The sequence below is a fragment of the Haliotis cracherodii genome, unplaced genomic scaffold (genome assembly GCF_022045235.1).
Source record: "Haliotis cracherodii isolate W230 unplaced genomic scaffold, xgHalCrac1.p SCAF_19, whole genome shotgun sequence".
NCBI classification, from domain to species: Eukaryota; Metazoa; Mollusca; class Gastropoda; order Lepetellida; family Haliotidae; genus Haliotis; species Haliotis cracherodii.
The window spans coordinates 5178821-5250909 of NW_027266274.1; the positions used below are offsets into that span (position 1 = coordinate 5178821).

The window sequence follows — 72089 nt, forward strand, 5'->3', positions numbered from 1 at the left end:
CTATATCCTGGTACTATTGATAAGTTGTAAGAAATAACCGACTGTGACATAAAAAAACCATTCAATTCACTAAGACGCATCCATGTCACATAACTAGCGTTATATACAGTGTCACTTCACCTGTCATGTTGAGTGCCTTATCCAGTAAAATGTTGGGAGTCATGTGTGAAATGTTTTCATTCATGTCACGTCCCCTGTTTAGTGCCATGTTGAGTGTCATGTAGAGTGTCATTTTGAGCGTTTTGTTGAGCGTCATGTCAAGTGCCGTGTTCCGTGTCATGTTGAGTGTCATGTAGAGTGTCATGTCAAGTACTGTTCCGTGTCATGTTCAGTGTCATGTAGAGAGTTATGTAGAGTGTTAATCAAGTTATATGTTCCGTGTCATGTTGAGTGTCATGTAGAGTGTCATATAGAGTGTCATATTGAATGTCATGAAGTGTCATGTAGAGAGAGCGTCATTTTAAGTACCATGTTGAGTGTCATGTTGAATGTTTTGTTGAACGTCTTGTAGAGCGTCATGTCAAGTGCCGTGTTCCGTGTCATGTTGAGTGTCATGTAGAGTGTCATGTCAAGTACTGTTCCGTGTCATGTTGAGTGTCATGTAGAGTGTTAATCAAGTACTGTGTTCCGTGTCATGTTGAGCGTCATGTCAAGTGCCGTGTTCCATGTCATGTTGAGTGTCATGTAGAGTGTCATGTCAAGTACTGTTCCGTGTCATGTTGAGTGTCATGTAGAGTGTTAATCAAGTACTGTGTTCCGTGTCATGTAGCCTGTCATATTGAATGTCATGAAGTGTCATGTAGAGAGAGCGTCATTTTAAGTACCATGTTGAGTGTCATGTTGAGTGTCATGTCAAGTCTCTTGCCAAGAGTCATGACTGTTCATGAATAGCCATGTCCCCTCCCCTCCATCCGGCTATAAACACTCTGAGGGCAACTCGTCCCCTTGAGCATCATAAAAATGATACGTAAATACTGCTACTGTGGGCAAACATTTTAAATTGGGCTTTATGTCATTTCCCTAACGTCATTTCATTAACAAATCAGCCTAAAGTACAAGGATGCTACAGACTAATTCAAGAATACTCCCACGCAATCAGTGATAGGGTCGATCGGCGATTTGCTTTCCGCTGAATCACAAGAGAAGCCACAAATAACATTACAGCGACCACTCGGATACCGGTTCAACGTCGTACAGGTTCATTAAGCGGACATAAAAACAGCGAAACTCCTTGTCAACGCGTATACCGGTACAATATGTACAGGCCGATGCAATAGTTCGCTGTCTGGAGCTCAGTGAGGTTCAGTTTTATTTGATCTGGTGGCCGCAGACTTGATTAGTGAGTGTATAGGGCCCGGCACATGTGATCACGTCCCGGTCACTGCTCTGAGACGGTCGTTGCAGGCAATCCGTGAATGGGGCGGGGGGTTATAAAGCTCATGTTTAGCTTGACGATGCCAATAATAATGATGATGATGATGATGATGATAATGATGATGATGATCAAGACCCAGAGCCCGTTAGATAACCCAGAGGGTTAAGCTAAGGGACATCATGGCTGTACTATACTGCTCAAAGTTTGCTAAGGATGATGTTTTGATGAAATAAACAAATCATCTCACAAATAAAGATTGAAATATCCCAGCATACAATGCTTGGTAACCCCTACAGAACCTCAATGTCACGATGAACGAACAGAGGCAAGCAGTCATGGGCACGATGTGCACGAGGTGTTTGAAAACCTGTGTTTGGATGTATCGTGACAGAATCGTTTCACATCATTATCAGAGAGCACAACATTTGTCACTAAGGAATGCCCTTATGTCCTCTAAACGCCAAAGACGTCGTTTGACGACCGAAGAATAAGACAGATGCATGGACGTGCTTGAAACTGGATCAACACAATTTGGTCACGCTGCAAACGTCTTTGCAGTTTGCCAAAGTGTGTGTATGGAGTCTATGCCAGACGTTTGGATCAGCTACCGAGCGATATTTAGGTGGCCGATATCATTCCACCACATTGTGCGAAAACAGGTTTCTTACTAGATAGACACATTTTTTATGGATAACAGCTTCTTTAGTACTGTATTAAAGTATTAAAGAAGTTGTTATCCATAAAAATTGTGTGTATCTTGTCTTCCGTCAACTTCTAAGTAATGCCTATCAAACAATTTAGGTTTCTTACTGATTGCACCAAGACGTCGCCATTTCGTGACCGACACCACACTCAGAAATGACCTGCGGAACGTCTCTGTGAGGCTAGTCACTGGTCACGGAGGGCATGCATTCGCATCCCACTGACCTACAGGCAGGGACTTTTGGATTGATCTGAAGATCACGTCACCAGACCTCAACCCTATAAGAACACATGTGGAATGATCTGCAGATCCCGCTGTCACGAGGCCCTGTCCTTCCGGAAACTCTACAGGAACTCCGCAATGCTCTTACCGAAGAGTGATACAATCATCCCTTGGCAACACGGTGCCAGGCTGTGATCCCATCACGTAAGTCACATTCGCTACTGAGAGTTCTTCTACAATGAATTTGTTTTAGTGATCTTTTCCCGTTTCAGTATTGTTCAGATACTCTTAGTTTGACAGGTGATCTGATTATGGTCACATGTTGTTTGTTGCATGGTGTGGCATATGACAACGGGCGTTTGTTTATTAAACATGTCTTCAAGCAATATCATCTTTGGCTATTTCAACAGATGCGCACAATTTGACGTATTACCTATTAAAGTGGTTATCCTTTTGAGAAGTATATATTGCTAGACGTGTGAGTGAGTGAGCTGGCTACATGCGGTCACCCATCCACCCAACATTTGCCACCAGTGCTGCTTAACGTCATCTCACTCTCTGACTCACTGACTTCTGTATCCACTGACTTCATATTCAACAGATTCGCGATCCAAATTTTCAGTTCACGGCAGGTACTCCATACACGATTAAGTGATAAAAATTGCCTGTACATTGCCTCTGTCTGCGATATGTAAACAGAAGGAGTCATAAATAGACAAATGTTGCTTCATCGCATCCTTCTTGCCCAAACCTTTAAATGCAATTTATGTGTTAAGCCGTTAAGTCTCGTCAACGGCATGAAACGTTTTCAGTGACTCACTATAAATGTTAAATAAATATTCAACCCTATTTCGTCTGATTTACGTACCGTCAACACTTTCAAATGATACTCCTTGATATGAGCAAGACAGTTACAAGACTATCGGGAATTTATTCTCACAGGCCGGAGATAAATCACTCTGTGTCGCATTCACGAGCAGTCACCTTAGAAGGATTGACGGACTGACCTTGACTTCTCCCTCTGTTTTATATCACTATGTAAATGAGTACATCTGCTCCGACCCCTCATCCGAGATGGAGATTCATGAGGGCGTCTTTGATTAGCCCTGCAGTCTGTTAAGAAGGAAGATCTGCCGTTACCCTTTACCCCACTCAAGCAGATACAAAGGCAGATCGATCGCGGTTCAATAGAAGGAGTCTTTTCCAATCAAGCTCATCCTCTGCAAATCCCCCGAGATTGGTGTGCCCGTGGACTGTCTCTACTACTTACCCTGGTTTTAGGGGAATAGATTGAGTGTTTCGCCAACATGTTATGCGAAACGTCAACTTTGTCTTGGTAACGACTCTCACAGCGGTCATATTCCTGCCATTACCATGGGCCTAGTTTCCGGGCCACACATGCGTTAAACTTGACAAGGGGATGTTCGTTCCATTTTCGGCTACCGACTGTCGTAAAAACGGCCTGTGACAGGTTTCCAATAAATCTGTATTATTCTGGTAATAGTCTTGGCAGATGAAGGTCGCAATTTTAAAAAAAATACAGATGCGTCTTTCACGAAGAGCGGATATCTTTAGTACCAAATTCATCACAGAAACGACTCGGCAGACATAGACATGTTTTCAGGATTTGGTGCTGTTATATTATTGGAATATTGGTCCAGTGGTCCGGAGACCTTCATGTCCAGACAACAGTCATCATCCAGATCGGTTGATCGTTGTTACCCCGCCAGTGTCCTGGGACAAGATTCACGTTCAATGTCAAAATATCTGAAATGTTCAGTTTCAGGCCCAATGCCTAGTTTCAGATCCAATGCCCTGTTTCAGGTCCAAATAGTTTCGGATCCACCGCCACATTTCATATCAAAGGCTAGTTTCAGGTCCAATGAATATGTCATCGCAAATGTCCAGTTCTATTAATCAGGTCTCAAGCTCAATGCAGGGGCGGATACAGCTTTTCTTGGAGACAGGGGGTGCAGATGTTCATAAAATTACAACCAAAACGTTTTTCGAGCCTTCGGAGTCATTGCCCTTCCGTCAAGACCCCTTCGAATTAATACATCCCGCTTCGCTTCAGGGACTGATAAAGCTTTTCCAGAAGATCCACTGATGACGGGGTGCACATTTTCCAATTTAAATATTAGTGTACGTAATCCTTTCACCGACACTCGTGAAATCACAAGGAGGCAACGTGTGCTGAGTGTACAGAAACTCGTTGTTAGTCAGTTGTAGTAATATACAGTCCCGGTACAGTATGAGAGACTCTTTACTTACTCTGCCCAGGATCGTATATTACACACTCTGACCAGTAACGAGTTCCTGTGCTGAATAATGGTAATAAAAGGACACCATGAAACCACATAGAACCAATCCACTATGACATCATTTTGAGATATCAGCCATATTTAATTTTCAACTTTGATACCTCAATGAAGTAATTTTCAAACCTTTGGCAACAAACTGATAACCTTTTTCGACAAAAGGCATTATTTACACTGATAATCTATATCATAAATGTTTGTTCAATATGGCTCCTGGTACGCAATAATGATTTAAACAAAAATGCCAAAGAGATCTATCCCTGAACCACATATTTGGCCAAAGGCCTTTGAACATGGCAATACAATCCTTACTCAATTTTCATATTTTCGTGGCCCTGTTCATTGTGGCTTCATGGTATCCAAATGTAGGAGAAATGAAAGCAGCCACACTTGACGGCACTCACGAATGCCTTGTACAGGTTGTCATAATTTCTTGAACGTTCATCTACTGCCCCAATACCGCATCTCAAACAAAATCAGAAATAAAGAACAAAGGCAGGTTCCACTATTTAGGTAACAAAATCACGCAAATGATGATATGTTTGAAAATGTAGGTAGAGGGATGGGCTTTTGTCCTGAGGTATAATTATCCACTCCGATTGTTTAAGTTTCCAACAAAAGCAAGGAGAAGTGTTTTACCTGTCATACAGGACAGTGCGGAGACCCAGATCCACCCATATTCGAGTTTGTTCTGGTCTGACTGCCATTGTTTGTGTGTAGATCAGTATTCTGATGTTCCCTCTTTCATTTCCTCATTTATGTAGAAACACAATTAAAATATTTGTTTAACTAAAATTAAAATTTTAGCTCCATCTAGTCATTTAAAAAATAATAATTTCTTAATCCGCCCCTGCTCATGGCAAATTTGTGTTTCAAAGTACCAAACACATGTTGAAATATTGCCAATGCAATGTATATTTTATGAATGTTTTATAAGCAAGTTTCAGACTGTGTTCATGGCAACTTTCGGGATTGATGTCCAATCAGATGTTCCAGGTCCATTCTCCTATGTCCAGATACAGATAGCCAAGTGAATTAGCAAATCAGCGAATGACGTCATTTCTCAACACACCAGTAATAAGTCACAAGCAACAAAAAAGTTTCTATGTGCAGTTTGACCTTTACATTGATAAATCATATGATAGGATTTGGTCATTTGATTCGTACCTTTTAATGTCAACAGCCTCGCGAGACTGGAGTTTTACGAAACCCCTTGTTCTGATAAGGTCACAGACGCTTATCAGGGATGCTTAAAGACATGGGACTGCATTTAGAAAATGTTGCTATCACTAGAAATTGTCACATGTAAGATAATAGCGTGTATAACTTCAAACAAAACTTTTAACACGATTCTACATTTGAATGCCATTCACTGGGACAGGACGCGTGGCTGTAAACATGACAATAGACAAGACGGCTGACATTTATCCTGCAATTTCCGAACTGATCTAATGAAATCAAGTTCACAGCATCAAAGAGCATCAGCTGTCCCTTGAGTTGATATCCTCTCTGTCGATTCATGAAGATTCCAAGGGTGTTGGGTTCGAATCCAGGATATTTCCGAATATGACCCTTGGTCAGTCAGCAGCATACTCGCAGGCTCATGTTTTCAACAACCTGCGACCTACCTTTGGTCCTCCTCCAGATGATACGCCGCGAACACCTGGTGTCATCACTGATTTTCAGTGGTCCATTCCTGTATTTGTCACAGCTATTTTGCCCTTACGCCAAATGGAATATGCTTCGGCGGATAATCTAGACTGGTTATTATCTTGCATTTATATACTCTGACATACTGATTAATGCGACGTACAGTTCACCTTCTCCCCAGTAATAATGTTCCATGATCACATTATTTTATAGACAGAATATTTTTTTCATCAGTGCTTCAAGCACGTTTTTGGAAAGAAAATGTTTCTTTTGATCCTCATCAAAATATTTTCAGAGCATGAAGCATGTCTCATTTATGTTTTGGGATGAAACCTGTGGTTAATTATTTTCAAGCATTTAGGGGAACAGATTAGTGTTTTCAAAATGCTTATCGATTCCTCAACCTCCAGTTAAACCAAAATGCTCATTCTTAAAAACAAACTTGCTGAGAGTCCAAAAAGATTGTTCAGTTATTCATTTCAGGGAAAAAATAATGAAAATGTTTTGGAGCACTGACTGAAAACTATATATAAACAAACTTTCCCCCACACCCCACACAAACTCACCTCCCACTTCACCCATACCCAATCCCCTGAGAGCAATATTAATATAAAAACACATTCACTGACCAATTCATCTGCACAACACATTTTTAAATTAAAATACAACTCAATTTCCTTTAAACACAAATACCTCAGATCAATTTCATATGTTTAACCACGTTAGAGGTGCCGACACACCCACACTGGTGTGATAAATCCATGGCAACCTTCATGTAAATGAAAAACAAAATACCATGTGTCATGTTGCTAATCGACAATACAGGATATGGGTTTTGTGGATCCTTCTACACACCGTTATCCTTCATCAAGTCAGGCGATCGAAAAGGTATCTCTTTGCGTGGATATTCGTTTCTCTGTTTGTCAGCCCCAACGATTCCCATTTGCTGCCCTGTCTTGATTCGCCTCATACATACGCTTCATCGACCAACTGTGATTCCATTATCTCCCTCTAAGACATCATAGTAACAGCATCTAACAGGATGACTTCAAGCTCAGTGACATAAGATGCTGTCAAGCAACGGAAACCTTGTATTTTATGTCTAGAAAACGGATTTTAAAATGGTTTTGTCATTCGGTTAGGTTTTAGTGACATTGACAATTACACGTGCAAAACTACGTCCGGAGATTTAACCTCAGGATGAAGAATCGATAATAATTTATGCTGTGATCTTTATATGACATAATCTCAACATCTCAAGCTAAACATCCATATAGTGGATATTGTGTGCGTGTGCGTGTGTTTGTGTGTGTGTGTGTGTGTGTGTGTGTGTGTGTGCGTGCGTGCGTGCGTGCGTGCGTGCGTGCGTGTGTGTGTGTGTGTGTGTGTGTGTGTGTGTGTGTGTGTGTGTGTATTTGTTTGTGTGTGTGTAGCTGCTTGTATTAGTCCGGACCAATGTCGATCCGAGATACCATGCGCTGTTTAACATGAATACCATCGGACACAGTATACTGGCTCCGAGCCGACCAGTATTTGTTTCACCCCCTAATGCCGAGCAGCTGTCTGGGTAACAACAAGTTTCATATTTTAACGTCCTTCGGTTACATGCATCAACCAAGTCAGCGATCCTGGCCACACGATCCGATTGGTCGCCTCTTACGACAAGCACAGTCGCCTCTTACAACAAGCATGGGTCGCTGAATGCCTATTCCTACCCGGATATTTACGGGTATGTAATACATGTGAACCTCTGATATGACAAACTGGGTTTTGTAAGTGTTTCCGCAAAGTGGGGAGTTGGGGGTTTGGTTGAGGTAGGGTGGTTTGTTGGCGCATTAACACGGGTAGTGTACGGTCGCACACGTTCGTGTCCTTTATAACAACGCGGAAATGCCTGGTCTCCATAACACATACATGTGTCCATAACGGACACAGGCGACCTCCTTCATATCATACAGGTCACATTTGTTATTCGACACACGTGACATTCATTATTCGACACACGCAACTTCATCACTCGATACACGTGACCTTCATCATTCGACACACGTGACCTTCATTATTCGACAAACGCGACCTTCATATAAAACGTAGGTGACTTTGCTCCACCGACATACGAGACCTTTACAAAAACACAGACTACCGTGACATTTAGAGCTGCACAGACACGTCCATAGGTTACCTTCAAAACACCAAGGGAATATGACCTCTAGAACACTGTCGGGTTTCAGGCTTAAATGGAACACAGCGTCTTATAGATTAAATATTTTGGGATCAAGTTCATCGTTTGCCTCGCCAAAACTCACTCGCCCTTATAGATGCGTGGGTGTCAGAAAAGGAATCAATACGTCCCCAAAAGCAGTGTAAAACATAATATCAACGTTCTCTTTTAAACACATTACAAGTCTAGAGAAAGTGTAGATTGCATTCATTAGGCAGACGCGTTAGTAAGGCAGGTACAAATTGCTCCAGGGTTGCCCTCGCAGTTCAAACCGACTGCGGGTAATCAAATTGACCCCTCATAACATTTCCACAGCGACATGCCGAGGTATTGTGTCGTCGTGGAACTGGCTAGAGATGATCTCTGCAGACAAGGACCACTCAATGGTAAATGCACCTCCAGCAATACGGAAACCACTTGAGAATGGACACATTGATTTCTATAGTGTGGCCTCCGTCTATTCCTTTGTATACACTTCCTGTCATAGCGGCTGCAGCATGGAGTAAAGGGCCATGTAAGCTGGAATTGGCCTGGCTGTACCGATAATATAATGAGTCTGGCTAGCCATTTAGCCGGTTGGCCTTTTGGAAACAATTTTCGCAAATGTTTGCAGTGCTGCCTTACTTTGACCATGGCAATGGCACACGTGTGCAGAAAGATGTACACTTCATACCTGTTTTCATTAGAACGTTTGACTTTTAAGTTATCAATTTGGTGACAATTCTTGTCCTGTTATGATGTCTGTGTAATCATTGACTTGTATACTGTACGCCAACGCGTTGAAGGAAGAATGGAGGAGAATTCCACAGGACAGAATCCGTAGACTTATTCAGTCTGCCAAGGAGGTACTGAGAAGTGATTAACATCAGACGGTGGTCACACAAGTTACTGATTGGAACGCCCCCTCGTGGACCTAGTTGTCTTGTGACAGGACAGTCAGTGTTGCCATTATGCCACCAGAACACGTTACTATTACCATGCTAAGTTTCATCCTTGTGTCGATCAAATTAAATGAAATATGCACATTTAATGATCACAGTAAAAACATTCAAAGTTGAATGTAGACTAGTGGTTAATTGGACTAATACACTTAGAAACTCGATTACTTTGCGAGCAAATATTATCATCATTATATAATTATTATTACATTTCAGTTATTATAACGTTAAGTTATTTATTATTAGTTCGCAATTCCCTTGTCTGTGGCTATCTGTTGGTGGTATGTTTCCAACTCTGTGTTTCGTCCATCTTGACAAAGCTAGAGCATTGCTGACTGCTACTTCAAATAACATTCACTCATTCACTATTACGCCACTCAAAGGCATAAAGGTCAAAAGTTGAAGGACATTTTACTCTTCGTCAACATTCTCTGAAGATCTCTTCTACCCACCTACTTACATACACAAACGATCAATACCACGGTGAATAATTAATTTATTTGCAATTATGTTCTTCGCATATGTTGTGGATCAATGACTCTCTGCTGTTTGTTCTGTAACTAACTGTATTTGCAATCTTATAACTTGACGAAATGCAGCTATTGAGGGTGTATTCTAGCTTCGCGAAACCGTCAATTTTACGATTCCATAGCTTTAAATGATAGACCGCCAGGCACCTAATCACAAGATGACCTGATTAATAGGCTCAATCAGAATTATTCTGTGGGTTGTGAGTTCGTTATGTTGGTTCACCAGGAAAGGGATTGGCGATCAATATCTGAAAACACACCAGCTATGCTGTTATTTAATTTGCATGGCTAGCTCTTAATGTCAACATCAGCCTGCGTCAGTGAGTGAGTTGAGTTTGACACTGTTCTTGACATTTCACCACATCACTTGGGCAGAGGTGAAAGAGTAAACGTGACCTGAATAACAATGTTGACGATCGCGGTGTACCTGGGATCGAACCCTCCAAACACCTGGGAGCTATCTTTGTCTGAGTCTGCAACTGTGTATGTGTCCAAATCTGTGACTGATTTCGTATGTGTCTATATCTGCGTCTATATCTGCGCCTGTGTCTGTATCTGCGTCTGTGTCTGTATGGGCGTCTTTGTTTCTATATCTGTGTTTGTTTTAGTATATGTCTGTGTCTGTATCTGCGTCTGTGTCTGTATCTGCGTCTGTGTATCTACGTCTTTGTCTGTTTCAGTATACATCAGTGTATGTATCTGCGTCTGTGTCTGTATCAGCGTCTTTGTTTCTACATCAGTGTCTGTTTTAGTATATGTCTGTGTCTGTATCTGCGTCTATTTATGTTTCTACGTCTGTGTATATCCATGTCAATATGTCCGGGGGCGGTCGGCTAGTCTAGTGGTTAAAGCGTTCGCTAGTCACGCCGAAGACCCGGGTTCAATTCCTGACATGGGTACAATGCGTGAAGCCCATTTCTGGTGTCCCCCGCCGTGACAATGCTGGAATATTGCTAAAAGCGGCGTTAAACCATACTCACTCACTCAATATGTCCGTGTCATGTCCATGTTGCGTCCGTGGTCATTCAAAAAAAATGTCTGTATCTTCGTCTGTATTTGTATCTATAATGTATCTGTGTCTGTGTCTACACTTGTATCTGCGTCTTTGTCTGTATCTGCTTTGAATCTGTGTCTGCCTGTGGCCGTATCTATTCCTGTGTCCCCGTCTGTCTCTATGTATGTGTCTGTCTTTATAAGCCTGTGCCTATGACTACTATCCAAGGTACTTTTACCGCCTTAATGACCGGCGGTAATTGTCGTTAATTACCAGGGTATAGCCAGTCGCGTACCTCTTCACCTGAACTACGGTAATCCCCTCGTTCTTTGGTCCTGACTGTCTTGGATGAGCGAGAGGTACAATGTCAGTACCCGAGGGCCTTGGACCTATTACCGTAGTTCCTCCAACAAGCACAAAGAGTGATCTTCGTTTAACAGCTTTTATTCCAACTTTGTGTTGCCGGTCAACCCACTCTATTTGTCACTTAATTATGAGACTTCGGCCGCAAAGCTTCAGTCTCAGTCGAAATGCTGGTGCCTAGGTTTGGTTTCTGGTTCGAAAGATCGAGACAACAAGCCGAGAGCGGAGCACCAGTCCAGATGTAGTCTCCCCAGCCGCTCCCTAGCCGCTCCCTAGCCGCTCTCTAGCCGCTCTCTAGCCGTTGTTAGCCGTCCTCTCGCCCCTTTGATTTAGGGCTTTTCCCCTTTTTAAACCGGTACCTACATCACAGCTGTACTCATTTTTCCATCTATCATTGGTCAACCACCTTTCCCCCCTACACTAGATCATTCTAACCCACTCTTATCTAATAACCAGCACCTTATTCAGACTTGTTATGATGCAGCTTCTCACCCTTTTGGAATTCGAACTATTCCCCCCCCCCTCCCCCCATCCCCCCAATACCATATATGTCTCAGGTCCCTAACATCTCCGTCCCTCTCATCCCTCTCATCTCCGTTCCACTTTCTACCAAATTCCCATCTGGTTAATCATTAATGTATAACCCTCGACCTACTACCCTCACCCCTGGTTATTCGTGGCTAAGTATGTTCCCCGTAGTCTTCAACTATCAGAGTTGCCCGTCTCCTATATATATATATTTATATATCATATCTTACTGGTTTCAACTCCTCTTCTTGACCTTTATATACAATCACGTAGGTGTCTTAATGAATTGTTAATTACTTTAATTAGTTGTTAATTACTGTACTTTTATGCCTATAATACGAGTCCCCACACTCTGAGATGGTGCCAATTCTTGTTATAATATCTGGTAAACATTCCCTCTTATTTCTATGACTTATTGATTTAACTTCCCTTTAATTATCTAAATATGTATTACACTTTCATGCCTATAATACTACGCCTGTCTGTCGCCGTGTCGAAGTTTATGTCTGTTTCCATGCCTGTGTTTACGCATTGTTTGGTTTTACGTCTATTTATGTAACTGCATGTCAATGTGTGTCCTCGTCTGTGTACGTAACTGTGTCTGAAGCGACCTGCAATCTGTGAATAGTTTGCCTATATCTGTGTCCAAATCTACCCCTAACCCTGTGGACTATTCCTCCAGGTTGGGAGCAGCCTTTTGTCTGCATCCTCCTTCGCGAGGGCGTCAGTTTCATTATATTCTCTTTGTTAGATGAGAAGCGTCTCTGTTTTCAAGAGAAATAAAACAATTATATTCTGTTAGAAGTTCGAGGTATATCTTATTTCTTGTCATTGGGCAGGTGTGTTCGGAAAGCCATAGAAACCATATTTCTACATTTCTTTAGGAAGCATCGTTCCAATTTTCCTTTGCAATTTGATTGTTTGGATGTTTAAAGAAATGTCAGACATTTATTGCATTTCGTTATAATGACATATAGGCTGTTCCAAGGTCTTCAGATGTCAGGTCCTTTCATAACACACAGGCAATTAACCAACCGCTCATTATTTCTGTTCAATGGAGGCTCGGCATGACAAGAACGCTTCACTCTGGCAGGTCGACAGAATCAATACCGTCGACCATGTCGCCACGGCAGAGTATGGCCCAAGATGTCGCCCATCCAGACACCAGCACACTGCTCATCTACATGTTCCGTAAACCTACTAGAGACAGATGGGAAACTGAACATCCACCAAACCTTGTTTAAATTGTGCTACAAGTCAGTTGCGGGACAGGAGTTAAATGCAACTAGTCTGGTTTACTATACCTGTCTACTGTCATCAGTACTAGATGGTCGAGGGTGTGTTCCCGTAATAAGCTATCAGGGTCTTTGTTAAATCGATGTGGAGAAGCTGACATATATACTTTGATTTCGAAACCGAGCCATGAAAAAAATTTGGAACAAAGAAAGAAAATGCTCATTAAGTAACAACCTATAAAGAAGCAATGCCTGTCTCCTCATCACAAGTGAAACAAAAGATGCCGATGTGTATAATGTACATGGCAATGGATAAACGTTTTACTAAACATAGTAGGAAATAAATAAATAAATAAATAAATAAATAAATAAATAAACAAAACAAAAAGAAAAAAAAGAACACAAACGAACGAACGAACGAACGAACGAACGAACGAACGAATGAATAAATAAATAAATGAGTTGAGTTTCATTTTGCTTTGAACATTATTTCTGGTGTATCAAAGCGTATAAGATTTATGTGTGATTCGGGTAATGCAGACTTTGCCACTTGGGAGACAGACCAAGGAACATAAGGTGCATCCTTATTAGAAATTTTCAAGATGTATTCCTCTTCAACTTCTGTGTTCGTGCACAATTCCAAAAAACAGTTGTATTTTGGAATTGTTCTGAATTAATTCATAACGGTAATTAACAATGTCGAACTGGGAATGACAAATTGAACAGTTACAGAAGGGTGTCAGAAAACTTTATATTTTTATGGAAGTATATATATCTGACGATAAGTAGTTATCGAATAGTTCATAAACCGCTTCCGAAAAACTCTTAAATCAGCTTATGCGGCACAGTTTAGATGTATTTCTTTGCACATGTTGCTGTTATAGGCCTGCAACAAACAGATGTTGTTCAAGAAGAAATAGTTGCATTTATGTGGTGCACACTTCTGATGATTTCAAGATCATTTCTGAAATATTTCCTTATTGCTTTTATTTATTCTTCCCTACTTTGTTCATGATGTTCATGATGTTCATGATGTTCATGATGTCCATGATGTTCATGATGTTCATGATGCGCATGCAACTATGGAAAGGGGGCTTGCGATAACTCCTCATGCGGTAAACTAAACAAACATCACGTGGTGACGGGAATGAGGAGGAATAATTGATCGTGTCTGGTAATACAGACAGGACAAACAAGATCCAGAAGCGGATTTTAGAGACAGCGAATTAAAGAGCAGATTAAGGAAAGACTGGTTCAGAGAGAGAGAGATTGGCTTAACAGGACCCTGAGTCGATTCCCAGTCGTTGTGGAGGTCAAGATATCGGTCGCACTGTTCCAGATAACCCAAGTCCCCAAGTCGCTGACAGTTTGTCATGGTGACCTCTCGTTGACCATTTCAGTCTGGTCGCCACTGGCAACGGGTCACACCTTTCGGTGCCAAGCCTGTGTTATAGCGTAACTGCAAGAGCCTGAGAGCATGGTTGGCGTGATTTCGTGTGAAACACACAGGAGTCTGACACATCCAAGAACAATATTTGGCCGTTGTTTAAAAATATATTGGGTACGTTGGCAGTTTCGTGGCTTCACGCACTGTGATTAAAAGCTAAATTGACATATTTCAGCATTTTGTTTAACTAATCGTCAGTGAACATAATGGCAACCTATGCTGTGATCTAATGTGTAGTTATGTTTTGGATTAATTTATACCCCAGCAACAGTGCAACACTTCCAATCAGACTGTATATTTCAAAGTCTTGCTTCGTATACCTTTCCGTTTTCGTGATTATCAAGTGTGAGTGAGTGAGTTTGGTTTAACGCCTCTTTAACAGTGTTACAGTTACATCACGACGTGTCAGCTTAATGTGGGAGGAAAGCCCGAAGTCATGCTGGTCTTCGGTGAAACCGACGAGCACGGGTATGGTGCTGACAAACCAAGAAACATAATCGGGGCGAACCGGTATTCGAACCCACAATCATAGGTTTCTGGCGTGCCCAAGGGACCCAACTCTGCACAGCGAATCGCGGCGCCTTAGACCACTGGGCCATCCGGGGCCCCGTGATTATCAAGTACAGACAGACACCGTTGAGTCGAAGTTGAAAGGACCCTCGTAAATTCTTCGAGTTATCCGAGGGTCGATCAACCGAAAAATGATGAATAAAGAAAGGACACCCAAGGAGTGCGTGCGTGCGTGCGTGCGTGCGTGCGTGCGTGCGTGCGTGCGTGCGTGCGTGCGTGCGTGCGTGCGTTTCAAACAATAGACATTCGACGAAACTGGCGGTCCGGAATACCATGGGTTGAGACCGTTCTGGAAAACGAGTGGCGTACTCCGTGCTCTCATACAGTACTGACACCTGACCTTAATGCTGCCAGGGCTCCTGCGTGACAGTATTGAGCTATCACTCCATGGTGTATGTCGTCCCCCTGTGCCAGTACGTGTCAGGTCTTTTCTAATGCACCATCCTTTTCCCTGCATAGTTTATGGGTTGTTAAACTATCCTTTCTATTCTATAATTCTATAAACCCCTGCACAGAGTCATGCTATCGCATTCCGTTATGCTGATTTGTCTGATAGAAAGACATGCTTCCTCAAGTGATCTTCCCTTTGGGATTCAGGGTCAGTGTAGATTACCTGTATCCATGGCAGTGTCCCGAGGTAGAGTGAATAGGCCCGAAGCACCACGTTCTTGCATTCCAACATCATACAATAGCATGGCAAAGCATTTCAGGGCATGGCAGGATACCCAAGGGCATGACAAGGCACTCCAGGGCATAGGCAGGTCTTTCCGTGGTAAACTGTATATATCCACAGTACCACAGACCTGATCTCATGGGATTTCCAAGGCAATGCAGAGCATTTCTCGATCAAATATATTGATTCCAGTACTCTAGACTTAGGGCCGACCACAACAATTCTTTATTATTCAATAAGAACACGATACCATTCATTGTAATTGTGTAATGAACGTGCAGATAAGTATCGTAATTCATGTATTAATCTCATCTAGATTCTGTGTTTACATTCATTATCAATCATATGACCTTGGTATTGGAACCTTTTACCTCAATGGCTAAACGCAAGTTAATCTAAGCTGCTTATACAAATAATATTGATTTTATTAATCATTATGAATATAGTTGATCATGTTGGTTTGACTTTTTTTTGCAAATCTAATAAATAGAATTATTTTGTAAACTATATCAAAGGTCAAGGTCAGAAAGTTAGCGTGGTTGCTTGGTTACGCCGAGAGTGATTCAGGAGTTGAAAGATGACTTGTCAGCCTTTAGGTGTTTGTAGTTTAGGAGTTGGGGCTGCATGTATGAGTATCACCGCAATTCAACCAGAATGTCACGTTGTATCAATACTACTCATGCAGTCACAACCGTGTCATAATTATAACCATACAACCAGAAGGTCACGTCGAGTATTCAATGCTACTCATGCAGTCATAACAGTGTCATCATTGTAACCATACAACCAGAATGGCACGTCGTGTATTCAATGCTACTCATGTAGGCATCAAAGTGTCATCATTGTAACCATGCAACCAGAAGGTAACGTCGTGTATCAATACTACTCATGCAGTCATTACAGTGTCATAATTGTAACCATGCAACCAGAAGGTAACGTCGTGTATCAATACTACTCATGCAGTCATTACAGTGTCATCATTGTAACCATGCAACCAGAAGGTCATGTTGCGTATAAATACTACTCATGCAGTCATAACAGTGTCATCATTGTAACCATACAACCAGAAGGTAACGTCGTGTAACAATACTACTCATGCAGTCATAACAGTGTCATCATTGTAACCATGCAACCAGGGGTCATGTTGCGTATAAATACTACTCATGCAGTCATAAAAGTGTCATCATTGTAACCATGCAACCAGAAGGTAACGTCGTGTAACAATACTACTCATGCAGTCATAACAGTGTCATCATTGTAACCATGCAACCAGAAGGTAACGTCGTGTAACAATACTACTCATGAAGTCACAACAGTGTCATAATTGTAACCATGCAACCAGAAGGTAACGTCGTGTAACAATACTACTCATGAAGTCATAACAGTGTCATCATTGTAACCATGCAACCAGAGGGTAACGTCGTGTAACAATACTGGTAACGTCGTGTAACAATACTACTCATGAAGTCATAACAGTGTCATAATTGTAACCATGCAACCAGAAGGTAACGTCGTGTAACAATACTACTCATGAAGTCATAACAGTGTCATAATTGTAACCATGCAACCAGAGGGTAACGTCGTGTAACAATACTACTCATGAAGTCATAACAGTGTCATAATTGTAACCATGCAACCAGAAGGTAACGTCGTGTATCAATACTACTCATGAAGTCATAACAGTGTCATAATTGTAACCATGCAACCAGAAGGTAACGTCGTGTATCAATACTACTCATGAAGTCATAACAGTGTCATAATAGTAACCATGCAACCAGAGGGTCACATTGCGTATCAATGCTACTCATGAAGTCATAACAGTGTCATAATTCTAACCATACAACCAGGAGGTCATGTCGTGTATTCAATGCTACTCATGCAGCCATTTTAGTGTCATAACTGTAACCATACAACCAGAGGGTCACTTTGTGTATCAATACTACTCATGCAGGCATCACAGTGTCATAATTATAACCATACAACCAGAGGGTCACTTTGTGTATCAATACTACTCATGCAGGCATCACAGTGTCATAACTGTAACCATACAACCAGAGGGTCACGTTGTGTATCAATACTACTCATGCAGGCATTACAGTGTCAATATCACAGCCGTGCAATCAGAAGGTCAAGGCCCAGGGAAGACCAGTTTTGTCCCATGGCGAACAATCCGGACTACCCAGTCGATCGCCTTCGTCTGACGGAGGCGGACATTCCATCTTCTGTAAGCTTTCAAGAACTAAAATACGTCCTTGCCACTCTATATATCCCCCCCCCCCCCCCCCCCCCCAGGACTCCCACCGTCTGCCTGTGCGAGGATCCTATCTACACATTAAAAAAATGCGGTATTTTGTAGCTATTATTGATTGATATCAACTCGACCCTTGTCTGTAACTAATGTATATATATCCACGTGACCACCGGTCGGTCGTTGTAGCCGATGTCCAGCGATTGGTGTTTGCTTGGATTGACAGGGGAATGATTATAGTGATATGTGTCACTGGCTGGGAATATTGAGGCTATGTCAGAAAGGTGATATGCTTAACTGACGATGTGCTGCTTGGATCTGATATCTCTTTGGTCTTCGCTGTGTATTTCTCTCTATTCTCGACACAGTAGTCTGGTGAACCCGTTTGTCGCTCATTAGGACAGTGAGTGAGTGAGTGAGTCACTGAGTGAGTGAGTGACACCTCTTACAAGCAATATAGTGCTGGGGAGCTATTATCACTGGACTAATGCATGTACAAATAGAAAATAACTGTAAGTCACACTCACAAGTACCTGAAGTGACGAAGTTCAAGATGTGAATACCGGTACTATATACGGCAAATGTAATTTCCTTCAAATGATCCGATCCATGAAAAAACGGCTCCCGGAATGCTGACGCAGGAGTTGTACATCCACAATTCAGATCGTGGACAAGAATACACAGTTGACATTAACCGAGGCAGACACTCCGCTATCAGCCAGCAGCAGCTAGCGGACGCAGTGAGAGGCGGAAGTATTATAAACGTATAAATCTCCAAACTCTATACCTTAGACTAACATTTAGTCTATGAAATCTTACATTACACTATACCCTTCTCGACTCTAAAATTAAACAAATAAAATATGACAAAGTTTATAGCATTCGGGTTCACAAGTTTTTATTTTATTAACATGAAATATGCAGCTTTTGGCTTTACTGACACAAATCGATTGTTTCCCACGGTCTGGGATTTTGATTTATTACACTCCCTGAGGAATCGCCTTGAACTGGGTAAAGGCCATTATCCATTCATTGGGAGTTGAGTTCCAAGTCATCAATAGTTTTGTTTGTTTGTTTGATTGTTTATTTGTTGTTTAACGCTACACTCAGAAGTATTCCAGCTGTTTGACGGCGGTCTGTAAGTAAACGAATCTGGACCAGATAATCCAGTGATGACATCGTAAACTTCGATCCTCGCAATTGGGATACGATGACATACATCAACCAAGTCAGCTAGCCTGACCACTCGATCCCGTTAGTCGCCTCTTACGTCAAGCATAATCGCCTCTGATGGCAAGCATGGGTTGCTGAAGACCTTTTCTCTACTCGGACTTTCACGGGTCCCAAGTCATGAATGGATTACCCGGTCTACTAGCTGTCACCCCGACCACGCATCTCCAATGGTAGCGACTCCGTCATCATTTCACCAAGCACGACTTACAAAGATCACCTAGTGTATATGTCGAAACAGAGCAGCGTAATTACATTTATTGGGTCTGTTCAGGCGCTTGACATTTTATTTCCACAGAACGTCAGGTCGCATCAGTGTTAAAACGTCAGGTTGCATTAGTGTGAGAAAGTCAAGTTGCATTATTGTGAGAAAGTCTCCAAACACGTGTACAAGCGGAGAGGATGGAGAATATGTTTGTAAACATGAAAAAAATATTTGTATGTAAACAGAAGCGTGAATGAGTGAGTATTATTTTAAGCAATATTCCAGCAGTACCATTATACGGGGGACACCAGACATGGGCTTCACACATTGTACCCATGTATGGAATCGAACCCGGGTTTTCGGCGTGACGGGCGGACGCTTTCACCACTAATCTACCACACCGGCCTTACGACAGAGAAGACGATGCCTGCGTATCATAATACCATTATAATATTAGCTGACCAATACTTCTCTCTATACATATCCATATGAGAACCTTGATAATAGTTTGATTTATTCAAAATACTGAATATTAATATTATCATTGAAAGAGTGAGTGAGTATGGTTTTACGCCGTTTTTAGCAACATACCAGCAATGTCACGGCGGGGGACACCAGAAATGGGCTTCACACATTGTACCCATGTCGGGATTCGAACCCCTGTCTTCGGCGTGACGAGCGAACGCTTTCAACAATGGCCTACCCGACCGCCCCTTTCAGTGAAAGAAGCCTGATTCAATTTCCATAGTAACAGTTCTCGCGACAGTTGCGCTGTCACCTGGGAATTAAAGTAGATAGATATTTCATTTGGTATTTAAGGCCACACGACCCATTGTACAGTTGACATTTTCAGTTTCATTTGTTTAGTCACGTGATATCTATAAAAACTATCTGACAGAGAATATATGTTTCGTGGCTTTTGAACGAATAACAGCAGAGTTTTTGGATTTTATAAGACTGATCATTATCATCTTGTTTTTATGCCTATTGTTAAACATCGGAATATACTTTTCTCTAGGATGTTCATACTTATCACAAACTAATAAAACATGAAATTCATCCTCAATTTCCCCTAATTGGCAGTTTTTACAGATACCCATTTCAACGTTCCATTTTTTCACATCTACGTTTAAAATTTACACTGAAATTGTGTAATGACACTCTGATTTACATAATGCCCTAACAAGCGATTCCTCATCTAACATACTTATATACTTCTCTGGTTCTATAGCAGACTTGATATCCTGGTAATGATTAAGGAAACCTCTAATATCTTGTGTGACAAACACACCATGATGACATTCGTTATATATTTCTGTCAAGAGCTCCTTAATGAAAAACATAAACACAACTGGACTTAATATACATCCTTGGCGGACACCACTAGATGTTAAGAAGCTCTGTGTTCCACCAGACTGTGTTTTAATACAAGTCTTTACCTTTTTGAAATCTGCAAATACACAATAAAGCGACTCCTAGGTTTACATAAATATTTGGAACATAAAGCTTGCAATATAAATACATTGTAAAACGTTGAATAGAAACACCCCAGTATTTAATAATAATTTTAAATATGGTATCAGAATTTTGCCTGATAACCTAAAATATTCAGCTAATATTCCTTCTTCCATCTTCACCAGATTTACCAGCTTTCTAATTTTGTAATGCACACTCAATCTGTTTCTCTGACATTTCACCTGCCTGATAATAGATCATCTGTAAATGGTAACTCGTTGCAGTCTTCACATAAATGGGAGTTTACAAACTTAGTTACATAACAATCAAAGGGAAATTGCTTCCAAGTTATTAAATGCGGGGTTAAGTAGATCTTTAAAATAAGTGAACCAGATATCTGGTGACAAGGAGTAACTAGATGCATTACCTTGTATCGCCCTTTTTAATGAAGTCCAGAAACGTTTATAGTCTCCATGTTTAGCTGCCCACTATATATCTTCACACAGTTTAGCATGGTATATATTCTTCGTTTGTTTACAGCATTTCTTGTACTCAGATATCGCATTGAGATAAAGGAGTAAATATATGACATGTATATGTTCTAAACTTGTTCAGCAATCTATATTTTACAACATTTTAGATTAGTACATTCTATATCAAACCAGGGCGGTTGTTGCTTATCGTGCTTTATAGATAAGTTTCCTACAGCAGTATCAACATTATGTTCTTCTAATATAAAAAAATCATTAAACATTTCCTGAATCGCAGTGATGCATAGATATTTTTGATACGAGGTTATCTTATCTTCGGGGAGTCTGTATCTAACTATATGATTTATTAACAAATGAGTTGTTTCAGGCCTCTTAATGGGTTGACATGCTGAATGTAGGATGTTCTTCAGAGTAAATTCTTTGATAGGCATTTAGAAGTTGGAGTACTAAGTAAGGATACAAATTTATGGATGAACAACTTCTGTATTACAATTAAGAGCGACGTTTCGGTGTAGGTTCTAACACCGTTATGAATCAAGTCAGACCCCTGACTTGCTCGATAACGGTGTTAGAACGTACACCGGTATTAGAACGTACACCAGTATTAGAACGTACACCGGTATTAGAACGTACACCGGTATTAGAACCTACACCGGTATTAGAACCTACACTGGTATTAGAACGTACACCGGTATTAGAACGTACACCGGTATTAGAACGTACACCGGTATTAGAACGTACACCGGTATTAGAACCTACACCGGCATTAGAACCTACACCGGTATTAGAACGTACACCGGTATTAGAACGTACACCGGTGTTAGAACGTACACCGGTATGAGAACCTACACCGGTGTTAGAACCTACACCGGTGTTAGAACCTACACCGGTATTAGAACCTACACCGGTATTAGAACCTACACCGGTATTAGAACCTACACCGGTATTAGACTCTACACCGGTGTTAGAACCTACACCGGTGTTAGAACCTACACCGGTATTAGAACCTACACCGGTGTTAGAACCTACACCGGTATTAGAACGTACACCGGTATTAGAACGTACACCGGTGTTAGAACGTACACCGGTGTTAGAACGTACACCGGTATTAGACTCTACACCGGTGTTAGAACGTACACCGGTGTTAGAACCTACACCGGTATTAGAACCTACACCGGTGTTAGAACCTACACCGGTATTAGACTCTACACCGGTGTTAGAACGTACACCGGTGTTAGAACCTACACCGGTATTAGAACCTACACCGGTGTTAGAACCTACACCGGTATTAGAACGTACACCGGTATTAGAACGTACACCGGTGTTAGAACGTACACCGGTGTTAGAACGTACACCGGTATTAGACTCTACACCGGTGTTAGAACGTACACCGGTGTTAGAACCTACACCGGTATTAGAACCTACACCGGTGTTAGAACCTACACCGGTATTAGACTCTACACCGGTGTTAGAACGTACACCGGTATTAGAACCTACACCGGTGTTAGAACCTACACCGGTATTAGAACCTACACCGGTGTTAGAACCTACACCGGTGTTAGAACGTACACCGGTATTAGACTCTACACCGGTGTTAGAACGTACACCGGTGTTAGAACCTACACCGGTATTAGAACCTACACCGGTGTTAGAACCTACCCCGGTATTAGAACGTACACCAGTGTTAGAACCTACACCGGTGTTAGAACCTACACCGGTGTTAGAACCTACACCGGTATTAGAACCTACACCGGTATTAGAACCTACACCGGTGTTAGAACCTACACCGGTATTAGAACCTACACCGGTGTTAGAACGTACACCGGTATTAGACTCTACACCGGTGTTAGAACGTACACCGGTGTTAGAACCTACACCGGTATTAGAACCTACACCGGTGTTAGAACCTACCCCGGTATTAGAACCTACACCGGTGTTAGAACCTACACCGGTGTTAGAACCTACCCCGGTATTAGAACCTACACCGGTATTAGAACCTACACCGGTGTTAGAACCTACCCCGGTATTAGAACCTACACCGGTGTTAGAACCTACACCGGTATTAGAACCTACACCGGTGTTAGAACCTACACCGGTATTAGAACCTACACCGGTATTAGAACCTACACCGGTGTTAGAACGTACACCGGTGTTAGAACCTACACCGGTATTAGAACCTACACCGGCATTAGAACCTACACCGGTGTTAGAACGTACACCGGTGTTAGAACCTACACCGGTATTAGAATGTACATCGGTATTAGAACGTACACCGGTATTAGAACCTACACCGGTATTAGAACTTACACCGGTGTTAGAACCTACACCGAAAACGGTGACCGAAACGTCAGAGTACATAGGATTGGCAAATGGTCTGACTCAGTTTGCTGAAGTACCGACATATTTTCCTGACGAACCAGAATTAAAGTATAATTTCACGTGACTGCCAGCTGTGTATATTGCACACGTGCCAGAATGCAACGTTAAACCGAGTACACAGGCACCCGTCAGTCATCGTCAAGATCGTCCCCAGCATGCCTTGCATTACCTTGACGAGGGGTTGCCTTGTGGCTCAAGCGTTTGATTTTCCAGGCTCCTTTCTCAGAAGGTGCATTGTTTTCAGAATATTGGCAAAACTTGTAAACTTCACCTAAGTCTCAAGAAAAGAGACGAGTTTAATAATGAAACATTGTTAAAATAACACGCTTAATTGTTGCGTTATTTGCGATGATAGTGAGACACGTGACCTGATGTCATGAGAAGTGTCGTCAACAAAGGTCACTTTTCATCTTCGCTTATTTTAGTTTTCATCGTCATTATTAAAATCAATAGCAACGCGGACATTGGGATAGCCTTGTGATTACAGAGTATCGCCCATGACTGATGTATGTCATCAACACACATTTGCGTGGATCGATGCTCATGATGTCAATCACTGGATTGTCTGGTCCAAACTCGATTATTTACGGACCGCCGTCATATAGGTGGACATCGTTCTGTACGGCGTTAAACAAGAAACAAATACTCATGCAATCCGTTAAAATTCAAATTTCGGGGTCATCGCGAAACGTGACGGTCCTCATTTAATGACATGTATGTATATCTATCTATACATTACGAACGCTTCTTCTCAAAGCGACAGGCACAGGCACCAATGGATTTTATTAGCACACCATTAACACAATCCGGCGAGCAACATCAATACAGCGCCATCTGTCGGCTAACAGGGTAAACAGTGCCCCCACGTGATTGATGAGTAAGTAGCCTGATTAATTCGATTAATATTTCTGGAGACATTTAATGTCACGACTCAATCAGTTGACCAGGGCTGTGATGTGTGTATAGTAGATGCTTGGTGTAGTTGGCGGATTTAGTGAGCTGCTTCAAAGGAGAACGAATAGTTTGTGTTCCCAAACGGATTCATGGCATGCGATCGTATAGACTTGCACATTCTATATTTTCGTGTTATATTGAAGTGCACTCAATGTCAGCCAAAACACGAATTTTGTCAGCTTAATGCCAGGCAAGGTAACAACATGTACCATCTCGTATGACGCATCAGTGGATCGAACACCAGAGCTTCCGCTCTACCACAAGAGTGAGTGAATGTGGTTTTATGCCGCTTTTAGCAATATTCCAGCAATATCACGGCGGGGGACATCAGAAATGGGCTTCACGCATTGTGCCCATGTCGGGAATCGAACCCGGGTCTTCGGCGTGACGAGCGAACGCTTTAACCACTAGGCTACCCAACCGCCCTCTACCACTCGACCACGGAGGCGGTCCCAATTTAAAGGAGGTGAGCATGGGGGTGAATTACACGCAGAGTGAATGTTGGGGTGAATTAGTTTTGGAAAGCGGATCAAACTCCGACACATAGACAAGGGTGATCATACTATGCAATGTGACAGGAAAGTGGATCAAAATCCAACACCTAGTCAAGGGTGATCATAGGATGCAGTGTGACAGGAAAGTGGATCAAAATGCAACAACTAGACCAGTTTGTTTGTTTGTTGTTTACCGTCGCATTCAGCAATATTCCAGCTATATGACGGCGATCTGTGAATAATCGAGTCTGGAACAGGCAATCCAGTGATTCACATCATGAGCATCCATCTACGCAACTGGGATACTATGACATGTATCAACCAAGTCAGCGAGCCTGACCACCCGATCCCGAAAGTCGCATCTTACGGCAAGCATGGGGCACTGAAGACCTATTCTAACCCGGATCTTCATGGGTCTGGGTGAATTAGATACGAAGCGAATGTGAGGGTGAATTACACGCGGACTGAAAATGAGGGTGAATTGCAAACGAAGTGATTTTGAGGTCGAATTACACACAGAGTAAAAGTGGGGCTGAATTACACACATAGTAAATGTGAGGGTGAATTACACACAGAGTGAATGAAGGTTGAATTACACACAGAGTGAATGTGAGGGTGAATTACACACAGAGTGAATGAAGGTTGAATTACACACAGAGTGAATGTGAGTGTGAATTACACACAGAGTGAATGTGGGGGTGACTTATACACGGAGTGAATATGAGGGTGAATTACACACGGAGTGAATGTGAGGATGAATTACACACAGAGTGAAAGTGAGGGAGTATTACACACAAAGTGAATGTGAGGGTGAATTAAACACGGAGTGAATGAAGGTTGAATTACACACAGAGTGAATGTGGGGGTGAATTACACTCAGAGTGAAAGTAAGGGTGAATTACACACGGACTGAAAATGAGGGTGAATTACAAACGAAGTGAAACTAGGGGTGCATTATACACAAAGTAAATGTGGGGCTGAATTACACACATAGTAAATGTGAGGGCAAATTACACACAGAGTGAATGAAGGTTGAATTACACACAGAGTGAATGTGAGGGTGAACTATACACAAAGTGAATGTGGGGGTGAACTATACACAAAGTGAATGTGAGGGAGAATTACACACAAAGTGAATGTGAGGGAGAATTACACACAAAGTGAATGTGAGGGTGAATTATACACAGAGTGAATGTGAGGGTGAATTATACACGGAGTGAATGTGAGGATGAATTACAAACAGAGGGAAAGTGAGGGAGAATTACACACGGAGTGAATGTAGTTGTGAATTACACATAGAGTGAAAGCGAGGGTGAGCTACACGTCTACCACCTGTACAGTCTATAGCTATTCATAAACACTTCTACTAGGTACCACTTGTGCAGTCTATAGCTAGTCATATACACCTCTACTAGGTACCACCTGTACAGTCTATAGCTAGTCATATACACCCCTATTAGGTACCATCTGTACAGTCTATAGCTAGTCATATACACCTCTACTAGGTACCACCTGTACAGTCTATAGCTAGTCATATACACCTCTACTAGGTACCACCTGTACAGTCTATAGCTAGTCATATACACCTCTACTAGGTACCACCTGTACAGTCTATAGCTAGTTATATACACCTCTACTAGGTACCACCTGTACAGTCTATAGCTAGTCATATACACCTCTACTAGGTACCACCTATACAGTCTATAGCTAGTCATATACACCTCTACTAGGTACCACCTGTACAGTCTATAGCTAGTTACATACACCTCTACTAGGTACCACCTGTACAGTCTATAGCTAGTCATGTACACCTCTACTAGGTACCACCTATACAGTCTATAGCTAGTTATATACACCTCTACTAGGTACCACCTGTACAGTCTATAGCTAGTCATATACACCTCTACTAGGTACCACCTATACAGTCTATAGCTAGTTATATACACCTCTACTAGGTACCACCTGTGCAGTCTATAGCTAGTCATATACACCTCTACTAGGTACCACCTGTTCAGTCTATAGCTAGTCATATACACCTCTACTAGGTACCACCTGTACAGTCTATAGCTAGTCATGTACACCTCTACTAGGTACCACCTGTACAGTCTATAGCTAGTCATATACACCTCTACTAGGTACCACCTGTACAGTCTATAGCTAGTCATGTACACCTCTACTAGGTACCACCTGTACAGTCTATAGCTAGTCATATACACCTCTACTAGGTACCACCTGTACAGTCTATAGCTAGTCATGTACACCTCTACTAGGTACCACCTGTACAGTCTATAGCTAGTCATATACACCTCTACTAGGTACCACCTGTACAGTCTATAGCTAGTCATGTACACCTCTACTAGGTACCACCTGTACAGTCTATAGCTAGTCATATACACCTCTACTAGGTACCACCTGTACAGTCTATAGCTAGTTATATACACCTCTACTAGGTACCACCTGTACAGTCTATAGCTAGTCATATATACCTCTACTAGGTACCACCTGTACAGTCAATAGCTAGTCATATACACCTCTACTAGGTACCACCTATACAGTCTATAGCTAGTCATATACACCTCCACTAGGTACCACCTGTACAGTCAATAGCTAGTCATATACACCTCTACTAGGTACCACCTGTACAGTCTATAGCTAGTCATATACACCTCTACTAGGTACCACCTGTACAGTCTATAGCTATTACTACATGTCTGTCCACATTGGAAGTACATTCTCAATGTTTAGGGAAATCACGAGTCTGGAAGATCCCCCAATATCTTCTCACACATATCTTAAATGAAGTCGGTTATTGATTCCGTGGAAAATGCGAAATGGCGGAGTATAGCGCATCAAGCACATTACCCACTGTAGACAGTCAGCCGTGTGGTGCTTGCCTCAATTACCGGGCAATTTATTTCTCATTGACCCACCAATCTTATTTGCTAACCTCTGGAAAATACTGGACATTTTCCTTTGCCATTGAACAGAGCATCCTTGTCCCATGTGGAAGGATAGTCGTTGCGCCATGATGTAGGCTGTCACTCGACAGAGCCGACTCCATCAACGGTTAATCTATATGCACTTCCGCAAACACGGACAATATACCAGGGCTTTTAGAGTAGAGTTTTATTGCCCAGTTAGATATTGTATACCTACTAAGTGCTTTTATGTATTATCGGTCAGAGCTTTTATATCATGTATAAATATATAGTATTTATCAAGACGGCTATTGAATACCGGACAGCTGCTTCCATTAGCTGACCTTCACGCAGGTAATTTGAGTATGTGTCTTCATCCGTGGTCCATCCATCCATCTATAGGTTCATCTGTCAATGTCTGTATCCCTTTTGGCTTTCAGGCACTTGACGCCGTGCTATAACTGACATGTTGTTCAAAGCGGCGTTGAACCAAAATCACTCACTTACTCACAAAGGAATTTTAGAACGTTTATCATACAGAGATATAACCTTTGTGTGTGTGTGTGTGTGTGTGTGTGTGTGTGTGTGTGTGTGTGTAAATCTCTCACAGTAAGGGGCGATGGGGTAGCCTTGTGGTTAAAGCGGTTGCTAGACAGGGTTCCATTTCCCTCACCGGTACAATGTGTCAAGCCCATTTCTCGTGGTCCTGGCCATGATATTGATGGCTAATTGACCAAAGCGGCGTAAAACCATTCCCACTCACTTATAGAGACTTCTTTCTTTTTGTCTGGTTTGGACAGGTTGTACAGATATCGGATTGTTTTTGTTTATCTATCGTGGTTCATCTAACTGTGACGCTGTGGTATTTGATACGAAAGCCTCATGGTGGTATCATAATTATATATATTTGTTTTAAATTGAAATTTCTCCGTAATTCGATTATTTGTTATGTTTTTCGAAAATTTGAAAATTATTTCGATTATTTTCTCGTAATTTCCATTATTTTCTCTTTATTTCCATTTTATTTTCGCGAGAAAAGATATCGAAGTAACGAGAAAACACTCGAAATTTCGAGGAAAAGGATTAAGTATATGTGAATAACGAGAAATATACTCGAAATTTCAATTTTGAAAAATAAAAATATGCTATGCTTTGCTAATGTGGCAATATTACTAGTCTCATCTTAATCGCCTCTTAATCATAGATGTGGCTGTCTCGAAAGGTGCTACTGGGTCCCTCGTTAAGGATGACAGATCGTACTCTCTGCTGCCTCACGCCGCCTTCTACAATTACCCCTGAGCAGCTGTTGCATTTTGATCCACATCCCTGTCTCACTGCTTCCTATGATCACACACGGGAGCGGGTGGTCAGGCTCGCTGACTTGGTTGATGTATCCCAATTACATGGATCATGATGTCAGTCACTGGATTGCCTGGTCCGGATTCGAATGATAACAGACATAGCTGGAATATTGCTGTGAGCGACGTTAAACAAGAAACAAACAAACTGGTCTAGTTGTTGCTTTTTTATCAACATCCCTATCACACTGCATACTATGAGCACCCTTGTCTAGGTGTCGGATTTTGATCCACTTTCCTGTCACACTGCATCCTATGATCACCCTTGTCTCAATGTCGGATTTTGATCCACTTTCCTGTCACACTGCATCCTATAATCACCCTTGTCTCAATGTCGGATTTTGATCCACTTCCCTGTCACACTGCATCCTATAATCACCCTTGTCTAGGTGTTTGATTTTGATCCACTTTCCTGTCACACTGCATCCTATGATCACCCGTGTCTAAATGTCGGATTTTGATCCACTTTTTTGTCACACTGCATCCTATGATCCCCCTTGTCTAAATGTCGGATTTTGATCCACTTTCCCTGTCACACTGCATCCTAGGATCATCCTTGTCTAGGTGTCGGATTTTGATCCACTTTCCTGTCACACTGCATCCTATGATCACCTTGGTCTAGTTGTTTAGTTTGACCGATTTTCCCGTCACACTTTCAACGAACAAGTGTGTACAAGAACCTTAAGCTTAATCAATGAATGCAACGCTGACCTTGTATACGCAGCACACACGTCGCCATATCAACTACAAAGAGCCCTGTGTTGGTTTGTCTTCCGCTGGGATTGATGTCCCTTAACTCATATTTACTATTCAGGAAAATAGGTTAGCCTGAAAAATTTATGCTTTTTTAATCCATACACTTTTTACCCATCAACAGAGAGTGTAAATGTTTGATGACCTCTGCAAGCCGGATTGAGAAGAGCATCAATGGATACAGCGGCCTCCAAGTACCATGTGTTTCCAGGAAACAGTGCATTAAATTCCAGTTAATATTTAGTTCTCGTCAGTGTTGTGTTCCAAATGCATAAATAACCTCGATAATACTATTTTCTTTAAAATTATCATTTTGTTGTTAATTTGTTTTTTGTTTTTTGTTTAAGTTATTTTTAAACTTTCATTAACTTGATATATTAAAGGTGGGGTAGCCAAGTGGTTAAAGCGTTAGCTCGTCACACCGAACAGGTTTTTATCCCCATACGCTACAGTGTGTGAGACCGCATCAGCTTCACTGTGTGAGGCCGCATCAGCTTCACTGTGTGAGACCGCATCAGCTTCACTGTGTGAGATCGCATCAGCTACACTGTGTGAGATCGCATCAGCTACACTGTGTGAGATCGCATCAGCTTCACTGTTTGAGATCGCATCAGCTACACTGTGTGAGATCGCATCAGCTTCACTGTGTGAGACCGCATCAGCTACACTGTGAGAGACCGCATCAGCTACACTGTGTGAGACCGCATCAGCTACACTATGTGAGACCGCATAAGCTACACTGTGTGAGACCGCATCAGCTACACTGTGTGAGACCGCATCAGCTACACTGTGTGAGACCGCATCAGCTTCACTGTTTGAGAAAGCATCAGCTACACTGTGTGAGATCGCATCAGCTACACAGTGTGAGATCGCATCAGCTACACTATGTGAGACCGCATCAGTGAGTTTACTGGACTGTTGTTAAAAGCAGTCACCGTGTCAAACCAAACTCACAATTCTACTTAAAACAAAGACTCATTCGGTTGACCAGTATATGGCAGGTACTCCCGAAAGTTATGTAAACCAACATTTAGCCACGTGTTCTTTGTTACACAGGTGTATTTCGAATACAATGGTCACGCTCCCATTACAATAATGCCCCAACAACTTCACGTGTTTAGTAATGTCTTTAGATGGTGTCGGCCCGAAGTGTAAAAAATCTAACATAGAGATAGTTTTGATATAAAACAATTCGTTTTATGCACTCAAATATTTTCGACACTTTGGTGTCGGTTGAGGGCCATTGTACCAGGTACTTTTCGACAGTTCGGTGTTGTGTAAAGACGACAAGACACATATACATATATATATATATTGCGACCGTTTAATAGAATTCATGTAACATATGTATACATAAATGCCATCACTTATATTGTTTAAGCAAATAAAACAGTTACGTATTGTACTATACAGTTTATCATCTTTATACAGTTTATGAGAATTCATATGCAAATGCACTTTGCGGGGAAAAGTCATCAATCTAATTTGACATGGCTGACAGAGTCGAGGTAGTCTACATTTGTCAGGTTTTGCTGTTGGAACTGAGTTTTCAGGTAGGAGAGCCTGCCATCAAGGTCCCTGCACTTCTTCTTCCTCGGTGGAACACGACCGTGACTTAAACACCCGAGCTATCGGCTTCATCAACTGCTGACTGCTCTGTCTTGATAACCGACACGTGTTCGAAGATAGGGTGGCACTTTCCAGAAATATCGTTTAGTCTGTGATGCCAGCCCTCGAGGTTATTATTGGTACGACGTCCCTCGTTGGTGTAGTGGTTCCATACGTCCTGATTCCACGCGTTTGGATCCTCGATCCAAGACTCTGAGACATTGTCCATACACTTAACAACTGACTATCTGCAATGCAGCACACCCAGACATACTCCACCCCTTGCGGTGGAACTAAACGCAGTGAAGCTGCAGTCGATGACCTAGCTCTCGACATGTCGCCACATCACTGATAAAATGAAAGAAACATTCTTGAACTTGTCAGTTTCTGATGGCTTTGTGGGTACCTTTCTCAAGTCTAGCAGGACGATGTCTGGTGACAAGTTGCAACAATATTTCGGTTGATGGAGGTTCCGTCTCTAGCTTACTGCATTAGCTTCTCTTTAAACTTGTTAATATGAACTGATTAGTGATTATATGGCTGGGGTCCAATTCGGCTGACAATATCGTCATTGTCCTGCAGTGATGTATTACAGGTCTTCTCAATACATCACCAGTAGGATGTCTCGTTCTTGTGTCTGTTTCTGTTAGATGAGGTGAAATGGGGTTTAACGTCGCGTCCACGACTTTTGCACTTACATGCACGTGTGTGTGGCTGTTTGTACTAGTCCGGAGTGATGCCTATTTTATAGTGCTAGCCCATTGAGATACCATGCCTCAGTTTAACGTGAATAGCCTCTTAATGCCGAGAGCCAGGGTAACAACAAGTGCCATCTTTTACGTTTGGTATGACGCGGCCCAGGATCGAATCCCTGACCTTCCGCTCTCCGGGCGGACGCTCTACCACTAGACCACGGAGGCGGTCCTGTTTCTTTTAAACTTGTATCCTCCATGGTTCAAGTTAAGATGTCCATACTTACTCTCTGTGAAGCTGATCTGAAGTAGCGCATTAGCCATTATGACATTGGCGTGACCTCCCTCGCCGTGTTCCAGTCTTTTATAGCTACACTTACAATAAGCAAGTGACAAGATTTACTCATATTTTATCTTATATTTCCGTTCTAACCTCACCTCACTCTGATCTTAAAAATCAGGTTATTTTGACTTTTGTAATTCTTAAAACTATGTTTATAATATAGTTGGTAGAAGAGAAATATTGTCGAAGCCATAACTTAATTCGGTACCGCTTATTGCTTTGTTAATCTTTTCTAATCCCTTCACATTTTCGACAATTGGGTCCTGGGCACTGATGTGCAAAACTTAGCTTTTCGATAGTTCGGTACTGAACATTACAATATTATAATGCCGCCATTCCACAGTTCGGTCCTACCATATAAAACGTTTCGACGCTTCGGCCATGAACCATTTAGATAGCCCCATGGTACTTAGTGCGAGGTTTGCCTGACAAGCAACACTTGGTACACCGGCAGCGGGGACTTGTCCCTTGTTATCTCACTTGTCAGTTGATGTAGTGTCGGGGGCTAATTACACGCATTCGACCGTGACTGATGCGTATATAATGTGCGTTAATTATATCCCCTGGGACTCTATGTGCGAGTACAGCAACCACGTAGAATTACAAATAAACCGTAAGAGGCGACAAAAGGTGGTTAGGCTCGCTGACTTGTTTGATGCAAGTGTATACCAATTTGGTTGATCGATCGCGATACTATGATGCCATTCACTGGATTGTCTGGTCCAGACTCGAGTATTTACGCCGTCATGTGAACTGCCAGGCTGAAAAGAGTATACACCCATGTTTGACGGTGGCTTACAAATTAAAAATGATACAAACAAGAAATATATATTCGATGGTGATGTATTTCATACGGGTAACATAGATTTGTCTGAGACTTTAAGTGTTCCGACTGTTTCAGCCTATAACGTTTCAATAACGTTCGTAATGTTTTGATCAATTATGTTTTTACGTGTGTACTTTTTTATGACCGGTTGTTTTTTGGAATATTGTTGAATGCGGCACTGAACAACAAACAAATAAACTTATAAACACTACTGTCTTTATTCTTCAATGAAGGCCGGTTAGAGGTATGGTGGGGTGAAATGAGATTTATCGTCCCGTTCAAGATTATTGAACTTATATAGCGACGTACATACACATGTGCGCGTGTGTCTGTGTGTGCGTGTGTGTGCGTGTGTGTGCGTGTCTGCTTGTACTAGGGTGAGTGAGTGAGTATGGTTTTACGCCGCTTTTAGCAATATTCCAGCAATATCACGGCGGGGGACACCAGAAATGGGCTTCACACATTGTACCCATGTCGGGAATCGAACCCGGGTCTTCGGCGTGACGAGCGAACGCTTTAACGACTAGGCTACCCGACCGCCCATACCCCACTCAGACATAGTACACTGACTCCGAGCTGACCATTCCTTGTTTAAGCCCCTTTACAACAAGTACCATCTTTTTACGTCTTGGTTTTACGCGGCCGGGGATCGAACCCCCGACCTTCCGCTCTCCGGGCGGACACTCTGACACTAGACCACGGAGGCGGTCATAAAGACCGGTTAGATGATAATCTGTGACGTAATATGAGTGAGTGTCTTGAGTTTAACGCCGCTTTGTAAGCGTTTCAGTTGTACCATTACATGTCAGCTTGGGACCGCCTCCGTGGTCTAGTGGTAGAGCGTCCACCCGGAGGTCCGGGGTTCGATCCCCGGCCGCGTCATACCAAAAGACGTTAACATATGGTACTTGTTGTCATCCTGTCTGGCGCTCGGCATTAAGGGGCTAAAACAAGGACAAGGACAAGTATACTGTGTCTGAGTGGGGTATTCATGTTAAACTGCGGCATGGTATCTCAGTGAGCTAGCACTATAAATCGGCATCAGCATGCACGTCGCTATATAAGTGCAATAATCTTGGACGCGATGTTAAACCCCATTTCACCTCACCTTACATGTCATCTTGGTGGAGGAAGAGGTGCAAAGGTTAACGCTTTGTGAAACGGATGAGCCCGGGTATTGTTCTAACAAAGCAAAGGTCATTATTATAGCTAAACTGGGATTCGAACCCACAATCATAAGATAAGGAGACGCAATTTTGCAAAGCGAATGGCATGGCTGTACACGACTGGGCCACCATATTCTTGAATTTATTTGACGTCGACACATGACTACACGGCTGACGCTAAAATGTCTTTTTCTTGTGTCTAACGTGGTAATATTCCAGGCATATGACGCGGCCAGTAAATAATCAAGTATGGGACAGACAAACCAGTGATTGATATCACGAGCAACGTCCCACCCCAGCGGGGTACGATGACAAGCAAGTCTCCGAGCCTTACCACCCGATCTATTCAGATATCAAGAAAAGGTTACACTCGGAACCTATTTTCCCCCGGAATCCAACACAGTTCGACATTTCCAATTATTCGTGCCATGAGGAAAACGGATATAGCGACATGCCGGTTATAACGAATTCACTTCTAGTCACCATTATGTGATAATCAACTAATTATTATTAATTAACTAAGTCCCTTGTAGTTCTGTATATCTGGATTAAACTGCTTCGCAAAAGGCTGTTTGAATGACAGCGTCTGATAACTAACTGTATATGAGACGCTATTTAATTGACAACGTCTGATTTTTTAACCTTTGTTTGTACGTAGGCGAGGTGAATGACAGCGTCAGATTTAGTGACCTTTGTTATATGTAGGCAAGGTGATTGACAGCGCCCGATATAGTGACCTTTGTAGTATGTAGGCAAGGTGATTGACAGAGCCGGATCTGGTAGCCTGTGCACGTGTTGTATGCAGGCGAGGTGATTGACAGCGTCACACTTAGTGACCTTTGTGGAAGGTAGGCGATGGTGGTTTATATCCAATATCTTGTCTGTTATAACAAGGACTTTGTGTCATTAACATAGTTTATTAGATTCTATAACAATTCATATGGACACACCATGTAAAAGTAAAGACATTCACACATTGTTTGAAAACATGCCCGTTTAATAATAACATCAGCCATAACGTGACGGAAGAGCAGAGACTGGCGGTAGATACTGACCCCAACTGATTGATGTCTTAAGGGGACGCTTCGATCTCTCTTCGATCTTTTAAGATTCAGTGAAACTGAAGTACTATGAAATCATACATGTAGGATTCAGTGTACCCGACATACAGTGACAGCTAACATGTAACATTCAGTGAATCTGCATATGTAAGATTCAATGAAAACGCATGTGTAAGATTCGGTGATACCTTGTAAGATTCAGTGAATGTCCATAGGTAAGATTCAGAGATACCTGAGATTTAGTAAATGTTCATATGTAAGATTCGGTGAAAATTAAGATTCGGTGAATGCCCATATGTAAGATTCAGTGAATGTCCATATGTAAGATTCAGTAAATGCCCATATGTAAGATTCAGTGAATATCCATTTGTTTGATTCAGTGAAAATCCATTTGTAAGATTCAGTGAATATACATATCTAAGATTCAGCGAATGTCGGTATGTAAGATTCAGTGAATATCCATATGTAAGATTCAGTAAATGTCAATATGTAAGATTCAGTGAATATCCATATGTAAGATTCAGTGAATATCCATATGTAAGATTCAGTGAATATCCACATGTAAGATTCAGTGAATGTCCATATGTAAGATTCAGTAAATGTCCACATGTAAGATTCGGTGAATATCCATATGTAAGATTCAGTGAATATCCATATGTAAGATTCAGTGAATATCCATATGTAAGCTTCGGTGAATGTCCATATGTAAGATTCAGTAAATGTCAATATGTAAGATTCAGTGAATATCCATATCTAAGATTCAGTGAATATCCATATCTAAGATTCAGTGAAAATCCATTTGTAAGATTCAGTGAATGTCCATATGTAAGCTTCGGTGAATGTCCATATGTAAGATTCAGCAAATGTCCACATGTAAGATTCGGTGGATGTCCATATGTAAGATTAAGTGAATGTCCATATGTAAGATTCAGTGAATGTCCATATGTAAGATTCGGTGAATGTCCATATGTAAGATTCGGTAAATGTCCATACGTAAGATTCAGCGAATGCCTATATGTAAGATTCAGTGAATACCCATTTGTAAAATTCAGTGAAACATCACGTGTAACATATGATTAAATTTCGTTGACTCGAACTTAGTTGTATTGATGTATCATAGTTTGAGTTCGACACTGTGTCAAAACATCGTTTGTGTCGAAACACGCATAAATCGACATGGTCGTTGATACCTAAGACTAACTATACTTTGTTGTGAGGGTAAGAAACATGTCGCTTATATATATACTGTCCACTTGAAGTCATTTATAAAAGTCGTTACCACACATAACAAAGCGTGTTTACTAATCAAATGAATCTCTATGTTTTTGAAGGTTGATTACCAAACGGGATATAATGTTTAGAGGCTAGCATAATACTGTTACTACTCTGAGAGCAATTGTACGAATGCTTCCGGCAATTGTTGATTTCGCACTCGACTCCAAAATTGTTTTCATAAATAAGCCTCTAACATTCAGTCGACTCTGGTCATCCTGTAATATGCTCGACTTCGAATTAGCCACATAGCCCAGGTTACACTGAACTCTTTCACAATGCACCAACAAACTCGACATTTCAATCCTGTCGCTTTTGAAATAGTAAGTTCACTGTACATGTGATATTTGTGCAATTACAAATATAGATTTTGGATGTGTTTCCATATAGTACAGTAAATACCTTGAAACCGAAGAGACTGTACCCTCGGTAGAACCGATGTGCGAGGATGAACGGTAAGCGTGGAGGTGTGAGTTGTCGTTGGTGATGTGGGTATAATCGATTTCGAGATATCCGTCTGATAAGATGACAGTAGAATCTTTGAACATACAGCATACTGTTTAGTCCGGATATAACGATCGATATAACTATGTCAAGCGACTTAACGAAGCCAGTTATATTTGTAAGTAGTGGCAATTAAATACATTTGCATACGAATATCAAAGTTTGGCTGAAATGAATTAAAGTATGGTCCTAAGCCGCTTTTAGCACTGCTCAAACAATATCACGGCGGGACACACAAACTGGCTTTCACACAGTGTTCCAAAGTTTGGAATAGAACCGGGGTCTACAGCGTGACCTACGAGCACTTAAACCACAATGCCACCCTTGGGTGAAACGAAGTGAAATAGGCTAGATGAGTTCGATTTATCCGGACCTGATTTTCTAAATTGTTCTCAAATGGCTCCACTATATATTAATTGTGACGATTAATACGAAAATAACACTTTCAACATCACAGTTTCAACATATCTCCCCTGTGGAAACATTGTGCGAAAACGCATAAATATATATAAACATATGAACAAGTTATGTTTTAATATAATCACATATATCGTGCTGATTGTTCAAAGTAGGTAACCCGACATCAATTTGAGCAACACATGTAAAACCTTTTCGTGTATAAGTCTTTAGAGTATCACGTTAAGCGCTAACAGAGTATCGCCGTGAAAGACAAACAAACACATTCAGGCAGCAGTAAAGAAAATGCGAACAAAGGTTAAATATCACGACAGTCAGTTGTTATTGGATGTCACAGTTTAATCTATTGGAGAAATCACCTTTGATATTTGCGAGACAATGAAATTAAAAGATTTATGTCATTTCATTCACGGAAATCATGTGAAGAGATATCACGACAATTGAATTAGCACACGCAGTTCCACCCACAAGCTTATCGTGTTCTAAAGCATATCATATCGAATCCGCACTTGGGGCAGCGCGACCCAACACACCAGCCCAGGACGAGCCTTGAAATCAATCGGGAGAATCCGTATTTACCAAATAAGGGCATATTTGTTACGATCAAGAAAAACAGAATTCAATGAGAATGTTAAATGGGGCAATGTATGACACACTGGCGATATCGATAGCCCTGAACTGCTTAAGGATTCATATTTCTGTCAATGCTGTCACAGTACATGGGCCCAAACCGTGACTTTTTACTTTTTATATTTGAAAACAATGACAGGTCGATGCTGGCTTTCTATGAAATTGCACATGAAGACTTTTTAGTGATATATATTCCCGTTAAAAACATAAAAGGATGGGGCTGGGGCGTATTGGGGTGAGATTGGGGGGGGGGGGGGGGGGGTATGACAATACCGAGGTTGGGGAGTTTGGTGGGGAGGAGTGTTTGTGTCTGTGGCTGGATGAGGGGGGGGAGTAGGGGGATATCCTATGACTAAGCATAACACATACCGCGCATGCTGTGTTAGCACATACCGCGCATGCTGTGAAAGGCACACATTCAACAGAATGTCAAAATACACTGTGACACCTTGAAAACATTCCACATACCTCTGTCATAAACACACGTCATTACATCACACAGAGGTGTAATATACATCAAGTACAATATGCCTGAAGTGTTCCTATCTGATACTGACCGGTGGACGAGGACGACAGATTAACAGTGTCCAGATAAAGTAGGTTGCAATGAACAGAGATTGTGCTATAACACACAACACATGTCTACCTAGTACACGCACACGTGCGCGCGCGTGTTTGTGTCGTTTAGCAGTATTTCGTTCAGCCGTATATCAGCTCTGTGACGGCAGTCTGTAAATAATCAAGTCTGGACCACACAATCCAGTGACATTAAGAACATCGATCTATGCAACTGGGATATGATGACATGCATCAATCAAGTCAGCGAGGCTGATAATCCGATCCCGTTAGTCGCCTCTTACGACAAGCGTAGGTTACTGAAGGACAGTTCGGGCCCGGATCTTCACGGGACAGAGTGTGTATGAATAAATGTACGTTCCAGAACCCAGTATAATCAATACCTGAAAATAGCATGTGTATACAGTCGGGATATAACGGAATCTGATAATAATTACACCGAGTCATAACGAGTTGATGGAAAGAATAATTTGTCTTAAGATTTTACCAAAGAAAATAGATTGTTCGCTAGACATGTTGGATGTCAGGGAAAACTCTGTGTTTCAAAATAGTGTCTCAACTGCCTCAAACATCCCCGCTTCTCATAGCTTATAGTGAGTGAATGAGTATGGTTTTACGTCGCTTTTAGCAATATTCCAGCAATATCAGGACAGGGGACACCAGAAATTGGCTTCACACTTTGTACCCACGTGGGGGATAGACCCCGGGCCTTCGGCGTGACGAGCGTACGCTTTAACCACTAGGCTACCCCACCGCCCCTCTCTTTGCCCATTAGGAAATACTGTATTTTAATGGTTTCTGAATCGAGAGCACGTAACGAATAGTTATAGATACGACTAGTACTAACAAAAGTTGAAGAGGGTTTGCCTTTCCGTCGTTAATGACTAAATGAATGAATGTGTCGCTTAGTTATCAAGTCTTCACGGAGAAATAGGGCTTCAGTGAAGAATATCCATATGTGGATTCGCACCCGGACTGAACAGCCGCATTGCTGCATGTCTACCCAAGTCTTTAACACTCCAAAAGGTCATCATAACCTAAACAAAAAAATACACTTACAATGAATGGTAACAGTAAGCTCTATTCAATGTGACACGTACAGTTTGACGTTTGCTGATATACAAAGGGAGGTAAGTACCCTTAGCACTTCCGGTCGTCCATGTTGTATGGTGAAGATAGTATAAACGTTTATAGCAATGGAATTGGCATGTAACAACATTACAAATATAAACAACTTGAATCATGTGTATAGGATGTTTGTAATGTGTAACAAGTAGAATAAAACAATTAAATAATCACAACAAATGCCATTGTTTTGTTTCCTAGCGTTGGCGCATCACAACACAAGTCGTAAGTCATGCCCTTAATGGACTTATTGACTTAAATGAACAATGTAATAAAAATACATATAATAAATGGAATTTCACAAATATCTTTTAGAGATGAGCATACTCGTACAATCAACATAAAAACACTAGGTTTACAAGTTTGCCAGACTTCATTCGTTGACTTTGCATTTTTTGCTTTTTTTTACTATGTCCTATTGCATAGCACTTGTTTAAAATGCTACATCAGCAGTAAATGAATCATGCATTAATATGGCGGTGAAATTTAACAGTTTCATGTGAAACTCGTACAAACAATTGTATTCAACCAATCATTGTCCAAAATCCACCTGTATCGTCGCAATCTAAAAACAATTACTTTCAATTTGGGATAAAACAGTTGGTTAATCCCCCTTGTATATGGCGGGGGCAGGCATGTTAAAGATGTTTTCAGGATATATGTACTATAAGCAAATGCCAGGTGGCAGAAAAACGGTTGATTGAAACCAATATGTTTTGGATATATTCTTGATGTAGCGGCCATAAAATTTCCGAGTCCGGTGATGGGATCCGAACCACGGACCTTCTGATCAGAGGTCGGACGCCTTGTCCACATGACCAAAGAGGTTAACCCGTCATCAAGCTGACAAGGTAAGGATGTCATCTGTGGGATGACTCCACGCCCTGCTACATACTCCCCCGTCAATAGAAGGCACGTCCCGGGCCGCATATTAGGGTACTGACTTATCTTGTTCTAATTTGATATAAACGTGCTCAGCCCCACGTTGGGCGCCAATGTAGCGGCCATTAAATTTCCGAGTCCCGTGATGGGATTCGAACCGCGGACCTTCTGATCAGAGGTCGGATCTGTAGGATGACTCCACACCCTGCTACATTGACATCAGTTGTGGCCGCGTTTGGACAGACTGTTCATAGGTAATTTATCAAGTTCAGCAACGGTAAACATCACGTTTGGAGCAAGGGTTCCCAAAGTTCCCAAAGCAACAATGGACATCACTGAAAGCTGAATTGGGAGACGGGTTTACCTTTCATAAAAAATGGACATCACTTTAAGCTAAGTTTGGAGAAAATTTCCCAAGGTCGCTCAACACGTTTCAGCAACAATGTACATCACTTCAAGCTGAATTGGGAGAAGAGTTCCCTTTTCATCAAAAGTGGACATCACTTCAAGCTGAATTGGGAGAAGAGTTTACCTCTCAGCGAAAATGGACATCACTTTAAGCTGAATTGGGAGAAGGGTTCGCAAGGTCGCTCAACTCGTTTCATCAAAAGTGGACATCACTTCAAGCTGAATTGGGAGAAGAGTTTACCTCTCAGCGAAAATGGACATCACTTTAAGCTGAATTGGGAGAAGGGTTCGCAAGGTCGCTCAACTCGTTTCATCAAAAGTGGACATCACTTCAAGCTGAATTGGGAGAAGAGTTTACCTCTCAGCGAAAATAGACATCACTTTAAGCTAAGTTTTGATAAAGGTTCGCAATGTCGCTTAACTCGTTTCCTCAACAATTGTCATTTCTTAAAACTGAATTGGGAGAAGGGTTCTCTTTTCAACAAAACTGGACATCACTTTAAGCTCAGTTTGGAAAAGGGTTCACTTTTCTGCAAAAATGACATCACTAATAGCTAAGTTTGGATCAAGGGTTTCTTAGGTAATTTGTCACGTTCAGCAAAGGTGGACATTACTCAACTGCTAAGCTCCCCAAAGGGTCCCCAGGTCATCCATCAAAGCCATACAACTTGAAAGATACGGTAAAATTAATAATGGCTTCACCAGGTGTGTCAATAGCTTTTAGATCTCATCCTTTAAGCTAATATGTATACGATATCACCCACCCACAGACCACTGACGTCGGTGATGGCGGAGATTGATTTTGTCCCATTTGTGTTTTTGATAGGCGGAGGACACATTAGAGAGATCTTAGTTAGCTAAAGTAACCTGCTCGTGGCACATGCCTGCTTGCACTGATATCTACCATGGCCTCAGGTGGATTTGTAGTCCTTGAACATGCTAATGTTTCGTCGTGAAAGCGTTGCCGATAATATGTCGTAAATGTCACGAGAACGAATATTTTGCCAGAAATCTTTCACATCAAACGAATGGCGAAATTTAAACTAAACCATTCGTTGTATATGAACATGGAACTGACAGTCAACGTTAGCAATGCGATAACCCGAAACTACAGACTTTTTGAATATCGTATGGGTGATTATAGTATTGATCCTGATCTTTAGAAGTAGTTCCTGGAAATATGCAGTTTGTTCGCCTAGGCTGCGAGGTCCGTGTATTATTTTCATTTGATCATGTCTCTGAGCGCGACATTCTCGTGAGATACTTTCTCTCAAGCTCTTAATGCCGCCAACATATTACTCCAAACAGCGAATATCGACCACGTTCTGTCCTGTTTAACAAGTGGGAACAAGTTCGACTGTCAACTGAAAAGTATTACAAGGATCTAGGCTAGATTAGACTTGTGATTGTAGCTTGTGAAAGAAGACTCATAATGCAATGACCGGAATAACGCGCAGTGGCAGGGTGTCGTCCTAACTTTTCAGGTTCTGTCCCCTGACAATTATCATGTTTTGAAGAGGTCTGTAGGTCTACAATGGCCGACCTCCGCTATCGAACGACTTCAGCTTTACGACAAGGGGCAGAGATGAGTGAGTGAGTGAGTTGGGTTTAACGCCGCTTTTAACAGTATTCCAGTTATATCACGGCGTGTCAGCTTAATGTGGGAGGAAAGCCCGAAGTGATGCAGGTCTCAGACGTTTACCACTTCGGTGAAACCCACGAGCACGGGTATGGTGCTGACAAACCTAGAAACATAATCGGGGCGAATCGGGATTCGAACCCACAATCATAGGTTTCTGGCGTGCCCAAGGGACGTAACTCTGCACAGCGAATCACAGCGCCTTAGACGACTGGGCCACCCGTGCCCCCGGGCAGAGATGAGGTAATGGAAACTATTATATAGAAAAGTAAACCCAGTCATGTGAGGGAGGCACGGTATGTCTGGGGTTCTTGCTGTTACTCCACGCAAATCGATTCTGTCATTTTACTTGTTATTGAGACTTCAGAACCAAACAACCCTTAATGGCGGGTAAGCATATCAGTGAATTATCCCAGATAATTTGTGAGTAGTTTAGCCAAAAGAGGGTCAGTCGCTATTGAGAGGCCGCAATCCTCAACAATCGCTTGATTGTATCAGGAAAAGCTTGTAATTCCTCTCGCTCTATGCATATCACATGCCCGAGCTTCTTAGTAGCAGACGACAATTGTCGGCTGCTTCGGCGGCAGTGAGCAGACGATAGAATTGTCCAATCGATCGTTTAAACAATACACTGTCTCGTGAGCGCTCCTTGTTTTCATGTAGCAACTGCGAAATACGCCAGTGGAGTAGATGCTTCCATTGCCGATAATACAATGACACGCGTTCTGGTCATGCAGACACAAACACAATCATAACTCTACACACGGTGATATGTACTGGGACGCCAAGGAACACCGCCATCTGGGCAGGCAAATGATTATGATACATTCTCGGAGCGTGTGGTGTATACGTCCGTTTACGAGCCATTTGTACGTATCTCTTCACATGTAAGACAACATTCTCCCATAGGTCCTTCTCATCAATCGGATTTTACTGTATCTCTAATGTTTGTCCGATGACATTAACTGCGGGCGTTCTTGTCCTTTATTGCAAACGAGCATTTTCTGAGTATATGTTGTTCCTGGACTCACTAACGGATCGCGGCAACGCAACACAGCAGTGGTCCTGGAGACAATGGGTCGTGGAGACAAGTATTCATCTCTCTCTAAGATGGTTCAGAAGGCCACAGCATGGCGAGTGAAAGAGCGACAGATGGTTATGTCAGCCAATCAGTCGAGGATTTATTGAGATATACATCTCCTGGTGTCATTACATCTCAGACATTAGCATTGCATTAGATTGATCTTCAGAAGATAGTACGATGTCAATAATACAATGGCATGACAGATTAACTATAGTAATATGAAAATATAGGGTGTCCTCAACTTCTTTTGAGTAGTATAGAAAATAAAAAAAACTCACATTCTATCAAATAGTATAATATAATTTCCAGAACATCCATTAACAAACCATAATTTGTTGGCTAATTCATTGTAGTTTGCAGAAGTATTTATTCGCAATTTATGTGCAATTCGTAATTTCGAAACGCTTACGTATTAGTGCACGTCAATAATCCTATAAAAGAAAGTTCTAACCGAGAAATGGGTTTGATAAATCTGTATATTTACCAGCTGAATTTGGCTCCTTTAGCTTAATATTCATGTACTTGCATTGTCACAGCATATGAATCCCGCAAGGCCCGGGGCAGTGATGCTCGGTGGTATTGAAAGGAGTATTAGAAAGTCCAGACAGAACGTGATGAGAAACGATAACGAGGGACCACCACTAACCGAAAACCTAGTTACCGGGAAATAGTATCACTGATCACGACCAGAACGGAAAACAGACTGAAATATGTCTGTTTCTGAAATAAGACGCAACATGAGAGTACATTGCTTAACACAATCTCCAGCCAAAGTTGTGTGTCTTATTTAAGGGCAAGTGCGGAAGTTGGGTTTCAACACCCCTTTGAACAATATTTCAGTTCTATTACCGTGTGCCAGCTTCATGTAGTAGGAAAGCCCAAAGTGATTCGAACGTTTATCAGAAGCACGGTATGGTGCTGGACAAACCAGGAATCATAAAAAAACGGATTTTGGCTTCGGATCCTGGCGGGCCACGGTAGAAAACTCTGCACAGCGAATTGTGCTCTTGAACTGACAGATCCGCCTTCTCATACCTTACTTTGGACCACTGTTACTGACTGTTCACTAGCTGTTCACTAAATTGAAAAATAAACTTTTCCTATGTGGTCCAAATTCAAATTAATGTACGCGAACAACACTCAAATAGAACAAAATACACATATTTAACAATTCGATACTGTCGGAAGTCATTTGTTGTTGTATGAAATAACTATGAATATACACGACCTGTATTGAAAATATAAAATCGTATAAATTATGTTATTATGCCAAAAAATACGATTGCAAAAGAAATATAATAACAGTCGAAAGGGTGTTATGACCGCAATTAACACTTTAACATGTTCATGTAGTGTTAACAGTAAGATGAATAAATTCAAAAGTTGTTTTTTTCACGCAAGTTTATTAAACTGCCGGGCTAAAGAAAGTAAACACTTGAAAATTGAATTGACCAAATTATCACAAACGTTATCGAACGTTACTAGTCTGAAAACATTCGCCGAAACACTGCAAACTTAAGATCCAAAACACAACTATGATATTCGTGTCAAATACATCACCATCGAATAACAATTTCTCTTTTGTTTCATATTTCATTTTCAGCCACCATCAAACGTGTGTATACTTTCTTTGGCCCGGCAGTTCGTGTCGATTGTTCCACATCTTCGCCCTACCTTCAGTGTGACTCACTATCGTATCGGCGTTACACATGTTGAAATGATACCGCTACCTCTGCCTATCTCATATGTCATGTTAGGTTCCCGCACCTTGCTCAGAGAGATAAAATGTGAGTGCAGGTACTTGCAGATGACATATCAACCCTTAAGTTGAATTATAAGATAACCTGATTTTGCAATTCCGTATTAAAATGTGGCTGTGGTGGGTCTGAAAAGATAGGTCACACAACGCGTCTAACATGTCACACGACGTGTCATATATTGTGTCTAACAACATGTTTCACAACGCATCAAACATGTCACACAACGTGTCAAACATCATGTCACACAAAACGTCAACCATGTCATACAACGTGTCAAACATGTCATACATCGTGTCTAACATGTTACACAACGCGTCAAACATGTGACATTACGCGTCAAACATCATGCCACAAAACGCGTCAAACATGCCATACAACGTGTCAAACAACATATCACACATCGTGTCTAACAACATGTTACACGTTATAGCAAGGATCATGTGATACATCATGTGACATGTCACACATGACAGGTCAAACATCTGTCAAACAACATGTCACACAAAATGTCACACAACATGCCAAACATCATGTTACAAGTGACAGCAATGACCATATGACATTGACATCATGTCAAACATGTCAAACATGTCACGCAAGATGTCACGCATCCAGTCACACCTGTCCAGCTTATGAAGTACTTGCGAACGTGATTCAGATTAGGCGGTAAACATATACATCCTCTCACCACATCAAACCCGTTTCTATTAAAAATAAACGTAATATTGTAATATATAATTTCCTGACCACCCACATTATAAGAATGGAAATGAAAGTGAATATCTCCAGATAACAGAAACAAACGATGTAAAACGGTAAAACCTTGAAATATTTCAGATTATTTCTGAGATGGAATGTTGTTTGCCATTCATGGCGATGTCACCCCGGACAAAGGATCGCCCCTTGAATTGGTATTGATCACAACAGAAAACAACCCGTTCTGTCAAATCGTACGGTTCATCATCTGTGAAATAGATTGCTGAGCGGACTAAACCAATTAACACTATATTCCATCAAGATGACATGGAAGTCAAAAACAATGTTCATATAGAAAGTGTTAACTCTGTCGTTGGCTGTAAAGTCATTACGTTAGTATATATATTTGATGAAGTGCTAAATGAGCTATCACCTCCCTCACGGACCGCATAGGACACAAATCACATGCAATATTTATCAGTTTCGTTCTATTTGCAGCAGCTCAAATACAAACATTTAAAAAATAGTATAAAAAAGATTAACCATTTGTTATAATAATTTCATAATATAAACATATTTCATAATATAAACACATTCATAAATACATATATATATATAAAGGAATGCTTGTGTTTGTTCCAACTGAACACCTATTCAGGAAAACAATTAAAATATGACTAATAACAAACTTCAACGACTTGAACAGGGGTGATTCTAGCAAAGGGTTTGAAGTCATGACAATATAGAGAGTACCAGTTGAAACAGTGAACAGATTTTTGCCATGGCTTAACTGTGTTCTTCTACAGGAACTGTGCTTGTGGATGCTTTCTACGTCAAAGAAAATGTTTCTTACAGATCCTCGACATGTTGATATTTCTCCCTTTGAAAATAGGTACAACAAAACACAGGTAGTAACTCCAAATCCACATTAGCTCTGGTCCAACAGAACATGAACAAATATAGAATGTCATTGTCCTTCTCTAAACTCCACAACACTGCAAAGAATCCGTACGGAAAAGTGAATACTCAACAAGATTACTCAACACCCACGACACTCGCCTTCCTTGACATATATCATCTTGTTTGGCTTGATAATTCTGGTAACAACTCCACTAGTTTAAAGTTAGGTATTCACATTTCTGATTAACAGCTATTTTAATGATCCAATCAGCTGAGTTGATAATCGATACCTAACCTTGGTAACGTTGGAGGCCAGGCCATCGGAATTTGACATTGATGGTGCCATTATTGGATATACTGGACATTCAACGTTCATGGTCATAACTGTACACGTTAATAATTGAATCACTCACTAACTTCCTTTTGCGGTGTTTTATCCATATCCTGTAGCCATTGTCTAATTCTTCCATCTCGAAACGATTTGGGTCCACGTTTATAGCAAACAATATGCTGTCTATAAGCCTCGTCGTACACCTCCTCGAATGATTTATCATTGGGAAGTTCATCATCGTCAAGGCTATACGTCTCGGTGGACTCGGATGGAAGGAGGCACAGCTTAGCTTCTGTGATGTCTCCCCGTTCTAAGGATTCCTTCTGAGCAGCCTTGAGATTGGCACAGGATTGGGAGGCCCGGGTCACCCCGGAGTCACCACTAGTTCGATCCTCAGGGTAGGACATTAAACGCCGGAGTTGAGCAGCCTTCTCGCCGGTAGGCTCGGCGAATCTGTCCGACATAGACGTGCTGTCTGACGAGGAATCGTTGGATATTAATCCTATGCTCCTTGCTGTGCATTCACTATTAAGAGATATAGCGCTACCCACCCGGCTTGAGCTGGAGAGAACTCGGAGGGAGTTGGACTGGTCAAAAGCTTCCAGCCATTCCATGTCCTTTTTATTAGGATCCCTGTCCAGGTCCACGGACCTACGGGTCATTCGGGGGGAACAGAACACACCCAGTTTAGAATCGGACCCTCCATCGGAGTTATTTTCACCGAAACGATCAAGTGCCAAGTTTGGCATCGAAGCAGCCGGTAGCCCCATGTCTGTCTGGTAACGGGATACAACACATACATCCGGGTCCCCACGATCTTTATCCTCTAACACAATTTTGGGTATGTTAGTCATTTCGCTGGTTTTCGGCGCAGACGACGGTCGTCGTTTGTTACTCTCGTCCGTCTTCCTTGGGTCTGCCGCCATACTCGGCTAGCTCCGGCACACAGTTACACCATGCCAACCTCGTGTGTCGCACCATCGATTGCCGACCGACCGCCCGTCCGCCGCTCGCTAGTCGTCTTTTTCCACTTGATCTGAAGGCTCTCACCTTCTGCAAGAGTCGTCTCGCACTGTCTCTTCACGCCCGCTGTCTATGGACCATTCAGAGGTAGCAGAAGATTATTCCCTGGGCGAGGCCTCATCAAACACCGTGAATTGTGGAATCATATTAACCGTGGTGTATAACAACAGGACAAGATGACCTAAACAGCTTAAGCAGAGCTTTTCATTCAGCTGGAAGAGATCCCGTGAGCGGCGAGGGTCCTGTAATACACCGGCGTGTAGTAACGTTGTCACCCGCCTGCGACATATCACACGGTGGTAACAATACAATCGTCATTGGTTGAATCCTCCTAATCAATCACACCTCTATCGCAATTCAACTAGTACAGGCACAGTCCGACCAGGACATGATGGCGGGGCATGCTGAGTCGGAATCAATACCATTATTGCCTTCCGCTGTCGGCGAGACACGTCGACAGTCAGCGCGCAGTTTGTCAGTTAAACTGCTATTGTACAGCCGATAGCGATAAAATGATGTATGGCGTTCTTCGAACAGCAATTTGTCCAATCAAAATGTACAGTTTAGATTATGACTACCTGTTGTTATGATCGATACATCCGGATTAACTCGTTAAATAAAAATAACAATAGATAGATTTGACATCAGTGGTAATTCATGAGATCAGCTGGGGTTTATATCATAATAAACAGTGATCGATCGCCCATTGTCGAGGGTACGCTGTGGATATATCATTGTCGACTTAAATGCATTTTATCTTGAATGTCATCCGGGGTCTGTTTTGCTTATAGTGCGGTGTTAAGAGTGCTGTCGACGGGGTGTCACAGTATTAGCTTGCCTCGTATTAAGTTGTCCTGTGAAAAGCTCAGTCAGTGAAGCATTATTTTTAAAAATAATGTTAATGCGAAATAATAGGTACATTTACATATTCTATTTCTGAAAGAAATGGACTCTCGAATCACGTCTTTAGGAAATAAGCTTTTTATTTATTTGATTAATGACTCAGAACGTGACATTTAAAGAAGGTAGTTATATATATGAGCTATCTAATTTTGCGTTTTGCCGTATTGATGGAATAACATCTTACGAGTACTTTAAGTTACGTCATGGTGACAGCAATCTCACACGCCATGATGACAGCAATCTCACACGTCTCGTGACAGCAATCTCACACGTCTTGTGACAGAAATCCCATACTTCATACTGACAGCAATGTCACACGTCATAATGACAGCAATCTCAGACGTCATGGTGACAGCAATCTCACACGTCATGATGACAGCAATCTCACACGTCATGGTGACAGCAATCTCACATGTCATTGTGACAGCAATCTCACACATCATGATAACAGCAATCTCACACGTCATGGTGACAGCAATCTCACACGTCATGATGACAGCAATCTCACATGTCATTGTAACAGCAATCTCACCCGTCACAATGACAGAAATTTCAGACGTCATGCTGACAGCAATCTCACTTGTCATGATCACTACAATCTCACTCGTCATGATGACAGCAATCTCACACGTCATGGTGACAGCAATCTCACACGTCATGATCATGATGACAGCAATCTCACATGTCTCGTGGCAGCAATCTCACATGTCTCGTGGCAGCAAACTCACACGTCTCGTGACTGCAATCTCACACGTCTCGTGACAGCAATCTCCCACCGCATGGTGACAGCAAAGTCACTCATCATGATGACAGCAATCTCACACGTCATGACGACAGCAATCTCACTCTACGGTAGGTGGGGACGACATCTAGGGACATTGTTCACAAAATATAAGATCGCGATAACACCTATGTACAGGCAGAAAAGGATCCTCCTTATCGGTGAGAAACTGAGATTCGAATCGACGATGCTGATACGGCTAAGGGAGACAACTTTTCACACCGAAATACAAACAGGTTAATTAACCAGATTAATTTGAGCATATCTTAATAGTTTAACGGCTATTTGTATTCAATTACATACTTTCTGTTATCGTTTTACGAGAGACGTTTTGTTGACATAGTTATTTTTTCTCTGTGTAGGTCTTTTTTTCTCTTTTACACCTAGTTATTGCACTTTTATAGTTTTAAATGTGTTTTTTGTATGTAACTCCGCAATCAGCCGTGTTTCAGCTATAAGACGGTGGTCTGTCAATAAACGAGTCTGGACAAGAAAATCCGTCAGAGGGTGGGGGAACGTATTTTATTGTTGTTTGCATAATCGGTGACTGTAGATAATTGATATAATTCTAAACTTCAGGTAGGTGGAGTTTATAGACATATCTTATGCATGACACATCCAACTGTGACTTGTCCGTCACAAAATTCTATTCAAATTAATATGAATCATACTATCTTCTTCGCAACCTTTCATCAAAATATAATACCTTGTAAAAGTCGGTTACAATTCGAAGCCCAATAAAGGTGACAATTGAAGCGTATAAAATTATATGCCTTTACACCGGGGCTGTCAGTATTTGAACTGTCAATGCATGCTCTAGCAATGACAGTAGGTTTCTATTTATACTCAACGACACAAGTAACTGTGATGTGCTTTTATAAAATTAAGGATAACTTTGGAAGCGTGTTACACAAAACGCCGTTCGATTTTAAGCTTTAATATGTATTGGTGTTTACATGGGGTGAATATCGACCCGTTTGAGTGAGTGGGTGAGTTTGTTTTTACGCTGCTTTTAGCAATATTCCAGTAATATTCCAGCAATATCACGGCGGGGACACCAGAAATGGGCTTCACACATTGTACCCATGTCGGGAATCGATCCTGTGTCTTCGGCGCGACGAGCGAACGCTTTAACCACTAGGCTACCCGACCGCCCCTCGACCCGTTTGACCTTCTAAAATAAAAAAACCCAATGTCCATCAATCCCAATTATCAGTTATCCCTTCCATGACCAGAGCTCGTGTAGTCTTTGAGTATACATGAATTGTAGACAATGGCTGGCGAGACAGTGCGAGGCTACTTGCATGTGGTATCGCCAGCTGTTCTCGAGGCTGTTACAGAGAATGTCAAAGTACGGACCCTGTCTGGTCTCACGGTGCATCAACTGCACACAAATCCAAGCAAGGAAGAATAATTGCCTACAAAGCTAATTTTGCTATCCAAATTCTGTATAATTGCCAGATAACTTCAGTAGGATATTTCCCCCCATAGGAGTTAGCTTTTATTCGTAATGATATAAGTAACGGTCCAACATGTCGTTTTCAACACTGGTTCCCCGCTCAGAGTGCGCTGCGACTGAGGTATGTAGAGACGGAGCCAAGTAACGCGTGAGCTTGCTGTCACCATGTGGTGTGAGCTTGCTGGCATCATGACGTGTGAGGTTGCTGTCGGCATGACGTGTGAGGTTGCTGTCGTCATGACATGTGAGGTTGCTGGCATCATTACGTGTGAGATTGTTGTCATCATGACGTGTGAGGTTGATATCATCATGACACGTGAGGTTGCTGTCGTCATGTCATGTGAGGTTGCTGTCGTCATGACATGTGAGATTGCTGTCGTCACGACATGTGAGGTTGCTGGCATCATGACGTGTGAGATTATTGTCATCATGACGTGTGAGGTTGCTGTCGTCATGACATGTGAGGTTGCTGGCATCATTACGTGTGAGATTGTTGTCATCATGACGTGTGAGGTTGCTATCATCATGACATGTGAGGTTGCTGTCGTCATGTCATGTGAGGTTGCTGTCGTCGTGACATGTGAGGTTGCTGTCGTCACGACATCTGAGGTTGCTGACATCATGACGTGTGAGATTGTTGTCGTCATGTCATGTGAGGTTGCTGTCGTCGTGACATGTGAGGTTGCTGTCGTCACGACATGTGAGATTGCTGTCACAATGACGTGTGAGATTGTTGTCGTCATAATGTGTGACATTGCTTCAGTGTTGCGCTTTTCCTTAGAAACGGCCAGCCCAGCAGGTGCTAATTCATTGAAAGTTTTGTTTTTCCACTTTCCGATGCTTTTCCAGAAGGTGATTTGATACATCAATGCTGCAGAGGATATGTGTTACTTGTTGTTTGGACATCAGATGTTGACTAGTCAGTTCCTTTAAAAGCTTTTATCCCGCTATCCGGACTCACATTCAACAATACTCAAGACACATGCAGCAGTATTAATATCTATGTATAAAAAAGCATGGTATGGAATATATTTTAAATGTAAAGGCGAACATAATATGCAATTAGACCCGTGACATCTTAAGATATATTAGGGAGCAATTAAGTGTTAATATTTCCTATTTCCAACTGTATACACATGCATTTACCATAAAACTAACAGAGTGCTTTAAAGATTATTTTTGGTTGGTTCAATATTAATGTTAATCAAATGTTAGAAGATTAAGAGGATATGCAGTGTTAATTTGTTCATGGAACCATAATCAAACTGACAGGTCCAACAAAGAAAGTGGATACTGCCTGTTATGAAATACCTAATTTTATAGGTGAGGTGAAATTGGGTTTAACATCCCGTCCAAGATTATTGCACTTATATAGCGACGTGCATGTACGTGTGTGTGTGTGTGGCTGCTTGTACTAGTCCGGACTGATGCCGATTCATAGTGCTAGCACACTGAGATACCATGCCGCAGTTTAACATGGATACCACACTCAGACACAGTATACTGACTACGAGCCGACCGGTCCTTGTTTTAGCCCTTTAATGCCGAGCACCAGACAGGGTAACAACAAGTACCATCTTTTAACGTCGTTTGGTATGACGCGGCCGGGGATCGAACCCCGGACCTTCCGCTCTCCGGGCGGACGCTCTACCACTAGACCACGGAGGCGGTCTCTAATTTTACAGGCATCCATCAAGTGTTTATTAAAGGTTCCTTTAACGACGCCCTGACCCACGCTTGGTTTTCGCCATGCAATTAATGTTGATAAACGATCTATTAAATTAATTCAATTTTTTACGCTTGTGCTATTTGTTTGAACAATCCTAATTGAATAACGTGACAAAGATATATTCCCAATGTCATTTATTTGCAAAATATTTGAATAATATTCAATAATATCTAATGCATAAAAATACTACTTCATGTAAGTATGTTTTTCTTAATAATTCGTATCCACATATGTCAATGCCAAACATATTTCCAACTGCTCCACATATTTAATTCACACAAAACAACAAACAACGTAAACACAAAAGCAATGAAAAAATAAATATAATTGGCGCCTGTGAAATAGTGCGCCGCCGCAGGCAAGTTAAGTAATTAATTATTGAATTGTTTAAACATCACTCTTACAATGCAATCCCACAGCTTGTTGTGTCGACGCTGACTGTGAAGAGCGTACACAAGCTGGCACACCGCTGCGCCGTGATGACTTGGCATTTTTAATTACCATCCCTGATCGAACAGTCAAGTTGAAATTCAATTAGATAATGCTTCGGTATGTTTCTAGTCAATATTCGTCCATTCAATTTTCCACCAATCAGAACGTTAGTTGTCCGTCATTGCGAACATGAACTTCCGGTAACCACGTGACCCTACAAACAAGGTTTTTGTTCTTATTCCTATGTAATATTTGTAAATATATAAAAACGCAACTCTCAGGTCGTATATAGATAAATATAAATATTGATATTAAAATAAACTTGAAGTAAATCAACCCTGTTATGTCTGCCCGTCTGGTCTGAAGAGGCTCGATGGAGCTGACAGCCCTCGCCTATAATTAATTTACTCCATTTTATTCGTATATTTTTGCCCTGAGGCCAGTTGTACAAAGGCAGTTTTACAAAAAAATATGCACCCAACGCATGATAAGATCATTAAAATGCAATTCTATACAGTTGTAGACAATTTTCGTCTATCTTTTGACACTTTGTTTAAACAAATAGCGTGTTGTAAAATTGTGTTTGTATTTTTTTTTTTAAAGATGTACACATTTTTGTTGGCTAGATTTACTGGTATAGATATTAGAGATATGTTTCTTTCTTTCTTCTGCATACAAAGGACATTCAAATAAAATATGAAATTCATCTTCCTGCAAGTTCAAACAATATTGGTACACAGCTATACCAATAGCATTAGACTAACATCTAGTCTCTGAAATGAACATATCGTACATAAAAAAAACAGTTGTTCAGTTATCTTAATAAAAATATAATAAAACGGAGCCCAGTGACTCTCTTCATTTTCACAGCAGTGATCTAGACTTGCCAAACATTATAGACTTGCATGGGCTGTATTTGATATATATTTGTATCAGGGTCTGTAAGACAGACTACAATAGCATTAACGTTTGATCTTAAAAGCAGTTAAATATATGAATTAAAGATACCACATCTGAACTTTGTTAAGGATCTTCGTAGTTGCGGAGATGATAAAGCTTGTAGACAGAAAAATCCGAAGAATGTTAGATTTAATTGTAGAGTATATGTATTACACGTTAGAGCTTGCCATGACAGATGACCATTCTTAAAAGTAAATGTACGTGTCTTTACACCGATGTTTAAAACGAGACAAAAGTAGTTCCCGGTTTCCAACATCCTGTGAAGTCCAAGCGTAGGAAAATCCGCATCTGAATAATAAGTCTCGAACTCAAGAAGTCAAGTCTACATCGCCATTCTCGTCTCAACGTGTGAAGCCCATTTCTGGTGTCCCCCGCCGTGATATTGCTGGAATATTGCTAAAAGCGGCGTAAAACCATACTCACTCACTCACTCACTCTCGTCTCAACGCTTTAACATGTTGTAGCAGTATTTCGAATAACGTGATTCTGAGTCCACTTGCACAAAACGATCTTAGCCCTAAGACTATCGTAAGTCTCTAATAATGGGTAGGAGTTAACATCATCTTAGCGCTAAGATCGCTTTGTGCAAGTGGGCCCAGGTTGCTTTTGTAGTCTTATCCAATTTGAATTAACTCTTGTTTTGTAATTAATTGAAATGGAGATTTGCCAGCTTCAGAGGGAATGGCCTTGTTTGGTGGACGTTAGCCTACCTCTAGAACACATTTAGTTTTGATTGTACTTTTCTTTGTTGTGTCTGTAAATGATTCCACATAGCTCTGCGCCATAAAGCAAAATTGGTTGAATTTTACCATCAAATATCCATAATGGTATATCAGGAGGTATCTTGATAGAGTATAGAACCTTTTCTGCTTGTCTACAAAGTACACCGCAAGCTCTGGAGAATATATTTCTGCATGCGATTGATGGATTTAATGTGAAGTTTACACAATATATACGACTTTTCCATTTGAAGAGAGGTCAGTCACATAACCGAGAAACTGACATTAATGAACAAATGTTGACGTTCATACGTTTTCCTTTTGTATTATTTGAAATGACGTAAACACTGACGGCCTACAACATTCCTGGGGGACTCCCTGGGAATTCCTTAGTACGAGACCGCCTCCGTGGTCTAGTGGTAGAGCGTTCGCACGGAGAGCGGAAGGTCCGGGGTTCGATCCCCGGCCGCGTCATACCAAAAGACGTTAAAATATGGTATTTGTTGTTACCCTGCCTGGCGCTCGGTATTAAAGGGGTCAAAACAAGAGAAGGGTCGGCTCGGAGTCAGTATACTATGTCTGAGTGTGGTATTCAAGTGTAACTGCGGTATGGTATCTCATTGGGCTAGCATTATAAACTCGGCATTAGTCCGGACCAGTACAAGCAGACACACACAGACACACAGACACAGACACACACACAGACACACACACACACACACACACGCACGCACGCACGCACGCACGCACGCACGCACGCACGCACACACACACACACACACACACACACACACACACACAGACACGCACACACACACACTTCGTTACTTAAGTGCAATATTCTTGTACGCGACGCTAAACCCAATTTCAAATCTCACCCGAGCACGAATAAGTACAGAAGTGTTGTTTCTGACAATTTTGAATATACAACCGAATAGCGTGACTGCATGTTCGTGCACGAATATCCTCGCTACGAGGAACTAAACGTAGAAATGCACACCCGACTCGATTCGTGGCTAGACTGAGAGTGACAGTCTACAGCCCTCTGTAGGATTAACGCAGTATCTATTTGATATGTCTTTGTTATCACCTTTCAATGATGGCCAATTCATCAATGACGACTCACACTTGTAATCGCCACATTTATGAACGACTGCGGAAATCTCTCCCATCACGTTGATCGTGTCTGCCATCTTGACGTCTTGCTCTTAATGTAAATGTATTGCCACGTACCGTCCCTATGGCAATGCGTGCTTAAAAGTAAATTCTTATAAGTCGTGAAAGTCAACACACAAGCAAATAATTTGCACTATTATTACAATCATCATTACAGAGACGGTCAAATAGTCTTATTCGGTTATTAGATAATATCGATACGCGATTGTTATTTGTTTTAAGATTTCATTGGATTTTTGAGTTTCAACCCAACACCAGTCCAATCACAAAGCTTCATTCCAGAGTTGTCCAGTCGCCAATGTCCCCTCCAATGGTTTTACTAAGGGAAGCTTTTGTTTGTGTCTTTGTTTGTTGTTAAAACCACACTCGGCAATATTCCAGCTATGTGACGGCGGTCTGTAAATAAGTCAGGGCAAGACAAACCAGTGGTTGATATTGTGATGACACATACTGAATCAAGTAACCAAGCCTGATCTTCGATGTCATTCAAGCGACTGATGAAGTTATCTGTCGATTTTGATCTGTTGGTTTAATGGCGAACATGCGTGTTACCTAACGATCGTGATATAAAATATATGTATTATTCCAACACACGTTTGACAACACATTCTAAAGAACACCTCGACAAAATCTGTATACATGTCGTTTAGTTTGACAGATTGTTGATGACGTTTTAGATTTCTGTTTCGTGATGTGTGACGTCACGATGTTGAAACACTCATGTCCTGGTGGTTGAACATAACGATAGTGTGGCATGTACACTTTTGGGGGTATTAAATTAACGATTTGATACCTCAAAAGACTAAACACTATCATAACTGCAAAAAAGGAGCATAACTAACATTGTGACGTAATAAACGTGACGTTACAGAGCACGCTAACTTTCCCATATTTGCATAAAACTAGTGGTTCATTTTTGGTCGTGCCTAACGTAATGTAATGTGATTTTATGTAATGTAATTAAATGTAATTTAGTGTAATGTACTGTTGATAATATGTGTGAACGCCATGTCAACATATTCTAACATCAAACAATTCCAAATCCAAGTGGGAGTTCAGCAAGTGCTTTAAAATGAATAATTCATTCAGACATGACATTGTTACTTTAATAAGAGGTAAAAGCGGGTATTTATTTTGCAATTTGATACCTCTGCCTGATCGATTTATGTCTCCATTTCGTCCTGACATTAACATGCAACGTGAAACACTGGTGTCGAACCAATATCCTGCTCCCTGAAGACATAGGTAAACATGTGCGAAGCTTGGCCGTTCAGTACGATGACACGATAACCCACATACACAAGTGATAACGTTACAGCCTGCATCGCGGGGAATATAGACATGTCGAAAATGAAAAAAGTGTTGCAATAACCGTGTAGTGGCAGCATGTACTTGACGCCATGGCTATAACAGTAACGTTATCAATCATATCTCCTCAAATCTGCTCGGGCGACAGGTGGCGGGTTTACGTACTTCGGTAGCACTCTGCGGCTGTACATTTATCTCCCGACGTCGACTTCGTGTAAAATAGGATACAATGGATTTAGCCTGCTGGTTGACATTTGGTCTTTGTAATGACGTTACACAATGACGTCAAATGACGTAAAAGTACAGCCTTAATTAATGATGACACTGCGAAACATGTGTTGAGGGTTGATGTCTTATCTCTCTTACCGCTTTCGTATCTTGGATTAAAACTGAAAAAAGGAAATTTGTTTGGTTAACGTTGATTGCGGAGAATTTCAATGTGCTCGGTTGTTGAGTGGGTGGGTGGAAATGTTTTAAAGCCGCTTCGAACAATATTTTAGTTATATAAAGGTGTGTCAGCTAGATGTAAAAGAAAAACTCAACATAATACAGGTTTTAGACATTTACCACTTTTGTGAAACCTACAGTGGTGAAAAATCTAGAAACGTTATCTTAATTAGGGCGAACACACAATCATAGGGTTCTGACACTCCCAAGGGACGCAACTCTGCAGAGCGAAAGTGGTGACTGACGTCACCATCATCTTTGTGTTTGTCTTGTGACATGTTGGTGCCATGGTGACCAATACGTCATTGGTGCCGTAATTCGCTAAGCAGAGTTGCGTCCCTTGGGTGTGCCAGAATCCGATGATCATGTCGTCGGATCCTGGATACGACCTGAAAATGACTCAAGTTTGTCATCAGTATGCCCATCTTAGTGGATTTCACTGAAATGAAAAACTTTCCTGGCATTTTTATTTACACGCCCGGACGTTTATTTGAGTTGTTGTTCAAAGCAGCGTAAAACCCAACAATCCCTATAATTGTAATATTTTCATAGAAAAGTGTTCTAAAAACGTTTGCGATGAACAGGTTTTACCTGAATTGATAACAGGTCAATCGCACGATCATGAGTAGAAGTGATTTGTCCTTTATAAAAATGAAAGTTTTCAATATCCGCACTTCCTGTTGCCGCTAATAAATACTCTGACAATTTTTTATATCGTGATAAAGTGTGACCACAAATATGTCAAAGTCACTATAATTTATCAAAGCCAGAAACTAAACGTGACAAGTACCTGTCCCCTGAAAAGAAAGTGTCATTACCGTTTTGTCAATACCCCCATCCGTACTTTAATTGCCCTCAGCAACAGGGGAACGTGTAGTCATTATTCAAACTCAGACTTGAACCTTTTTTCCATTAAATTTCACCAAATATCGAGGAAGTTGTATAAACACCTGCACCAAACATTTGTCCTACGGCGCAGCTTGACTCTTATTTGGTGGGAAATATTTTGACGGTTCCTACGACCAGGTGTCCCTTCGATCATGGCTCTGAGAAATCAAGCACTCTTACAGATCATTTCTTCTTGCGTAAGGATACAGCTGCCTAAATGATCTTGATATCAATGCAGCATTTTTCTCTGCTGTCAATTCAGATTTTATTATTTAATTACACGCGACAGAAGGTAAAGAGAATCAGAAAAATGGCGTGTTGATGTGTTGCTAATGTTTATGTAGGCATTAGGCCGCAATAATGTACATGTTTCGGCCTCTTTGCCTCGTGCTTAAGAAAAAAGACAACCAACCTCAGGTGCACGTACCGTGTATAGAGAAATGTCAATCTTTAAATAACACCCAGGTGTGAGGTCGTTTTACTTGCGTTGCTCAAAAAATAAATTCTTTTATTTATTTCAGAATATTTTGTCTTGGAAGTTACAAAAAATTCGTCTTAGTCCTAGGCATCGTTCGCACCTATTTATTGTAAGCAGTTCTGTCACAGGATCTTGTATTTGGAAATTATTCCGATCGATGAGTTTGCGTATCTATGGCAACAGTTTACGTCTATGTACCTTTAATACCCAAAAGTGTTTTCTAGTTTGAGTTGGAGGATATGCAGAACCACACCACGCAAGAAAATGTGGACACAGCTTCGTCAACACCGAGCATTTGGTCAGGGTAACCTACGATTTTGGTGTTCGAGATATTGATGACACTATGTTGGCTTTGCGGACGTAAGGTGTGAGTGAGTTAAAATTTTAGATTGCGCCGGCAATATTGGGGTAAATATTGGACTGATGGATGGATATATGGATGGACTGAAAGTTGAATGGGTGGGTGATTGGATGAATAGATGAAGAATGGATGGAAGGATAAATGATGGATGATAGATGCCTGATTCGAGGATATATGGTGGATTGATGGATGATGTATGGTGGATTGATTGGTTGATGATACATGGTGGATTGATTGGTTGATGATATATGGTGGATGACTAATGGGTGATATATGGTGGATTGATTAATGGATGATATATGATGGATTACCAATAGAGGATATATGGTGGATAGATTGATGGATGATATATGATGGATTACCAATGGAGGATATATGGCGGATGACTAATGGAGGATATATGGTGGATTGATTGATGGATGATGTATGGTGGATTGATTGATGGATGCTATATGGGTGATTGACTAAAGGATGATATATCGTGGACTGATTGGTTGATGATATATGGTTGATTGACTAATGAATGATGTATGGAAGATTGATTGATGGATGATGGTGACAGGACTGATTGATGGATGATAGATGGTGACTGGATTGATTGATGATTATAGATGGTAACATAATTTATCAATGGATTATAGATGTGACAGGATTGATCAATGGATTATAGATGTGACAGGATTGATCAATGGATGATAGATGGTGACATGATTGATCGATGGATGATAGATGGTGACTTGATTGATTGATGGATGATAGATGGTGACAGGATAGATTGATGGATGATAGATGGTGACAGGATTGAGTGACGGATGATAGATGGTGACAGGATTGATGGATGGATGATAGATGGTGACAGGATTGATCAATGGAGGATCGATTGTGAATGGATTGATCGATGGATGATAGATGGTGACAGGATAGATTGATGGATGATAGATGGTGACAGGATTGAGTGACGGATGATAGGTGGTTACAGGATTGATGGATGGATGATAGATGGTGACAGGATTGATCGATGGAGGATAGATTGTGAATGGATTGATCGATTGATGATAGATGGTGACTTGATTGATTGATGGATGATGGATGGTGACAGGATAGATTGATGGATGATAGATGGTGACAGGATTGATCGATGGATGATAGATGGTGACTGGATTGATCGATGGATGATAGATGTGACATTATTGATCGATGGATGATAGATGGTGACTTGATTGATTGATGGATGATAGATGGTGACTGGATTGATTGATGGATGATAGATGTGACATTATTGATCGATGGATGATAGATGGTGACTTGATTGATTGATGGATGATAGATGTTGACTGGATTGATCGATGGATGATGGATGGTTACAAGATTGATTGATGGATGATAGATGTGACATCATTGATCAATGGATGATGGATGGTTACAGGATTGATCGATGGAAGATAGATGGTGACAGGATTGATCAATGGATAATAGATGGTGACATTATTGATCGATGAATGATCGATAGTGACAGCATTGATCGATGGATGTAAGATGGTGACTTGATTGATTGATGGATGATAGATGGTAACAGGATTGATTGATGGTTGATATATGGTGACAGGGTTGATCAATGGTTGATCGAATGATGGAATGATGGATTGCTGACTATAGACAGTTTAGATGATGGCTGGGTGGATGGTGGGTTTGTAAATATGGATGATGCATAATGGATGATGATTCTTGATATCTCGGAAGGATGCTTGGGGGGATCGATTGCGAATGGATGGTTGGAGGAATCGATCGACAGATAGGTACATAGAACGATGATAACAAAATGGATGCAATGAATGTGCGTCCTACGACGTGTTGGGTGTGTGTCATTGTATCGGGTGTGAGCGCGTCATTGATTCGGGTGTGAGTGCGTCATTGATCCGGGTGTGAGTGAGCCGTTGAGTGACCGTGAATAATGTCTAAGGGGCTTGTAAATGAATGAGTGACTGAATGAATAAACACGTACATATGTTGTATATACACGTATCTCATCTTCCTCCAATATTTACACAATTGATCTTAGCGACGTCAGAGCAATACGGAGAGTCTTCACACAAACAAGCAAATACTGGTATCGATACGGCGCCAATGCTGTAAACGAATATGTTGCCCTTACCATGCAATAGGAACTATTTGTGTATGTAGGACCGAAGCCGCGCCAGGGGGCTAATGAACGTGCCTTGTTCATTTGTTCACAACTGGCTTCAACAGCTTTGGTCTGCCAGCTTCGGTTCCAGCAGGACCAATTAATCTGGATCTTGATAGTCGTGGACAGTTGGAGGGCAGGCTCTGGCTCGCACAGGCGTCATTCTACACATGACCGCCACAGTGCTCCTGCATCGTGAGGGATACGGGGTCTCGTGGTTACCATGGCAACAGAACTTTACATTCTTTCGTGGACATAATTATAGACGATAAACGATTTTATATTTTCACACTAATACAATATAAATAAGTGCACATGCTCAAAATAACTCTATATTCTCAATAAGCGTTGCTCATAGACACATCATCTGATTATACAGATTGCAGTTATTTTAGGTGTTGGTCACATCTTTACTTTGAAGTATATGTAAGTCCTTTCTGAAGCATGTGTTCATGTTGAGTGTATGGCAACACGTGTGTTTCTAAGTCCTTTCTGAAGCATGTCTTCATGTTGATTGTATGGCAACACAGAAGTATATGTAAGTCCTTTCTGAAGCATGTCTTCATGTTGAGTGTATGGCAACACGTGTGTTTCTAAGTCCTTTCTGAAGCATGTGTTCATGTTGAGTGTATGGCAACACATGTGTTTCTAAGTCCTTTCTGAAGCACGTGTTCATGTTGGGCGTATGTCAACACGTGTGCTTGTACATCCATTCTGAAGCACGTATTCATGTCGGGCGTATGTCAATACGTGTGCTTGTAAATACTTTCTGAAGCATGTATTATTGTTGGGCGTATGTCAACACGTGTGCATGTAAGTCTTGAACACTTGATCCCTGTCATGATCACAGTATGGGACAGCACCAAGTATCATGTTGACAAGCAACGTGTCACACTTTTGTAAATTGTAAACTTGACCAGGCCTTAATGGTGAAACTTTATTTGAAAAGCTTAGCTGTCAGCAACATGTTTTTCCATGAAATCTGAATAGTATGTACATGCGCTTTAGTACCCAAGCAACTGGCAAATGTAGACCCTACAAACTGGAGTTGATGGTATATTGACTGACATGAAGGAGAAATTCCCAATAGGAAACTTATTGGGAAATATTACCCTATTTCCATACATTTGGTGCAATGAGTGAGTATAGTTGTACGCCGCTTTTAGCAATATTCTACCAGAGGACACCAGAAATGGGCCTCACACATTGTATCCATGTGAGGAATAAAGAATCGAACCAGGGTCTTCGGCGTGACGAGAGAACGCTGTAAACACTAGGCTACCATACCGCCCCATGCATAGATCCATTTGAGACACTGAATATTATCTTTTGTTTCTTTGATTTCAGCTCTCGGAGATAGATAGATAAAAATATTTCCTATATCCTGGCATTGTTAAAAATAATTAGGTAATCTGTAGATCTGAAACTGAGGTTCAACTTCTTTACAATGTGTCTTGTAGTAAAACAATCCGATTTGTATACGAGAAAAGGTTGATATTCTCAGAGGTAAAAGTAACTGTGATCAAATAAATACCGAACACAAGATACGGCAGCGAGTTTAATTACCATATGCCGACAACATGAAACCGCTACAAGTTTTAGTATTCGTTCTGGAATTCCCCTTTAATGTTCATTTCCATTTGAAATAAATTATAACGGAAGGAATTTTGCAAAAATAAGAATGACTAAATGAAATAATGCATAGCAGTTGAGGATTGGGAAAAAACAAGATGGCGACCACAATCAAACCGCTACCGCTTTTCTTTTCCGTTCCGGCTTCTTTATTCAATCAATTTCTCTTTTGGTGAAATTAAGCTTACTTATTAAGAGGGAAGTGGTTAAGGTAGATATTGATATATAGAGTTTATAAAAATATATTACGATTTATGAGCAGCTTGAGGTGTAGAAATACATGTAAGTCCAACAGTGCACATGACCATGCGTTTCAATCTGTTCCCCTAGCTTTTTCATAAAGGACAGTTACAAGTAAACGGTAATGAATGAATTAGTACATTGTTAATAAATATTGTGCAATATGATCATGCTGATTGGTAAGAGTTAGGGTGTGTTTAATTTTTCCCTCATCATGTTTTTGGTTTTTCAGCATCACACTCTTTCTCGTGGGTTTCACAAAAAGTTGTAAACGTCTGAGATACCGTTAAAAGCGGCGTTAAAACTAACTCTTTATTGTGTACGCCGTTGGATTCGCTCTATTTTCATAGAGCATCATTATGAAGTTATCTCAAATAACTCGTAACAATTTGGAAGCATTGTGTGTCGATATGTCAGCCATGTCCAAACATGTGGGAGGACAAAACCCAGGTTTGGTCAATAAAGGAAGATACTTGAGTGTCTTCCAAATAGCATCACTGTTATTAAGTTACACTGTCGTAACATTCTTGTGTAATGATAAGTTATATTTTCCGGTGGAGTCTATGTATATTTCATGAAGGTAAGCGTTTGAGTGACACATTGTAGTGTGCATGTATAGTAATGACTTCATGGTAAATATTGTGGATTGTTTTGAAATTCAAGGAATGAATGAATGAATGAATGAATGAATGAATGAATGAATGAATGAATGAATGAATGTCAACGTCAATGGGTCAGCAAGTGATCGGCCAAGGTCGGGACGACCAAGAGTAACCATCCCGGCCTAGATCATTACATCCGACTGCGCCACCTACGTGAAAGGACGACAACAACCACCTCTACCGCGTCTCAAATACCCGGAATGCGCAGAATCTACGACCAGACCGTACGAAACCGTTTAAAAGCAGCAGATCTACGAGCAAGACGTCCTGTTCGACGCGTCATATTGAGTCGACAACATCGTTAACAACGACTGCATTGGTGTCGTCAACACAGGGTATGGCCTCAACTGCGACGGAGAGATGTCTGGTTCAGCGACGAATCAAGATCTCTCCTTCTTCGATGGGATGGAACAGACGTCGGGGAGAACGTTACGCCGGAAACTGCGTACAGGAAGTGGACAGGTTTGGTGGGGGTAGCGTTGTGATGTGGGCGGCTGTCTCTCATCGTGGCAGGACAGGTTTGGTCCATATCCAGGGCAGTCTTACGGCTCAACGATACATCAACAACATTCTCCTACCAATTTGCACCAACCGCAACGGTTTATTCCAGCAGGACAACGCTCTGAACCCTGATTTGACAGAGCACCTGTGGAATGAATTGGATAGATGGCTACGCCGACGTCAACCACAACCCCAGACGTTGCAGCAGTTGGCTTTTGCGTTGCAGGCCGAGTGGGCTACCATTCCCCAGGATGTGATTCGGATACTTGTCTCTTCCATGGTTAGACCTCAACGGGGGAAATAAGCGTCATTGATGGTAGCTGACCTTCACCTTGGACTTTTCCTATGTACCGATAACTGAGATGACTACAATCGCCAAGTGTTGTCTCCACAACATTTTGGCTCAATACCTTGTACGGTTCCTCGTATAAATCTAATTTCCTACCTCACACAAATCTGGATTTACGTTTCTTTTTTTGAAGAGTATATATATGGTGGTGTGCAAAATAGTGCAAATTTGCTATGTGCATGTGACAATTGCATATGATAACAAACATAAATCCAAAAGCATGATTGTAAGATGATTCATTAGTAGGAATGTCCCTGTGGTCAGCATCAGGGTGACAATCAGCATGACCGTGAACAACAGCATAATATACAAGGTAGGTATTATATATAAAATTGGAATACCAGGTATATGGATATTTTGTATCATGTCAGTCCGATCAATGACTTTGAAAGTATTTGGGCAATATAATTCACACTTTTAATGCGAACTCTATCGCTACCTGGTTGACCGTTGCAAATACCCGTCCATCCCGAGTCTAGAATGACAAAATGCGTTTCGAAGTTCGAAAATTGATCAACGTTTTGATAAGTTCGTGTCTGTAACGTGTCGGGGATTTAGTTTGAATATTTTGTCAGTATGGTCGTTCGGCTGACTCTCTGCTGCATTGATTTTGGCTCTGATATTGTATGAGGTGGGTTTGATGGTAATATAAGCCTTATCCTCATGGGGTTTGCTTACAAAGTGGAACGATCGATGTCGCATTTTGTATTTGTGTCCCTAATTGGTTCACAAATATTTCTAGTATTGCGTCATCTGTAGTCATGTTCCTATCAACAGGAACATTCATGTATCTGAGCTAGTATACTGACTACGTCACCAGCTTCTAGTGAATGAGTATGGTTTTACGTCGCTTTTAGCAATATTCAAGAAATATCATAGCAGGGGACACCAGAAATGCATCAACTTCTAGGATGGCCTTGGCTGACCTTGTTTCAATCGTCGCCATTTTAGTGTGTTTGATGTCATTTTGTTGACTTTAAATAACTTTTTTTCTGTTCATGGATTATTGAAACAAAATGGCTTATTGCATCACTAACTATTTATGTTACACAGTCTGTGATTTTAACTTGCATTTGACTAATCAACAAACTAGGCACAATGGGTGCTAGGGCGGGAACCGATGTGTTGATGAACGACTCACTTTTGACAATTCGTCACGATATGGCTGAAATATTGTCGATGTGACGTACAGCATAAACTCACTCATTTACTCACTTTTGACAACGGATATTATGTTCTCCGTTTCAGACATTGTTGGTTCTGGTAATGGTGACTCGACGTCTCAGTACATCAGGTTCATCAAGTGGTGGACTTTCCATCCGTCTCTACAATCCACTGGACGTCGTGGTAGGGGTGTCAGCCATCTTGGTCGACGTGGCTCTGTCACGTGTCATGCTCGTTTGTCGTTCGAACAATAAAAATCACAGTCACGCAAATGGCAACAAAAACCTGAAGCAAGATACAAAATTTGATGTTACTGTGCTTTTAAATGATTTACTTCTCAACCTTGCATCACAGGCTGAGAATTGGGGACGTAAGGCGGTGCTCAAACCAGTTATTGAGTCCTACTTTTTAGCCACCTTGTATCATCAATACGTAAGTGTTACAGATATAAAGATACGGGTCATATTTGGCGGAATTATTGCATAAAGTATAGAACTTAAGGATGGTTGCCGCGCAACGTCTAACATCAAAGGGGGAAGTTTCAATTTAGGATTACGATTTTTCGGATGGAACTTTTACTGTTTTGATTCCTGAAAGGGTATAAGGTCGATGAGAGATTCCGAATCCCATACAATTTCCTGTCAGTGGGCTGCCTTCCACACTTGGAATTGCCCCGGCGACGTCATGAACAACAGTTGCTAATTACAGATGCGGATGTGGGCAAGACTCCACGTCTACCATAATGTTCGTTCCACGACTGATGGAATACACATCAACACACGCTCTTAACTATGGAACCCTAGTAGGGACACTGGGCGTTGTCGCATTGTCGCCCTTACAAAAACAAGCAAAAAGCAGACTATGCTTGTCGTAAGAGGCGACTATATAATAGTGAGTGAGTGAGGTTTTACGCCGCTTTTAGCAATATTCCAGCAATATCACGGCGGGGGACACCAGAAATGGGCTTCACACATTGTACCCATGTCGGGAATCGGACTATATAAGGGGATCGGGTGGTCAGACTCGCTGACTCGGTTGATGCATGCCATTGCATCCAAATTGCGTAGATCGATGCTCATGATATCAATCACTGGATTGTCTAGTCTAGACACGACTATTTACAGACCGCCGTCATACAGCTGGAAAATTGATGAAAGCGGCATTAAACAACCAAAACCAAACCAAACCTAAAACCTGAAAAAACAGTCTGTTTTATTCATTTCAGTTTTACCTCCACAACTGGTGTCTTGACAGATTCTAAAGAGAAAAGTCATTTTCTAAATGATGCTTTGTTTGTTTGTTGTCTAACACCACACTCAGCAGTATTTCAGATATATGACGGCGGTCTGTAAACAATCGCGTCTGGACCAGGCAATCCAGTGATTGATATCATGAGCGTCGATCCACGCCATTGGGATACGATGACATGCATCAACCAAGTCAGCGAGCCTGACCACCTGATCCCGTCAGTCGCCTCCAACGACATTCTTGGGTTGCTGAAGACCTATTTTACACCGGATCTTCACGGGTCTCTAAACAATGCAGATGCAGTAAGACCCAAAGTGTCCTCGTCATGCATGTTTTGCCATTCATAGCATAAACATTAACTGGAGACCTATATCTGCTATAGAATTCAATTTCGTCTGGAATCAAATAAACAATAGCAAAACCCAAATTCTTAATTCGAGCTTTTTACCAAAACCATTACCCACGGCAAAATCAAATAAAAACAGATATATTCTCCTAACCGGAGGCAACTTCATACTAATTACATTACATTCTCAAAGGAATAGTTACCATGGTAACCTGCGGTCGTTGATAAATATGTCACATTCTTAAATATGGAAGATTGTGGCTTAGCGTGATGTACAGATATAATCAATCTTTTCAACCTACTTCTGACTAGCGTATTGGTAATATCGTCACCATGATTATATACAGTAAACTACGGTTATAACGAACACAGTTATAACGAACTAACAGATATAACGTACTAACTTTTTAGTCCCGACTAGATGCTGTAGTTATGCTGTATATATGCTTATAACGAATTACGGTTATAACGAACTAAAATTAGTAGTCCCTTTGAGTTCGTTATAACCGTAGTTTACTGTATATACATAAATATGGCCAGTGGCCAGGAGCGTTGACACATCAAAGGGGATATTCGAAAAACACTCGTACAGGTCGGGAAAATATAATTAAATGTTGTTGTTTTTTATGTGTTTTATTTAAAATAGGGGTGGTGGGGTAGCCTTGTGGTTAAAGTGTTCAATCGTAACTCAGATGGTCCCGGTTTGATTCTCTGGCTATACAGTAAACTACGGTTATAACGAACTCGCTTATAACGAACTGACGGATATAACGAACTTACTTTTTTGGTCCAGACCATTTGCTGTAGTTATGCTGTATATATGCTTATAACGAACTACGGTTATAACGAACTAAAATTAGTAGTCCCTTTGAGTTCGTTACAACCGTACTTTACTGTACATATTTTGTGAAGCTGATTAGTGATTGTATTAGTTGTGATCGTGCTGGGAACCATACGCAAACCTTGTAGTCACTTTGTAAACATCAAGAAAGCGAATAAACAAAATATTTATTGATTGTAATCAATACTTATTGAGCTTATTTACATGTGTGTCAGATACGAAACAAATTTTATTCACCACAAAGTTAAAAGAATCACGTGTGATCCGTGTGGTAAATGTATTCGTTTATTGGTGTAGATAATTCTATGCAAAAAAAGGAAGCGGCTGTGAGAACTGAGCAAAGCGCAATAAAATCAACTTCCTCCTTTTAATTCTCCAATGAGCAGTCACTTCAACACGACGTGGGAGGAAAGCTTGAAGTGGTACATGTCCTAGACGTGTACCAATTTGGTGAAACACATGAGTATGGTAAGATACTTACGAACCAATCACGACAGTCAGAGTGTATCTTGGATACGAACCCTGACCCCGAGTTCCAGCTAATGATGCACAACGTACAGCGGTGTGTACGGACGGGCGCTCTAACACGATGGGCCAGGTAAATCATAATAATAATAGCTGGTATCCAGATGGTCGCGGTGGGGTACCCTACAGGTAAACGTTCCCCCGTCACTCCATGGTTCGAATCCCTAAATGGACATCACGAATGGATACCGTTCTTAGGTCCCGTCGTCAAATGTTGAATCAGGCAGCCTAAATCGCTGTACACTCCTGTCAAGAGGGTGTTTATAAACAGCGCGGTCATCGTCTTTTTACTGAAGTCTTTTGTTTTGTTTGTTTTTTGTTTTTGTTTTAAATTTAAAGATACTAAGTTGAAACTTCAAGATGCTTTGTTGAAATTTCAAGATGCATAAATGGAAATGTCAAGGTAATGATAAGTTGAAATTTCAAGATACTAAGTTGAAATTTCCAGAAAATAAATTGAAATTTCAAGTTATAATCTTAATTTAACTTATTATCTTGAAATTTCAAGTTATAATCTTAAAAATTAAACTTATAATCTTGAACTGTCAAGATCATTATCTTGAAATTACAACTTAGTATGTATCTTGAAATTTCAACTTGGTATCTTAAAATTTCAAGAAGAAAAGAAAAAACATATGGCCCTAAAAGGCTACCGTATCTTTTAAATCTTAGCAAAGTGTCATGAAGAAAATAATACCGAGTCTACAGCATGACGAGACAACGCTTGAACCACTAGGCTACCTCGCCATCCGCGAAGTTCTTAGTTGTATGTATTCATTACAAGCCAACCAGGAGATAGAGACTGATTTACTTATTTATTTCCCGTTATCAACAATGAAAGAATCATAACAGTACTTCAGATATAGCACGGCGTGTCAGGCGAACGTTGGAGGTGGTCATAGGTGACGCAAGTGGTGTTTACTATGCTTGCTTAGCCTACCACCAGCGGATCCTGGCACGACAAAGGAGCGGAACTCATAACGATCTGCTGCTTCTTAGCTTTTATCACCCATAGATTTGAAATACAAAATAATAAAATAAAAGTAATTTTGTCAATAAAATGTCGGGGTTGTGGTAGCTGTAGATATAGGAGGTGCACCAATGCGTGATAACAGCATTCATTGAGTTAAGGTGTGCTGCACAGTCTCGCCACAGCCAACAGCCTGTGTCAACAGCCACACTGATTACAGCACACACTTCTCGTATTGAAGAAATGTTGGCGAATTTCTCTCATATAACCTTCAAGGTACCCTTCAAGAGCCTGGTTAGAATTGGTCTTCACCAACCTAAGCTTATCGTAAGAAGCTACTAACGAGATCGGATAGTCAGGCTCGCTGACTTGGTGGATGCATGTCACCGTATCCGAATTGTACAGATGTGCTCATAATGTCAACCACTATTTTGTCTGGTCGCGACTCGATTAATTACAGACCGCCGTGATAGAGCTGGAACATGGCTGAGTGCGACGTTAAATGAACAAACAAACAAAACCTTCAAAGTGTTAGTTTAACATATGGTTATCAAATTTTCCCAGGGATTTTATGACGCTTCTTTTGATACTCG

General features: G+C 41.2%; 2 protein-coding genes across 2 annotated transcripts; one reads left to right on the forward strand and one right to left on the reverse strand.

The window, feature by feature from the left end:
* The first annotated feature begins 22233 nt into the window (after positions 1–22233).
* Positions 22234–30925, forward strand: LOC139466898 (uncharacterized). Its single transcript, XM_071248624.1, has 2 exons — positions 22234–23275; positions 30705–30925. Exons 1-2 carry the CDS (start codon positions 22234–22236, stop codon positions 30923–30925), a joined length of 1263 nt encoding a protein of 420 aa, XP_071104725.1.
* Positions 30926–43637: 12712 nt separating this feature from the next.
* On the reverse strand, positions 43638–49657 carry LOC139466710 (uncharacterized). The gene has a single exon (XM_071248347.1). It carries the CDS (start codon positions 49096–49098, stop codon positions 48247–48249), a length of 852 nt encoding a protein of 283 aa, XP_071104448.1. The 5' UTR covers positions 49099–49657; the 3' UTR covers positions 43638–48246.
* Positions 49658–72089: the final 22432 nt, after the last annotated feature.

Bases quoted from the DNA above. Each gene is read 5' to 3' on its own strand.
- LOC139466898 (XM_071248624.1), top strand. From the start codon at position 22,234: ATGAGAACCTACACCGGTGTTAGAACCTACACCGGTGTTAGAACCTAC. The intron at 23,276-30,704 runs GTATTAGAACCT...CATACGCTACAG, and splicing joins CGGTGTTAGAACCTACACCG to TGTGTGAGACCGCATCAGCT.
- LOC139466710 (XM_071248347.1), bottom strand. From the start codon at position 49,098: ATGGCGGCAGACCCAAGGAAGACGGACGAGAGTAACAAACGACGACCG.